This window comes from Physcomitrium patens, chromosome 15 (genome assembly GCF_059467195.1).
Source record: "Physcomitrium patens ecotype Gransden chromosome 15, ASM5946719v1, whole genome shotgun sequence".
Taxonomy (NCBI): domain Eukaryota; kingdom Viridiplantae; phylum Streptophyta; class Bryopsida; order Funariales; family Funariaceae; genus Physcomitrium; species Physcomitrium patens.
The window spans coordinates 16053787-16125875 of NC_143424.1; the positions used below are offsets into that span (position 1 = coordinate 16053787).

General features: G+C 31.3%; 2 protein-coding genes and 1 pseudogene across 4 annotated transcripts; 1 reads left to right on the forward strand and 2 right to left on the reverse strand.

Annotated features, from left to right (window-relative positions):
- Window positions 1–6047: 6047 nt before the first annotated feature.
- On the forward strand, window positions 6048–11435 carry LOC112292849 (GDP-mannose transporter GONST1). 2 transcript variants are annotated; one of them, XM_073539274.2, is made up of 12 exons: window positions 6048–6183; window positions 6599–6710; window positions 6874–7287; window positions 7521–7691; window positions 7827–8022; window positions 8706–8845; window positions 9067–9196; window positions 9389–9487; window positions 9814–9962; window positions 10222–10338; window positions 10675–10772; window positions 10946–11435. In XM_073539274.2, the coding sequence occupies exons 3-12, from the start codon at window positions 7277–7279 to the stop codon at window positions 10990–10992; spliced, it is 1158 nt and encodes a 385-aa protein (XP_073395375.1). In that variant the 5' UTR covers window positions 6048–6183; window positions 6599–6710; window positions 6874–7276; the 3' UTR covers window positions 10993–11435. The 2 variants fall into 2 exon arrangements, with proteins under 2 accessions (XP_073395375.1, XP_073395374.1); XM_073539273.2 differs by lacking the exon at window positions 6048–6183 and adding an exon at window positions 6325–6464.
- An 8712-nt stretch (window positions 11436–20147) lies between these two features.
- Window positions 20148–23045, reverse strand: LOC112292304 (outer envelope pore protein 24B, chloroplastic). Its single transcript, XM_024540638.3, has 3 exons — window positions 22444–23045; window positions 21123–21482; window positions 20148–20876 (listed from the first exon to the last, which is right to left on the reverse strand). Exons 1-3 carry the CDS (start codon window positions 22648–22650, stop codon window positions 20799–20801), a joined length of 645 nt encoding a protein of 214 aa, XP_024396406.1. The 5' UTR covers window positions 22651–23045; the 3' UTR covers window positions 20148–20798.
- A 1095-nt stretch (window positions 23046–24140) lies between these two features.
- LOC112292305 (uncharacterized) lies at window positions 24141–29332 on the reverse strand (annotated as a pseudogene). Its single transcript, XR_016506496.1, has 9 exons — window positions 29159–29332; window positions 28880–29018; window positions 28610–28663; window positions 28296–28373; window positions 27364–27834; window positions 25875–27277; window positions 24905–25026; window positions 24655–24773; window positions 24141–24488 (listed from the first exon to the last, which is right to left on the reverse strand). The product of XR_016506496.1 is annotated as an uncharacterized LOC112292305 (transcript).
- Window positions 29333–72089: the final 42757 nt, after the last annotated feature.

The window sequence follows — 72089 nt, forward strand, 5'->3', positions numbered from 1 at the left end:
ATGAAATTCTTCGCTACAATTGTATAGTGGTAAAAAAAGATTATGAGCCTTTTCTTGCATAATTTAAATATGGACTTTCTTTTTGTTTAAATAAAATTAAGTAGTAGATTATTTTTGCAAGCAAATTTCTTTGGCATTTATTTATATTATAATATTTTTTAAGAACAGTTTTTAATAAGAAAAAATATACTATAAACAAAAAATCTATATAATTTTATATTTATATTTATATTTATAAATCTTGTAATAAAAATAAATACTTTACTTTATACCAATTCTATTAGTTGCTTATCACAGTACTTTGTTGAAAATTGGGGTTCTTGATTGCTTCTAGAACTCTCATTGTATATTTAATTCTAATCAAGTGCTGCTTGATCCTTGTTGTAATTTGATCTTTAATTTTTTTGAATATTTTCAAAAGTCTTATTATAATGTGCACATTGTAAAGCTTTCTTTGGACTTAGATGTTGCTTTAAAAAATGTCAAATTAGAATTTATATTAAATTTCTTTTCACAAGTGCTCTAAAAATGTAATATGCATTCAAGTTTGAACTTTTATAGCAAACAATTATTTACATTCAATGCATAGACATTGATTGTGTATATGTTATATTATTATAAGTTATAGTGCTTTCAGTCAAATACTATAAGAATGACAAAGACTTCACACTATTATCTAAATCCAGTTTGAATTGTATCTCCACGATTATCTGATAATTTAAATATGACACTATGAATTTGGTTGCCTTTTAGTCAAATCTCATTTGTATATCAGATGAAGGGTTCTCCCTGTATTTACAGATTTTCATTCATTCTAAATAACATCTTCTTTATTAAGTTATTTTATATTGTTGGTGTTGTTGTTGTTGATTTTGACATCAGACTTGATTTTCATTGGCAAAGTGAAAAAATACTATGCACCAAAAATAAAACCTATGTATCTAGTTTTGTGAAGTGCATAATTTACTTAAGTCAAGTTGATACTGTGATGTTTTGAGTAAATAAGTGATTCAATACAATTAATAAGACTTCATCAAATTTTCAAACTTACATGGTTTAAATATCTTTAAAACACGGTTTAAATGTAAGTGTTTAGTTCATTTATTTATAAAATATAAATTACACATTTCACATGAAATTCACCACAATACTATTATATCTTAATCATGCATCGTTTAATATTTGATCTGCAAGACGTGCCATTTATATACAAAACCAAATCAATAAATAAAAAAATAACCACAAAGAATGTTGTTGTGAAGTATAATAAGTTGTTGTTATAGAAAGAGAAGACATTGTTCACAAATTTCAAACATGCTTAAAACCATCCACTTGTAAATGAACCACCACATTAGCCAGAGATATCATAGATTTTAGTATTATTATTATTATTTATTATGCAAAAAAATCATGGAAATAACGAATTTCTTTTAATTGTGTGCACATTCTCCCATTCTAGGGTTTCCCCTTCCTCGCAACCCTTTGGCTATGGACGACAGAACAAGGTGGCCAACCCTGTTCACACCGCCACAATGCTTGTTATGTTAGCTGGGGGCTCTAGCTGCCCCCCCACAGTTCAAGACCCGTGGTCTTGATGGGGGTCTTCAGACCAATACCACCAGAAGAAACGTGCCAACGTGGCACTAGTTCCCAGCCATTCAGTGCTCGACATCTGTACTCCTCGTAAAGATGCTTCCGTTACGTACCAAGTACGTACCGTATCCGTTGGACTATAGCGGGAGGCCACGATGGACACATCACAGATTCTTCGTTCCGATGAAAGGAACCCCCGAGTTCCAATGTGTAGCAAATAGTTCGTTCTCCGTTCTCAAGGCCAGGTTTGGACTGGCTGGGACATTATGGATATGTATGTATCTATTTATTTATTTATTTGTATATTCAAGTTTTTGATTAATTGAATAATGAAGAATAATTTTTTGGGTATGCAAAAAATATACATATTACACGGTGAGTTTTATAGAATTTATTGCTACAATAGTGTTATGCTAATTTGGCTTTTGACTTAAGGGTTGAAATATGGATAGAATTTTAGGGGTTTTTCTACCTAAAAATCCACTTGAATAAGTCATAGTACAAAAGTCTTACAAATAATACCCTCTTTATGAAGAAAAGCTGTATTTTCGAGATAGTATAAAGAACAAAGAGGCTATAAAATGGAACAAATCATTTTTTAACTATATGTCAATTTTTTTTAGTTCGTATCTTAGTTTTTAAAATTAGAACACAAATTTAAAATTTAAATCATTATTTTTAAGTATTTGAATACGGATTTTTAAATATTTATAAAAACCACCTTTAGAGATAAGTTTACAATTTTGTTTTTGAAAGACAACATTATTCTTGCTACATAAGAAAACAAAATGCATTCCACTTCACTTTTCTTCTTTTGATCTTTAAATTGAATTTTCTAAAAGTAACCAACTAAGTGAAGCTTAATCTTAGCTAATCAAATAAATCAGAAGTTGCAGCCTTGCAAGTTCTCTCCTAAATACAAAAACCTCTTTATTTGAATTTCTTTGAGCATAACATATAATAATAGTAATAATTTGTTATTATTAATAATGAAAGTCAAATATTCCATGTAAAAACCAACTTTTATACAGAAAAATTAATTTGAAAATTAAACTTCTATTGTAAAAATATATGCATTGTATATATTATTAACATCATGATGCATATATTTATTGCATATTGTTTTTTTAACTAACACATATATTGAATTGATGAATTATTATTAGTATTTTTATTATTTTCAATTCAAATGCGAAAATTGGTTTATTTATTTACTTTGATAGAATGAGTAAAACTAACATTTTATACAACTAAATCTAATTTTAATTTTTATTTATTTTTACCTTCGTGATATTGTCCTACCTTATAAATTCAAAGAATGTCCTACCATCTTGGCATAGATGCTTTAATAAATGAGTACAAAGCTCCTAATCCAATTTTTCTGTCTTGTGAAACTAGTAAAAACAATAATAAGCGGAAATATAGATGTGGCATTATGTACTACTTTAGTACATCAAATATTGCACCGTTATCAAATTGGTCTAAATTTGGTTTGTTGAAACCAACAAACCAATAATAATCTAATTATACAAAAATAAAATTTTGTATGAACTCATTGCCACTATATTGATAAGGAAATTTGATTTATTTTGCAATTCCAAACAACATTAAAATTAAGATATTTAACTCGAAATCAATTTATATGTTTACAAGAAAGAAAACCATTCAGCTTGTTACTGGTTATTAAATTGTAATTTTTTTATTAGTGCATTTATAATTACTAAGTTTTTGATATTATAATGACATAATACCAATATAAGTTTTTATAATGTGATGAATAATTTTGCAAAATAGTAAATTTTCATCAATGAAGAATTGTGGTTTGCATTTCCTGGTAATTATGAATTCAGAATTGATTTCAAGAAATTGCAATCTTGTGTTGCGCATCTAAAATTAAATTTTTATCTTAGAATTAATTACCTATCAAGAGTTTCGTAAATAACTTCTACAAATTTCTTTTAACTTTTTTATTTTTCATTAAGAAAAAATAACTTCTTTTCTCAAAAAAAATTCAAATCAGCAAACTTCAAGGACAAATATAAACAACTATTGGAATTTACAAGCAGGGGAAAATAATCAAAATAATTACAATTAGAAAGATTACTTATTTATTTATTTTATTTAGTTTGAGTTTATCTGTTGGCAATATGTACAATAACCTAGCAAAAAGATTTGTTGATGAACAATGAGACACACCTCTTTTTGTGACTAACAACTGCTTGTTTTACAACTACCTTTGAAACATCATGTTTGCAAGAGAAACATTTTGAAGAGCTGCCAATTTTAAACTTGAAATAGTTATCATCGTACAAAACCTTCAAAAAATGATGCACAATTTTATTTTTTGAAAATGAATTACTATGAAAAAAAGAAAAGGTTTTTTGAATTGACCATAACTTTGCCAAACATGGTCAAATCCATGCTCCATTAAGATTCACCATAGACAGAGAATATGTAGAGAAATTGTTCTTCTATTAGTAATTATTTTGATTTTGTTCCCCTATCTGTAAATTCTCCAAAAATTTACCCAATCAAAAAATTTCAAGAATGCACACCAGTTATTTTATATATAGTGGTAGGATTTATTTAAAAATTATTAATATTTTTTAATCCCTGTAGTCAATTTTATAGTCAATTATGTTTTTTATGACATAATCATTAAAATTTGTGATTAAAAAACTTTAATAACTTATTCTTCTGTTTAAGTTCACAAGCAATGCAATTTTATCTATATAAAAATACAGTATGTACGTATAAACTACGTGTTAGAATTTGGGTATTTGTAAGTTTATTTGTTTTTGTTATTTTGTGTTATTTAGTTTAGTTTTTGTGGTTTATCAATTGATTTATTTATATTTACATTGTCATATTATGCTTTCAAACATTTTCGAATGAAAAATCATATATAAAAAAAATTATGGTTTTGGTTTTTTTTTATTTATTTATTTCTTGTTTTCGTATATACGTATTTTGGGAATCCAATCAATTGAACAAGATTATTTCACCATGAAGTAATTTAATTGTATCATTTAAAAAACTGCACGATCTACAAATATACAATGAATAGATATTTATGAAAACAGCAATGATTGATCTTTATATCAAAGCACAGCATGGTAATAATAGCATAATGTGCTTAAACAATATATACACTCAAAACCGTTTTTTTTTTTTTTTTTTTTTTTTTTCAATGATCATTCAAATCAGGGCAACAATTTACTGTTTCACAGTTATTGAAATATATGATATTAATATTATATTATCAGTAGTAAAATTGATTGCATGTAACCTTTAAACACAAATATAAGTTCAATAATCTAACACAAACATGAATTTCTCATCACTTATAATTTTGCTTTTTGCTTTTAGCCTTTTCTTTTCTTTTCTTTTCTTTTATGTAACTTATATATTGCCATGTAATCAATGAAAAACATGAGGAAAAAATATAAAATAAAAATATGAATGGAACATTTTTGACTTGCCCAATGTTGCAAGAAATTCTACCCGGGCCACAACAACATTCATGTAGCATTCAATGATTTAACCCCAAGTCGAGGAATTTTTATTCAATTTTTACTATTCACCTGTAGGGAAGAGCTTACGTTTAAACAAAAAATAAAGTTACGATCCGTGAGTGAAAAGGCAATAGATTGCAGAAAAGGAGAAAGTCAGGGAGGGGGAGGCAACAACTAAAAGTTGTGGTGCAGCGAGCGAAGCTTTTTAAAGGCGAGAAGTGACTTTTAGCCTCTTTTCGTGGGGGCACTGTAGGTTCGTGGTCGTGGGTCGGTTCCAAATTCAAAATGAGTGTGTGTGTGTGAAAGGGACGTGGTGGGAATAGTAATAGGGAATGGGGCTGGGTGATTGTGGGGGAGGGGGGGGGGACAAACAATGATCCCCCTTCCCAGTTCCATGTGGTCGGTTATAGGCTACCCATCGGGCTGGTACTGCTTCCCCGACGACCACGGGGACTCCCAATTCCCCCCCAAACCACGGCAGCCGAGCGGTGAAAGGCGGAGCGCGGTGATAGGTATAGTTTTGGCGGTGTACACCATGTGTTCACATGTCAATAAGGGGACGGGGACAAGGCCGCTAATACGGACAACCACTTCAGAGATCGAGAGCCATGACTGAATGGAAAAGGAAAAATAGAAAAAGGGGCAGAGACTAATACTAACTTAGTGTCCATTCCATAGTCCCACGTTCGCCATGAGCCATCTCCCTACTCACTTTTTTGTCTTTTCAGGCCCTTCTTCATCAATTATATTATTCTTTATTAGAGCTGCTGGCTTTATGTTTGGTTTGCCAGTACCCCCCCTCTCCCCGCCTTCGTCCTGCTAATCTTGAACTGTTATTAGGTTTTCCTACACGGAGCTGGCCGCAGACCGCTGAGTCCCGGCTCATTATGTAATTGCGGACCAGCGCTTTTCATTAATCAGGAACTCATTGCTCCGAATTGCAAGAATGTCTGAATTTGAGGACATGGATCTGGCGGCATGGAAAGTCACCTCGGGAAGGGCTGGAGGAACTCGGTCAAGGGTTTGGAGGTTTATTAGAGAATCGTAGATGTTGCGTCCAGTTTCAGATCTTGTGGTGCGCCGCGGATATGATGCACTGTCCTGGATTTAGCGATTAATTTCTATTGTCACAATGGACGTGGTTCTGGTTTTTCTATTTATGGAGAAATGTGTCCCTCGATCCAAAATTGTCGTGTTGTCGTTTTCGCTTTACTATGTATTTTCTGTGCTCTCTTTTCTACCTCCTTAATATCGAGTTTTTCAATAAGCGCATGTCAGGTTGTGCTGGTTATCATCACCAGCCGCGGTTGTGATCGAGTGGGAGTTGGAGCTTCGGCGATTAGTGTGAAACTAGTAGTATGTTTCCATATTGCGATTGTATTGCTTGTGTTCCGTGACGAACTCCTATACCTTGAGGAGTTGGTCTTTACACACTAAATTTAGATTTTATTTTTTGTTTCAGTGAAAATCAAAATATCATTTTATTGTAGGAGAAGACACCGTACGTGAGTTAAAGAACGTGGGAGCAAGTGAGGGAAGTCAATGTGAGAGGAGGAGTGGCGATCGTGGAAGTATGTAAAACTCTGGGATGATTCCGTGTGTGTAAGCTTCAGAAGCTCTAACCGTCTCACTTTGCACGCGATTTAGTCACCAGAATAGATTGCTCTGCACATTCGTTAAGCTTTTTTAATTTTTCAAGAGGGAGAAGGGTTGCTGGTCGTGCTTCGCGGCAGCAGTTTGTGAAATGGTTAATTGCTTCTCGCAGGTGCAAGTGTGATTTTTCTCACAAGCTTTTCAACCGCTTGGATTCTGCCTCACCTTCCGCTGCGACTTGGGAGGACTTTGATGTTTTGGTCCTTCCCCCGTGCTTGTGCATTGGCGTAAGCTATTTCCGTCGCAGAGAGTCAACCTTCTGTGGACAGGCATGTCGGTTTCAGATTTGGTGGTGCCGTGACATTGTGGGCTTGTACTCTCACCTCTCAAAGCCGTGGATCGTGAATCACAGTCAACCAGGAAATGGAATTCCGGATTTAGTGTCTCGTGTATTGGTTTTGAAGGACAGGAAACTGATTCGCTCTTCCACTTTGGGTGAAGACAAGATTGTTGGCTACTTTAGGTGGCCGAAACTTATTCACCAGTGTCGCGGTAGAGGACACAGGTGAAGAATCATGGCGACTAGGTATTCTCAATTCTCCCTTGCGAATGTTTTTCTGCTAGGGCTTGTCTACTATCAGGCTTAAAACATTTGAAATTTTAAATCTTGTAGCAATAATCATTTTTTTGTTGTAGTCGTCACTATGTAACTTCCGAATGCAAATGTTTCGATGACTGGAGGAGGTACGCCAGCGTGGTTTGCTGCCCTCAGTACATGAGCTTGTCGATGACTGTAGAATTTGTCGCTCTGCTGCTCAGGGCAATTCGGGTTCTTAGTTCTTCAGAAATTGAAGATGCTGAAATTGGATTACTAGATGATTTTAAAGCGGGAAACGGGCACAATGTTGTGAATGGAGTTGCCAATGGAACATCGTCTGCGCCTCTTATTAGTCCGGCTAGTTCTTTACGAAGAGGTGGCTACGCCAGCAAGTAAGCTTTCTAGTTGCCCTTTCACACATTTGAGCAGTGGCAGCTCTACTTTGCTCTTGGATTTTTTCTTCGAATTAGTTAACTTAGTCGTCACTGACATTTGTCAAGTCGGGTTTGGGTCTGGTTCGGTTCTAGGTCGAGTCCGGCAATTCGGGGCCTGGATGATGTCGAAGTTGGACACGAAAAGCCAGAAAAGCCAGCGCGGTCTCGGAATCAGTCGTTCGTGTCCGGCTTGGCCTACTGTATATCGTCATGTGGGATGATTCTACTGAATAAAACGGTTTTGTCCGGTTATGGTCTCAAGGGCGGGATTGCGCTAATGTTTTATCAGGTACTACTGCCTCTGGTTATGTCATGCGACACTGCTCAACCCCTTCGTCTCTCTCTTTCAATCACCCGTCCCTGTCCACAAGTCATTTCTTCAATCCCAAGTGTGGTGATCGGCAGTGTGCATTTCATTGCCTAAACTGTGAAAGGTTTCGGTTCTAGTACACTATTATATCAGTAAGCTGCTGAGACTGTATTAAACAATCATCGTGAATCTTCATAAACTATGCATTACGTTGTAGTCGGAGATTGGAAACGAAGATACATGTGGTATTCTTAGAATGTCGTGCTTGTGTAAGATCCTCTGCCAGTTAAGATTCCTAGGAACTCATTTCATTTCCTCTTAAGAGTGTGGCGAATTTTTAGGTCTTCCCACCAGTAATTGTCAATTGCTAAGGAAATTCGCCGAGTTTTATTTAATTCTTTATTTATTTATCACTTTTCTTCTTAGTACTTGATATCAATTGCACTAAAATTGGCTCAGTTAAATGATCTAGACTAAATTCCGTCTGAAATACACGACTCCTGTCTGTCATTCAGTAGGTGATTATCCTCCAAAATAAGTGTTATCCTAAGAAAATCGCGCAATGTAGCTTCGAAGGCTAGATTTGTGTAACTCTTCTGTGAGACGGATCGCTTTCTTAAGTAGTAAAATAACCTTGATGATTTGTCATTGATGTTGTGCAGAATGTAATTAGTGTCTTGCTGGTTGTTCTCTTGGAATTTTCTGGAGCTATAGTAACTGAGCCTGTGACATGGAGGCTCGTCAAAGTTTGGTTTCCTGTCAACTGTTTATTTGTTGGCATGCTAGTGACTAGTACCTACAGGTAAGTTCTTTCATGATCAGCACCTACTACCTCGAGCAAATTGTCTCTGCGAAGTTCTGAAAGCTCACATTGCACACAGCGAACATGCCATCCTTCAGCTTGCTGCCTACTAATGCTGGAATTGCTGTTTCAGTTGGAAGGAACAATATCATTTTACCATTAATGTGCAATACTCCGATGGGCTATGTCATTTAACTTTTTTTCGGTGGGGTTGTGAACAGTTTGAAGTTTATGAACGTTGCTATGGTTACAATTTTGAAAAATGTCACGAATTTAATCACGGCTTGTGGTGAGATCTACTTCTTCAACAAGCACCACAGCAACAAAGTCTGGGCATCTCTTCTTCTTATGGTATGTCTTTAACCTAGGTTCATTTTCCTAACAACGTTCAGCATTTCATTTTGAAAAATGCAGTGTCTCTTATTGGGAGATCAGTATTAGTTGGAGAAATTTGATTCTTTAAAACCAGTTTTTTTACGTACGTGCTTGGTTGTCGCCATCACAATTCGTTGATTTGTTATGGCTTGATGGGAATGACGGCAGGTTACATCAGCGATTAGCGGAGGAATTACGGACCTTTCTTTTCACGCTGTAGGTTACGCGTGGCAAATAGTGAATTGCTTTTGTACATCCGCGTATTCTGTAAGCTCTTTTCTTTCCTTCATTATTATTATCTCTCCATACCAGTTTCAGGGTGAAGGTTGTATAATGACTGGCTTGTGTGATTCTTTGAAATTATTCCACATCCTAGATTGTTCTCATTCATTCTTATTACTAAATTTGGTGCGAGCAGTGTACATGCATCATCTTTCCCCATCCTTGTCATACACAGTTTCTTCGGAAAACTAGGATGTATGTTTGAGATGTAGTTAAAGCCTTGTTCTCAATCCAGAACCTTCTCATTCTTGAAAATTCGGCTCAATCCTAGGTCTCCAGCACATTGTTGATAATATTTGACTGGATTGCAGTTGCGCCTGAGGAAAGTGATGGACCTAGCAAAACAGAAAACGGTTTCAGGCACCTTGAATGAGTTCTCAATGGTTCTGCTAAACAATCTGCTTTCCATACCTTTGGGTTTCATTCTCATCCTTATTTTTGAGCGCGACATCTTCTCTATGTAAGTTTCCCTTTATATTAATTCTTACACTTTTTTTCTGTTTTCCTCCTTTTTGTCTTGCTGGCTACATTAGTATAAACTATATCTGTCAATGCATGCAAACACGGTCATAGCCAGATTAATTTGGACGAATTCTCACTGTGCAAGCATCCTTACCTTCATGCTGTGACTAAGTAAATTTTCTGTCGATGCTGCTTTAGTTCGATGCTTTATCCTTTTTCTACTTCATCTCCTGAACTAAAGTTTTCCTTATCAACAGGCCAGCATTGCGAATTCCCATGTTCTGGGTAGTGGCTACTATGAGTGGGGTGCTTGGCTTAGCTATCAGCTTCACATCAATGTGGTTTTTACACCAAACTAGTCCCACAACGCACAGGTGTGTACCACTGTTATAAGAATGATGCTGGATCTTTTCGGTTGCTATCCAAGGAAGTGAAAGTTTGTGAATTACTTCTGTTGATACACCATGGTTGAATATTACGTTCTGCATAATTTACAACGAAAGCTCTTATGCTCCGCTGACATCCAGAATGGATCCTCCTTCTGCTTAAGTTTTAACTGGGGACATAGAATGAGAATGACTGACCACTAGGACAGAAAATTGCAGTGTAGTTCAGGCTAAAGTTGCACCCAGTTTGAATTTGATTCTTTACGGTTAAAGATCCCCTTTTTTTTTTTATGTTGACAAAACTGTGGCTTGGATATTGTGCAGTTTGGTGGGTTCATTAAATAAAATCCCGCTATCTTTAGCTGGTATCATGATATTTAAAGTGCCAACAAGTGTACCGAATATGTTCAGTATATTCTTTGGTAAGCTTGCGGCAGTCTTCGAGCTGCAATCACGTAGTTGCAAATACTTACGTTCCCTATTCTTTTACACGTATCTCGTCATGATATAGGACTATGACATTTCAGGTTTAGAGTTCATGCTCATGATTTTGTTTGTTTCCTGGATGAACTCTGAATTTAATTTTTTTTTCCAGGACTGTTTGCTGGAGTCATGTTTGCCAAAGCAAAGATGTCAGGATAAACAAGATGGCTAAGACTATCCTCTCGAAGCTAAGCAGTCCAGCCCCCTTCAGCAACGTACTGATGACTACGAGTGCAACGAGAATTGATGCGGTTATTTGTGTATCCATCTATGACCATAGTTTTGACATCCGTAGGGTTATTCCAAGGCTCGCGCATGGTCTCTGGATGACGCTCCACAGTATCGTGAGATCTAATGTTGACATCTAAATGTCCTATGCCTACTGTGGAGCTTGTTCAACTCGACGCAACTGCAGTGCTCCTCGGATTTAGTTTGCTTAGTTCTGGTGTTCTGAAAAACCAACAAGTCTTCTTGATTTGTTAGACGAACACCAAGACTCCATTTATTGTCTCAAGTATGAGGCCCTATTCAGGCTTACACATCCATGAATTTATACTACAATAAGCACTTTATTAGAATACAATTTAAACACGTTCTTCATAGATGAGGGTGTTTGTCCAGAGTTCAGTATCCTGATTTGTTGTACGCTTGGTTTTTAGCAACATCTTCCATTTTTGCAACACATACCGTCAAGCACCATCGTCAGAACAAAAATATGGTTTGTTGCAGCACTCACGCAAAATATGTTCCCGTTGAGTGAACTGATCGTACTAGATTCTTCCATTCACTTGAATGTATAAAAAATGTAGCAAATTTCATTTAGAATTTCACTTCAAAATTAATTGTGTTAAAAAAAAATACAAATTTTATATAAAATAAGCCTACCTAAAACAAAATTTCGGACCTTTATAATAATATTTTCATTAGAAAAAATATTTGTTAAATTTAGATTATACAATTTTATGCCTACAAGTATTAATTTTATTTTTATTTTCTTTGTGAATAGGATCTAACAATGGCAAGATTTAGTCAATAAGTAATACCTACAATGTAACTGTATTAGATTTATATAACTTTAGAGCTATTTATAGCTGGAATAAAATAATTCTATTAAAAAAGATTTAGATAATTGGACTTTTTTTTATTTCTATCTAACTCTATAATAATACTATTATATAATACAATAATACTTCAAATAGATGAAGTGTCTAATAAAGGATGTTTTCTTAATACAAAAAGATGTTAACATTCATTTAAAGATTCTTATTTAGATAACACATAAAATAAAACAAAAAACATCATAACTATTATTTGTAAAAAAATGCTTCTTACTATCAACTAAAAAGACAAGATCAACATGACAATAAATATGCCTAGAAAAATATCAAATGCTATAAGAGCCATAATACATTATAGTACAAATAGAATAAGTTTTTTGATTTTGTATTAATTCCCAGTTATACTCATTTTGGACCAAGAAACTCATCTCGTAAGTATTACAATATAAGGTACCCAAATTTAATATAGAACCAAATTAACTAATATCTTTTTGGAAAAGAAATAAAAAAAAACCATTAAAAATACAACTTATTATAATCTTAATAATGAAAAAATAGTTTTTGAAAAGAAGGCTAAGAAGCATAAGCAAAAAATATTATATCAAAATAAAATAACAAGACGGTTTTGATTGAGATATAAGAAAACTTAAAAGATATAGAAAAAATATTGCTGAAAAGAGGATTTGAGAAAAATAAGAATACATACTTTAATCTTATTTCTATTTATATCAAGTATGTAGGTACATGATTGTAGTTCATTCTTTCTAGTACCTTACTACCTAAGCTACTAGAACTTTATTAACTTAGCCATCAAAAAATGTTCTAAAGAAATTTTTTTAATGAATTTTTTTGAGAAATTTAGTTGAATATATTTTAAAAAAATATTATTAGTATGAACTTATTTCTAAAATTTTTGTTAGAAGATTTTAAAAATTTTCTACAAAGATCAAAGAAATAATTGAAGTTTCTAAAAAGATTCAAAGTTCTATTCATGACACAAATATCTAAATGCCTAGTTGCCAAAATCAATTTAACTCATCAATTGCAGTACTACAAGGACCTTTTTTTTTTAATAATAAATAAGTTTCTATCTACTAGGTCTAAGAAAATGATTTGTAATTATAATTTTTTAAAATTATTGACTAATTTACAATAAAATATTGTTTTTATTTATTTATTAATTAAAATAATATATTTTTATTAAATTAAAATCTTTTCTAAAAAGCTTAAGTTATAGTATAGAAACATTACAAAAAGCTAACTAATCTTGTGAGGAATTAATTAAAAAAAAATAAAAACAGAACTATAGAAATGGATGCAAGATTTTTTACTTTGTTAATTTATTATGTGAATCAAATAATTTTTTTCTTCATTTATTTAATTAATCTAATCTGATTATATGTATATATATATATATATATATATATATATATTACAAGGAATTTTTTTTAAAATTTTAAATATTTAAATAATTATTTTATATAAAAATAAAAAATTCTTAATATATTTAATTGGGAATTATATTTTATTTTTTAAAAAATAGTTCAAATAAGAGTTTTTTCCAAACAAACAATCTCTTTAATTATTGCCAACATTTAAACTAATTTGATAACTAGCCACTTTTCTAGTTTTTTATGTCAAAAAATATATATTTTTGATTTGTTTTAGTCTATGTATGTCAAAACAAAAAATTCCAAATGAAATACATACTATTAATATATATTTAAAGATTCTGAATCCACATTCTTTAGTTCTTGAAGACACAATATGTATTATTGTAGTTTCTAGCATATACAATCTCTACTATCAAATAATTTGTCACGTTGATTTATAATTATTTAATAGAATAAAATATCTCATTTAAATTACAAAATAATAAACTAGACATAAGTATGTAGAGAAAAAAGAAGATTTTTTTTGATTTTTATTAAAAATTATATGAAAAATTATTTGATATATTTGTAGATAATTTGAAAGAAAAATAATGAATACCAATATCAAAAAACCAATTGGATGGCTTACATAATATATTATAAAAAATCTAATAGAATTTGCATTAAGTTTTTGAAAAGTATGCAAGATTTTAAGTTGAAAGAATATTCTTTTTATAGCACAAATTTTAACTTTAGTAGTTGTATTATTACAAGTAACAAAACTTTTTTCTTAGGAAGAAAATTTACAAAAAACCAAAATGTACTATCTAATATATTATTAAAATATTAGACCACTATATTCTTTCTAATACAAGCTAGGTAGGTTGAATCAACATCTATCACATACATAATTGTTACTATTAATTACTTAGATAAGAAGAATTAAGTAGAAGTGAATAAAAGTTTGTAATTTGATAACATCTTATGGAAAAGCTTCTTAGAAGCTTCAAAGTTGCAGATTTGACTTTATACATGTATGTATGTGATTATTAGGTTGAAAACTAGGCCAATAAATTGGCCATGTGGTGCACATATAGAAAACTTGTCTTGCAAGTCATACATATATTGAAAAACACAAAGAATATCACCACATAGTTTTTAATAAAATAACATATACAGAAGCAACAATGAAGCTTTCTTCACTCTTCTCAACTCTTTTTTTCTTTCTAACCTAGTTTCAAGATTCTTCTTGTCTTTGGCAATATATTCTTTTTATCTTAGCCATTTCAATTTTCTTCTTGAATATATATACTTTTTAATTTTAAATTTATTTTTATTTTTATTTTTATTTTTTATTTTTTAGTCTTTCTTTGAAATACATCTAATTAATTAATTTTTATTATTTAAATTCTTACTTTTAATAATTTAATAAGAATGCTAATTTATTATTTTTATTTTGTTTTAAAAGTGAGTACATTATCTTACTTCTTTTGTCGTATCATAAAGATTGTGAACTATCACTTTTAAACTAATATTCTTTATTTTTTTTAATATTAATTATTTCTTTAAGAAAAGTCAATTATCATTCTTTATAAAAAAATTCATTTGATTTTAGAGGTTATAGAAACCTTCTTCTAATTTAACTTTTGAATTTGTTGAATTAGACTATTATAGAAATGGAAGGAATATTTTTGAATGATATATTTGGCAAAAGTGAGAATATATTTGCAACTATTGCAGATCTTCATGAGCTTCCCAACATTCTAAGAATAGAAATTTCTTGTTTTATCAACATCAATAATAGAAGTACTATTCCTATGCCTATAGAAGAAGTCAATAAAAATATTCAATGCCTATGTTAAAAAATTGTCCAATTGGAAAAAAACAAGGAAATTAATCTCACAAATAAATCTAAAAAGTCTTGCTACTATTAATATGAAAGATGTAAAGATTAGTATGTTGGAAAATTTTGCTGGAATAAGATAAAAATTTTGAAGATTTTTACAAAAAATCAAGATCTATTTAAGATTACATCCTTTTCAATATTCTAATGGATTTACCTTAGTTAGATTTTTAGGCACAATTTTACTTCAAAGTGATTTTTCTTGGTTTGCATCTTTGATGAAAAATTCTTCACTACTTCTATATAATTTGAATTCAATCTTTGAAGTGTTTATGGCAACATTTGAAAAAAATCATTAAGAAACAATAGTAGAATCAAAATTCTAATCTTTACAATAAGGATCACAATTAGCCACGATATGTGCTATTGAATTCCAAAATTTGACTTTCAATATGGATTGAAATGTTAAAGCTCTTATCAATTAATTTTGATATGTCTTGAAAGATAATTTCAAAGATTTATCATTAATAATACCAAAAATAGATTATTTATTATTACACAAGCCACAACATGTAACAATTAATTTTTCAAAAGACAAAAAAAAAAAAAAAATTGATCGAAAAGGAACAAATCAAGTCATGAAAATAATTTTTAAGTTTCAAGAAAATTATTCATCAAGGCCAAAATCTATATAGATTGTTTTGATATATTTTTAATTTTTTATTAAATAAAAAGACTTCACTTTATTAAAAAAGATTATATTAATATTATAAAGAATCTAAGCACACTACTCAATCTTGTCTAAAAAAACAACATAACTACAAAATGAAGAGTATGGCTGCTAAAAAAAATAATATATAAAAAAATAAGTTTATCTAGCTATAATATGGACTATGTAGCAGGAATCTTATACAATATCTAATGAAGGTCATATACTCTCCTCAAAACCTTCACCTTATTTTATAATAGATATTTTTTTTAGAACCAAAAAATTATAAAGTTTTTGCCTTCTTAGATTCAAGATTTTTTTTTTTTTTTTTTTTTTTTTTTAAATGAAGAATTTGTTAAAGTATAAGAAATACTCTTAGTAAAGAAGATTAATCTTATGCATGTAGAAGTCATAAATGATCATCATTTTCTTGTAGAGATGCTACCTATAAAATTATTCCTATAGATATAGTAACAAATAGTCACAATAGCTTAGTAATATATAATATTATTAGATTTCTATTTAATCTAGATTTATTATGGCTAGATAATTATAATTCTTAAATATATTAGATTTCTTGTAATCTCAATTTTTTCTATAGTGTAATCCAGATTTTTGTAGAAAATTATAAGTCTAATCAAATCAAATTCTTATTAGTAGATACAAGAGCTTTTATGCATATTACCAAAAAAATGTCATCTTTTGTTCTTTATGCTAAACTCATTTTTAAAGGTGAAAAGACTTCAATCAAAATTTTAAACTAATATAAGGATTAACAAGACATTTTTAAGAAAAATAATACAATTTTTTCTTTTTTTCTTTTTTTAAAGCATTGTCTTTATGATTGCTTAATTTATCTTCAAGATAAAGCTTAGCTGCCATTTGGACGAATTTATAACTTATCACACAACAAGTTGGCTATACTTAAGAAGTATATTAATGAAAACTTGACCAAATTTTTTATATGCCATTCAAAATTTCTAATAGAAGATTTTATTTTATTTTTTTAAAAAAAAATACAGATCATTGCACATGTATATAGATTATTGAGTATTTAATAAGATCACCATGAAGAATATATATTATTTATTTGAGGCATACAATTTAATACACATCAAAGAAAGTCATAAATAAAAGATTATATTTCAAAACATATAGGGGCATTTTGAATATAATATCATGCCTTTTGAACTCATAAATGTATCAATTTCTATTTTACATCTAATAAATGATTTTTTTGAAGAATTTTTGGATAATTTTATTATTTTTAAAATTTAAACAACATTTTAATCTACTTTTAATTAAACATAAATTTCATGTTTTTTGTATATTACAAAAACTTAGAGTTGCAAAACTATATGCTAAGATGAAAAAGTGTGTATTTTATGTAACTCAAGTTGATTTTTTAGAATATATCATTTCAAATCATGGTCTTATAATGGAGCTTAAGAAAATTTAGACTATCATGGATTGAAAGATTCAAAGAATAATAAGAGATATACAATATTTTTATATAATTAGTAAATAAATATTAGATATTTATTATTATTTTTTAAAAAATAACAACTCTATTTACATGTTTGATATATAAACAAAAGCTCAAGTAAAAAAAAGAACTTAAAGAAAAATTTATAGCTATAAAAATAGCTTTTAAAATGGTTTTAATTTTGTATTGAATTGATTTTTTTAAGACATTTTTTTATAAAATAGACATATTAGATTTTGCCTCAAGTGAGATATTATGTTAAAGATATGAATCAAAAATAATAAAAGCCTCAATATATTCTTGTATTATTATATATATATATATATATATATATATATATATTCACTTAAAGATAGTTAAATATTGATACTAAAATAGTTATTGTTAAAGATAAGAAGATTAGAGATTCTTGAAACAAGACTAAGAATAAGAAAAATGTTGAGAATAGTGAAGAAGGCTTCATTCTTGCTTCCACATATACTATCTAATTAGTAGCTACATGTCAATATTTTTATAAGACTTCCAACATGTATTCAACTTGTTAGACACATGTCTAATTTGTAAGACAAGTTTCCTATATGAGAGCCATATAGCCAACATGTACTACAAGTTTCTAATATGTTCAACACATGGCCAATTTGTTGGTCAAGTTTCTAACCTATCAATTTCTTATAAATACATATACAATCAAATTTGTGTCTATGAAGCTTTTAAAAAGTTCTTTCAAAAGATATTATCAAATCTACTTATATTTATTTTTTATCTAACAAATACTTTTTCTTTGGATAATTATGTATGTCTAAGATATATTATCATAAATATATATATATATATATATATATATATTTTAATTCAAGAATTTTTTTAATTATTGAGATTAATTAGAAGATCTATAAGAAAGAGCTTCTTACAATTGTGAATTCATTTAAAAAATGATGCCACTATCTTAAACGTACTTTTAATTTAATAATTATTTATAAAAATTAAAAAGATTCCAATTATCTTAATTCAACATGTATTTTAAATTGTTGCTAAGCTCATTAAAGTATTTCTTTGTTAAAATTTGTATTCAATACCACATATCAACAAATAGAATAATAAAATATGTTAGATATCTTTTTATCTTATATTAAAAGAAAGAAATATAATTTCTAATTATCAAAAAATGATTCTTTTAAAGCCATAGTAATTTTATCTTCAAATTATGTGATCAATATTGATTCTTGATTTCATCTTTCTTAATCAAGTTTAATCAAGTATATCCTTAGATCTTCTTGTTCATGATATTAAAAGTATTTTTAAAGTTTTTTATGATACTTCTTAATTTAAGTTTTATTTTTTTATTTTTTTATTTCAAGCAATAGTTATATATTCTAAAAGGTGAAACATTATTACATGGATCTTAAGGTTGTCATAATTTTTGAATTACAAAACATTTTAGATATAATAAGAGTTTGAAATTAATATCAAGAGAACTTGACTTGATACATGTCAATAGGTGATTAGTAGGTTAAAAACTTTCTCAATAAGTTGATCACATGTTGCACATCTTAGTCACTTGTGGTACAAGTTGGCCATGTAGTATACATATAAGAAATTTGCTTTGCAAGTTAAACACATGTTGGAGATCCTATAAAATATCACTATGTAGTTTCTAGTAAGATAGTATATATGAAAGCAAAAATGAGGCCTTCTTCACTATTCTTAACTCTTTTCTTTCTTCTAATTTAGTTTCAAGATTCTTCTTGCTTTGGCAATAGCCATTCTAATTTTTTTTCTTTAATATAAATACTTTCCTAATTTTTTTTTTGTAATCTTTTTTTAAGACATATCTAATTTGTTTATTTTCATTCTTCAAGTTTTTGTCCTTGACAATATTTAAGTTGAAAGTTGATACAAAATAAAAACAATAAATTATTAAATATGTTTTCTTAAACAATGTTAAAGTCAATATTTTAATCATATTACTTTTTTTTAAGAAAAAGTAATTAAAGAATTTCTTAATTACTTATTCTTTAAGAAAAAGTAATTAAAGAATAAGTAATTAAATTTTATATTATTTTATTTTGATTTTATGATAATTTATAAAAATTATATATATATATTGCACCAAAAATCATATTTTTTTAATATTTTAAGTTATTTTTTAAAAAATAACTATTAAGCTAGGCAAGACTAAAACTACCTAAATATGCTTGTTAATAATATAATTAAGATTATAAGTCAAAACTATAAATATTAATAATATTTTTGTCTCTTCAATGCTTATACAAGTTTAAGTTAGGTTCTTTCATTAAGATTGTCAATTGCATAAAGAAGTTTCTTACAAGCCCCTTCAATTCCACAATTGTATTGTGGGTTAAAATCAAATAAATGTGTATTTTTCATCCTTGTTATAAAAGAAATTCATCTTTTCTTAGAATTCTTCTTCTAAAAATGATCTTCTCATAAAATCTTATATTTAAATTCAATTTATTTAGGAGTAATATTCAGAAATATATGTATATATATATACACACACACATAAAATACATAATATTTCGCTATGGAATATATTTTGAGATAGTAGATTTACATAATTTGTTAGATTTAGAATCGAGATAAAATTTGACTTATTATTTAGTGTACAATTTCATGTTCACATTTGCAATCACTTCAAACATTCAACTTTTTAAACAAATAATAAAAGTCAACGACGATCATCAAATCCACTTCATTTAAAACCATTCAAACCACAATGACAAAGAAATATGATGATGAATTGCACATGAATTGAAGCAAATGCTCTCAAGCTTGTTGAAGAATTCAGGGATCAAGAATTTTCAAACTTTGGATCTTGGAACGCTTTGCACGCTAAACAACCAAACTTTTACTCACTTCAATTTGGCTGTAGTTGCTCTAGTACAATGGAAAAGGACGAAGGCTCATTCTCTCAAGATTCCTTTTTTGGTGCACTTGGCATACCAGCAATCGCAAAGAAAACTTGAACACGAAGGATTTTCCAATCAGAGTCCATTTCGTCACTTGAAGACAAGGATTTCAGCAAATTATTTCTCCAGGCTGTATTGATCACTCAGCCGCTAGAAACCCTCAGAGAACCTTTTGGCACTGTCTAAAACTTCCACATGGACTACACAAAACAAAGAAACAATGTCTGCTTGCGGCCCCCACCATGAATTACAATACTTCGACACCACTACATTCCAGGATCTGACACATTCCGGCAGGGAATGGTTGCTAGTAAATGGATGATGAGGATCATAAACTACCAACGACTGAAGACATCAACTTAGAAATGGGCAGAGCATCAATATGTAAAAACAATAAAAAAGAAGAAGAAGAAGAAGAAGAAGATCTCTATGCTCTTACAACATTCAGACATCAAAATGCGCACTATGAACTACTTAGGGAAATGAATGTTTGAACGCCTGATGTCAAATGGATGCTATGAAAGCCGATTAGTAACAACCAATTCTCGTGCAATCTGCACTCAAGCTCAAAAGTCGACGGTCCACGTCTTCTCAGCTACAAGCTTGGGAGTCTTCGAAGCATCAGTAGGTACTGTGGCTGTAATCTGCGCCACTCCACACAAAAACTTACAGTGAATATGTGGTCCATCATAACTAACAACCTCATTTCCAGAGAAACCACCCTATCCTGATTGAACACTCCTATAATTTTCAGTAGCAGCCAAATCCCTATTGACCAAGCCGTACTTCAGATTATCCGAAGGGAGGTACCATCCCTCTTTTCCGATGCACAGAAATTATCAAAATCCAGGCCAGAAAGTAGATGATATTAAGATGAAGGGACAGGATACCTTAAATTGACCATACTCCTTCGAGTCTCGTGTCCACTCTATACCGACGGTGCTTTGCTGAGCATCAAAACAGAAGCGAGCATGATCGTGTGGGCCGACCTTCTTAGACGCGGCAAAGTGCCAAGCTTCAGTCCCGAAATCATACGAAGGCTCCAATGTAGCTCCGCTTCCATGTACGTACGTGTACTTCAATGATCCTTTATTTGTGTTAAAACTGTATTTCCCAGTTACTTTGTTCCGCGTATCTATAGAAACACTCCCTTCCAATACCGTCATGTTGCGCTTTTGAGCATGAATGTACGTCAGCCTCAACGGCTTCTTAGCAATATTTGCCCCAGCCATAAATTGAAATCTGGGAGCCTGCACTTGTAACAATCACCATGAGTTCTAGAATAAAAGAAACAAATGCAGGGATGATTAAAGAAGACCTGCTTCTGGTGCCATTTCTACGAATATTATTTGAAAAACCTATTTCATATAACCCTAAACCTCATCATGTATAAACATTTAAATCCAACCCACAATTTGCAACTTGACACCAGAATATCCACAACAAGGATCTTAATCGGTTGCCAGGGTGTACGAAGGTCTACAAAATTTGATGCCAGATCTGCCTTATGAAACAAACTTCTTGTCGAAATGGAACTAAGAATTCAGAAGCCGTATAAGAAATTGTTCACAACTGGAACTAAAGCATTACAGGTCGTAGCTCTGCTCTCGAGCATTTTCTACTTACACATTTTCTCAGAAGTTGTGCTTAAGGGTTCTTATTAAGGTTAGCTAGAAGGTTTGAAATTTCGCAGGTCCTCTGTTTGTCAAAATGTGCAATACTTGTGCTTCTTGCGATGGCTTTACCCGAGCTTCACACGGATCTAAGACTATGTCAGACATCTAAATACTTCATTAGTTGATTTTATATAGCGATGTGTTCCTTCAGTAACCTTATATGGAACCGGTCTTAGTGTCGAGCAATGGCTATAGGGACCATGACAAGTCAATTACGACCGGAGTCCATACAGAGAACGTCAAAAAATCGACTAAGTGAAAAAACGAAACAATAGCCTTGCAGCATTGCCGAAAATCGAGGATTTCTAAGCCCTAGAAAAACTCTGAATCCCTTCAAGCGCTTGCAAACATAATGCAAAAGACTAATGTTTGCAGACTAATACGGGAAAAACTGAAGCAAGGCGAAGACAGCAGGTATGATCTACTTCTGCAATTTCCAAACCACCAGCGCTCTAGCCATCTAAGCCATTTACCGATAGGCGTGAAAAGAAAAAAATCAAAGCAGGGCAGAGCAGGGGGGAACAAGGGAACAGACCTGCGTGTGCATGTCGTAATCGATCATGAAGGTGCCAGGCTTCTCAACACCAAGAGCGACGCCGCGTGAACTGAGTCCCTCCCCTGGCACGATGGTACTATCAGCGCAGGTGGCCTTGAGCTTCAAATCGCCCACAGGGAACGACAGAGTAGCCGTGGCCGCATTGGCGGCCGCATCATACTTGGTTTTCACTTGCGCCTTCGACATGGCGCCCTCTTCCCCCACTCACCCCCAAAATCCAACTCTCCCTCTCTTCTCTCCCTCTCTCTCTCTCTCTCTCTCTCCCCCCTCACACTTATTCTTAAAAACACAACTCAACACAATCAAGCAATCGCCTCTCCGCTTAAATCCGTGACATCCCTCAAAAACCCACTCACACTCACAGCGCCGCGACCTGATTCTCGACCTCTCGCGCAAGTCGTCACGACAATTCGAAATGGGTGTGGAGGAATTTTGCAAGGGAGGGGAGACACAGAGATGCCTTGTGAGATGACGATGAGTCCTCGGGCGCAGGCCTAGGGTGCTGCCCGAATCCCGCTGCCCCTTCCTCCAGAAATCATATTTCCCTCTGTGCTGCCCCCATCGCTCACATGATAAGTCAAGAGTCGGGAAAACCGTCGAAACGAATCTACTGTATTAATAGTTGTGTGATTGCTCACGGATGACTGTTCCCCGTTTGTCTTCGAAGATTCCATCGTTTCTCAACCAATCGCTCTTAGAGAGCAAAGTTTTATGACGATTAGTTTTCACGCGCACTGGAGATTTGAAAATATTTGTTGGCCAACCGCATGGCAAGCGTATGTCAATCATCTGCTATGGCACACACCATTTGTTTCTTACTACGCGTTTTAGGGAGTTCATGGAAAATACAAACTCATTCACGTATCTTCCAGGGTAGTGAAGGGCGAAGCTGGTGAAAGTGAGTGTTGGATTGATTGACTGTGAAAATGTAAAATATTGCACGACTTACCATATCACAGTAACGTAGTTACATAGATGCCTATTCTCTTTAACAGAGTCAGCTTGTGTAACTAAGCACTCGTGTTGAAGAATCAGCTGTGAGCATCAATTCAGAACCTGAAACAAGCTCATTGCAGTCTTTAAGGTCTACACACCACGGCGTTGGTATTTTCATGGCAATTGGCAAATAGAAGGGCAAAAGTGGCGAAAAAGCACTGAAATAAGCTCTCCTTTCATCATCTGGGTGTGGTATATCTGTCAACGGATTTCCAGGCATACTTTTCGTTAAATTTAAGATTTGAACACTTCTGGATTCAACTTCAATCGAAAAGCGTACAGAAGTGCTAGCCGGACCCAAAAAAAGGAAGGAGCATGGGTAAGACAAAATCCATTTGCAACTCATCAACATAATCAGGAAGTTTAGCCTGCAACTCTACCAGAAATGAGGGGCACGCAACATATTCGCCTTGAAAGGAAAGACTGCTCACGTACTTCGACGCGTACGCCTAAAGCCTTTGAGGACTCACGTCTGACTCAGCTTGGAATGTGCAAGTATTTTGTATTTTCATTTGACTCAATAATTGACTTCGATAGAATACTTACAAGTTGCGTACTTCCGAGACTGTTGATGATTAATATCCAAAGACCAACAATAAATGTAAGACCTCCAAACATCCCGGTGTAAGTCAGGTTAAAGACTTCCTTCAAAGAAGCGCAAGCCATGAATTGGAAGGGCCTGATTCAACACTACTGGGTGAGGCACTGAGCACTTAACACAACCCAGATGTTATGATCTATTGCTTTGGAAGTTCAAGACACGTCCTGGATTGAATAATTTGGGTAAACTCACAAGCAGATACCTTTGCTTCTGTGCTAAGGAGGATTGAATACTCTCGTAATTCCCTATAAAAATGTTCGACGCTTCTACTCTCAAGCATGCAGAAGCGCTATTTTCGACATCCAACAATGACTCATCGAAAGCTCACAACCGGAATATAGGGGTGGTATCAAAGACAAGGTCTGTGATGTGATGATACATTCTCCAACTCCAACTGAACCTGAGAATGCTGAAAATACGAACTAGTCTGCAAATTTTTACACAAAAACCATCAGATCACCGCAGACTCCAGAGAATGCAGAATAAAGAGAAATACTGATTGGATACCACTTATCTGAGAGCTCGCTATGAAACTGTTAACTTGACAGCAATCAGAAAAGACTCAGAATAATACCTTCTGAGCTAGGTATTACCTCCATTATGTACAGCACAGATGCTGCGGTTCTTCAAGCTCTCCCTATTGTTAGGATGCCCATTTGCACCAGCGAAATTAGCTCATTTTTGGCCTCTGAGATGAAAATTTCTATTTGTGCTGTAATAAGAGAAAAATTGGAGTAAATAAGTTTGTTCTCCTGAGTAATTCTTGAAAAAGAAAAAAAAAGAAAAAAAAAAAGAAAAAAAAAAAAAGTGAGACACACATCAATATACCAACACATTTCGTACCTAATCCATTGTGGCTCCACCATATTTAAGAAGTGAAGTAACTTCAATAGAGCCACTTATCGGAAAGCTTCCCATGGTCTTTCAGTCCTCAATGATATACCCCATGTGACCTAAGCACAGAGCTGCAGCAGTAACAGCGTCAATGAGCAGTCCAGTGCAGAACAATATCAAGCTCATAAGGATAATTGTTGGATAAGTACCAAAGACTAAGAAATTATAGGGTTAACGTTCCATTGAGTCCAATGATAGGACTCAATGGAACGGTTGCTGACTATTGTCAAAGACCAGTAACCGAAGTGTCTAGCACTGATCGTCTCTGAGTTGGACTTCAATCACCCTACGGGTGGTGAGCTCCTCGCTATCCACGTAAATCCACAGGTATCCTTGTAGCTGAAAGAATCTCACACGATGGTTTTCCAGTCAACAATCTACTTGGCTCGTTGCTGAGCTTTAGATGCCAAGACTTTATCAACCACCCGAGACATTCTTTCCCAAACAATGGGCTTACTAAGGTACCCATCTAAACCAGTCCCTTCCATAGGACCACATTCTGGTGCTAAGGCATCCGCAGAAAGGGCATAAATGGAAACTTTAGAAATCGCCAGGGGTAAAGCCCTTATTGCTCTTGTGGCACTCAATCCATCAAGAACGGGCATCTGTAGGTCCATGAGTACAAGATCGTACGCTTTTCTTTGCACGGCTTCCACAGCTAACTTTCCATTGCTAACCACCTCAACCTCATGCCCGTAGTACCTGAAGATTTCCGTATCAAAAGCTGTTTAACCTTGTTGTCTTCCGCAACCAACACACTAATCAACTTTGTCTCTCCTTTAGCACATTCTGCCTCAGGTGGTGGCAAGGATGGCTTCGCAGAGGGTTTATCAGTAGAAGAACCTTCCAAGAGAACCTTGCTAGCGTCTTCAGCAAGCAGAAGAGGTAGTACGAAAGTAATTGAGGTGCCTTTACCCACCTCACTTACCACAGGCAGCATCTTTCCCTTCATCAACTCAAGCAAACCCTTGCAAATTGCCAGTCCGAGTCCCGTTCCAGAGGCGTCTCTTCTGGGTGCCCCAGCTTGTGTGGCTGCAAATAAAGTTTCAAGCTGCTCAACCGCGATGCCAGAACCTGTATCAGCGACTTTGACCTCCAAAAAGAGTGTCTTCTCTTTTTTCTCTTCCACTGGCTTTGAGCGAAGTGTCCCTGTTGCTACCATTTGGTCTGCCAAAGATGACACAGGAGGCTGATAATTGAATCGAAGATTGCCACTTGCAGTCCGTTTCATCCTAGCTTCAGATGGAATGGAAGCAGGAGTTTTCTGATCGTTAGGAGGAAAACCAGAAACGTAGCGCCATGACAGTGTGATAGTACCCTTCTCGGTGAACTTTACTGCATTGCTTACCAGATTTACCATAATCTGCCGGAGGCGAACAGGATCTCCAAGGAGAGCAACAGCAGTACCTGTTGTTCCTTCGATAACAAACTTTAGGCCTTTCTCTTACGATATTTTCTCATGCAATGTTGCAACTTGCTCGATGAGATCACTCAGAGAGAAGTCGATCTCTTCAAGAAAAAGTCGTCCGGCTTCCATCTTGCAGAAATCCAGGATATTGTTGATGACTTGCAGAAGGCCCTCAGCTAATTCCTGCATGATTTTGACAAGTTCCTGCTGCTGAGGCACCAGTTTTGTCAAGTGCAGGAGATCGACCATCCCAAGCACACCGGTCATGGGTGTGCGAAGCTCATGACTCATCATGGCAAGCAACTGTGACTTGGCTCGATTGGCCGCTTCGATGGCCTCACAAGCATCTCGATCAGTTGTGACATCTTCGTACAGCCATAACCGGCCATGGGCGGAGCTGCTGCTGACAGGGAATGATCGCACATGGAGAACCCGACGCGGTTTCAAGACCCACTCTTCCTCGATTTCTTGAGGCTCTTCCACTCCCGTGAATGCCTTGTACCACTTCTGAGGATCAGTCCGTTGACCGCCACTACTAGCAGCCAACCTCTTCATGGTGCCAGCAACTCTAGATGGCTCCACTTCGCCATGATTTGGTAGCCCAAGTAAAGAAGCTGCAGCAGGGTTAATCAGAACTTGACCGAATTCATCATCTACAAATACTACTGCTTGTGGCATCATCTTCAAGATTGCATCAAATCGTTTCCCCAAGCGCTCATACTTGCGTGCCTCGATGCGTGTTGCGAGTAGCATGGGCAACGAATGCACAGCCTGAGAAAAAATAGTCTCCGCAGTAGCAGGAACCTTTGAACTATCCTGCCATAACCCAAAGAAAATGCCCTCATACGCTTCCAGCTTGAAGTGGCGCCCAAGAAATGCCTCTGGCTGCTTTCCGAGGATCTCAGTGAATTCTTCTGAAGGTTCGATCCGCCTACATATTCCACTGTCCCATTCACGCGAGCATGCAGCTCGGCGGTGAATTCAAAGAGATCCGGGAAACTCAGTCCTGAGCTCAAATGTTTCGGTTCCGAGAGGAGAGTCTCAACGAGATGCTCCGCATTTCTCTGCACGATTCCTACTGCCACAAGGTCTGCCTTTGACGATGCAGCCACAATTTGCAACACGGAGAACGGCAGATGATCAAACACCGCACCTGGAGACTGCGGAGGAGAATCCCAATGAAGCTCTCTTCTAATGGGTCCGGGAGTTTCGGGGTCTTCCGACGCGACATCCTCTGGTGCTTCTTCTGCAAGTAAGCTCAAGAAATGGTGGCCATTGAGAAGGAAATTCGTGGGGGCATCACTGCCGACATTAGAGGAGTCTGACTCCTTCTCCCCATCCATCAAACTCTCTCCACTCCATATATAGTGAGGGTCTCTGATAGCCCAAGGCTCTGTAAGTCCTGCACCCACCCCTATGTCTCCCGCAAGCATGCCCTGTCCATATGCCAGTAATGACATTTGCGGCTGTGCTGATAAAGCCCAACTCAGAAATAGCTGTCGAAATCAATCCACCACATGCAACACCTTCAAAATGCTGGAGAAGTTACAAGGTTGTGAAGAGTTTGATGAAAAGAACTCGAATGAAACTGAATACATCATGCAACCCTGTAGCTCTCATGAAAGACTACTTGCTAATCTTCCTCCCAATTTCTGAAAAATCTTTCACTGCGGGAGTTGAAGTCAACAATTCAAAAAATGAGCATCTGTTTCGGAAAGTTCAGCGAATGTCGGCAACTTCTATATCCAAGATTCAATCAGCCAGCAACTCCCCAAGCTCTCCGTTCCCAAACCCTCGAGCGACCCCTCAAACCTAATCTCTGTCACAACATTTAGGTCGTCGGCGATTCTGTTCCATCCACCCTTCAATCTACTTGGCTACCATCTCTCGAGTCGCATTCTCACGTCAGGTACAGCATTGAAACAGCCATACTGTTAACTCTCAAATCATTCGCAGGAATGGGAATCACATGCGAAATTCTACCAGACCCCTCTCCGACGACTTCGACCACTACAATTGCAGTGCACATAAAGAAGCTCGATCAGCACAGGGACAAATTCGTCCGGCTCCTGCCCGAGAGCGCGCCATTGATAAATTCCGTTTCCTGCTTAGATTGCTGTTTCCATTGCCAAAGACCGTCCAAGTGGAAATAAAATCACCTAGAATGCCTCGAGACGATGCTCCGTACTCGATTACCCTCCGCTGTCATAATTACAAGAACGTGATGTGATCGTTACAATCCTGACCTGTAAACCACGCGGAGACCTGCGATCGGTACCCAAATAAATCCAATCTCGTCACTGGACACCCATCACCCAGCTAGGATCACTGTCTATCAGCCATAACGCCATTCACCTCATCGTCGAAACAATCATTCTCCATTCCACCAACTTCGCACAGAACCTCACAACATACCCTAGGAAAATCCTTCACAACAATCTACCACTCCCACCAATTCTTCGCCAGGAATCATCCACTCTAAACCCTAACCCATACATACGCAATCAATACCATACCATAAACCCTCTCCTCTCTCTCTCCATCCAAATCCTCCTGTCCCAATACGCTGAATTCTGGACTCCCAAAACGCTTCGACATGTGCCAAAACTCCCGCGAAACCAAGGACTTCGCTCCCGGACTGTTCCCCTGACCATCCTGCAGCAGCGATTGCAATGAAAGAGCGCATGCAGGGAAATGGTGAAGGCCGAAACAAAAAATGCATGGCAGATCCTCCTCCTCCGAGGCAGGGAGGGAGGGCACCAGAGTGTCGCAGCAATGACACTCCTCCACATCACCTGCGGTCCCACCGTGGCCTTATCATAACCCCTTCGAACACGAAGCAGACTCGGGAGTACCACAAGTCTGCGCCTCCCTCCCTCCCTACCCCACCCACCCCACCCGCCGCCGCTCTTTTTGCCTGGTCCCGCCACAACTCCATAGCAAGGAAGCAATGACAGTGATGGTGCCATGTCCCCCTAGGTCCCACTTTCACACTACCATCCAGACCACACCACTCGATGGCTTTGGCTCTATGTCTGCCTGCATATAAAACTTGTGTCCCATGTTTCCAATGGCAGCAGCAGCAGGCAGGCATCATGATGGAGGAGCCTCACCCCCCATCCTGGCCAATCCCTTCCTCCACAAGAACCCAATGTGAACAAACATTGTGGCTTTTGGTGAGTGCATAGAATGTCATTTGTATTCACTTTGCTTAGGGCTCAAGGTTGTATCTGCAACTAGTGGAAACTTGTGTCATTAGCCACACACAAGCTGTATAATGATCTACTGTTTAGATAGTGAATTGGAGGTCTTTCTGCAAGTTATGCAGGATTTTTTGTTGATTTGAAGGTCTTTTTACAAGTTGTGCTGGGTTTTTTTTTGTTGACTTGGAGGTCTTTTTGCAAATTATGCAGGGTTTTTTGTTGGTTAACGATTTCTCTGATTTTTGACCAATGAGAAGATTCCTTTATGTCTTTGTCTTATGCCCAAGCTTCCTTATTATATAGATGTTGTAAATGAATAATTGTTGTGTTAGTGTTGGTATAATACAGTAGGTAAGAGAAATACTGAATCCATATAAATTGTACACTGTAAGAAGAGTGACAATAATACTTCACTAGCACAGCCATAATTCCTCTGCCTGATCATTTAAGATGTTATAAATTAGGAAAAATTCAGAATAAATAAATAATCCATTGTAGTGGTATTTTTGAATTTGAGTTTAATGCTAAAGGACATTGATTTATTTGTGCTGTCAAGATGTAGAATAATTTATAATATCCATAATTACATATTAAAATTATTGTTAAAGTCTATACAATACCTTAAGTACTTTACATATATTGGTGCTTACTAGGAACAAGTTCTATAATTTTTCAAATAAAATTTATATTTTTCGACTTAAAATTAGAAGACTTAGTTGCATTTTTTATATTCCATATGTAAAAAAATTAACAAAAATATCTTCTGAAATTCATTCTTCTAATATACAAGATCAATTTTCAAATTTGGAAATCAACATATGAATAAAAAAAATGACAATAATTCTAAAATTAAAACAAATGGAATAAACGTCTCAATTAATTTTAAGTTAAAAAATGTATGATTTTGTAAAAAAAAAAAAATAGAAATTTTATTTTTGATATTATTATATCTATTACAATTTTGTACTTACGAGGGATAAATAATTTCAAATAATGATAATTTTTAAAGCCATGAGTTCATGCATGTTTTTTGAATAGATACTCTGTGTACATGTAACCAAGGATGGATTTAAAAACACACACACACATACATATATATAATTTTACAATATATACATATATAGACATTGATGAGACCATATCATCAATGATGAAAAAAACATTTACATTCTTTTGAATTTTTTTTTTGATGAGATAGATTACATAGAATTACATTAGAAAATAATAAATAGATATACAATATGAACATAATTAATATCTCAGTATTTAAAAAAGATCAAATTCAAGATTTAAAAAAAAATCATGCAAATAAATACCAAAAACACAGAGACGTCCTCAATTGCAAGCAATAAATACAAAATTATTATTATTATTATTACTACTACTACTATGTAGTGTATAAAAAAAGATATGTTAGAAGAAATTTTGAAACAAAAATTAAAATTTCTTATAACTTAATAATAATTCATTGCATGCTGGAATATGGTGTGTATGTATATATTGCAATAGGCTTTTCTAAATATGGAGCAACATGAATGGGCAATCACAAATTTTACAAATTCAAAAGGAATTTCTGAAGCAAGAATCTACTGTATTCCTATAATCCATACACTTGTCTATAACATATCATGTGTGAGATATATAAAATGATTCAGTGAAGATGAAATAGAAAAGCACCATAGGATTGTGTATAGGTTAGATGATGAAGGTAGAAAAAATTGTGAAAAAAACAATAGACCCAAAGTTGCTTTGGAATTCAACTGCTGTTGTTGTCTTCAATTTGATGGCAGCATCTGCCCTTCTTTCACAACTGTGGCCATCTGCTTAAAAACTTGTTGATTTGTCACATGAGGCACATGGAAAAAAGTAAGAAATTGCTCAATCTATCAAAATTATCTGTGCTGATTGAGCACGGGTATGAAGCCCATCATGAAGTTCTATCAATCTGATGTTTATTTCTAATGCAAACAAAAGCAACTATTGGAGTTACATAGAGTTGAAACTCTTTCAAAATTAATCAAATGCTTGTTTCAACACTACTGAGTGCATGAACATTGGATAAGAATAATAGGTTGAAGTGGAAACACACTTAGATATAGAACTAAGTGATTTGGTTTGAGGCCTTTGTGTTAGAGAGTACAGGTTTACTTTGATTTTAATGTTAATGGGCCCGAGAGTTATACGTCAATTTTGTGATGTATAACTTCTGCTTGTCATTGTCTTTCCAATTTTGGGACGTACAATGGCAGTCATGTGCATTCCAGCCTAACTTCTTGGAGAAAAAAAATGGTGTGTGTATGCTATGAGATTTATGAGATCTTCTACCATGACATTAACTCATAAAATTCATGCAACAATTTACATATGAAGTAAAGAATATGAGCTTTTGGATGATAACTGAATATCTCTTAAAGTTCTTTTTTAGTCATATTGTAAAGTTTGTGAACAAGAGGTGTTGCAAAACCTTGCACATCAAAGACAGCTTCATTGCAAATGGCAAGAACATGGCCACTCTTTTGTAGTGCTCCATCTTCTAGGTAGCTAATCTTAAACAGATAACCTTTTTTGCTTGTCTTTTGCTAAAAGAGGTTCAATTGCTTAAATTTTATTACTATATTTAGAAAAACTAATCCAGCTGCTGCAATTAACATGAGCATTTTGAACAAAATTTTATTGCATACAAAAATTAGCCACAAAGCAAGCCAATTTATTTCTGTACATACCAAATTGTGTTAATCTTTGTTTGTATTGAAGGGATTTCTTATATATTTATAATATTCATAAATGTACATTAAAAAAAGTTATACATCAAGAAATCCTACACTTAATATGTTCCTATAGGTCTTAGTAAAACTTTGTAATACTCAAAGTAAAACACAGTTGTTATCTTACAGGTGGATGGATTGCTTAGTTGTACTTTTTAGTACTAAGAACGATGCTTGCTTTACTTTTTTGCAACTCTACTTTTCAGATTTTTTAACACAATATTATCTTTCAATTATATAGTGCAATTGTTATCATGACATCTTTGATGTACTTAAATTGTTTTATTGTTGATGATTGGCTTATTTAGAATTTTTTTCCTACACAACTAACTTGTCTTTTTCATTATTGGAACTATAAGTTAAGTCTTGATGCATAATTCTATGCAAAAGAGTTACTCAATGCATCTTTTATTGATGTTTATAAGATATAATTAGGATTTAAACTGTCAACTTGTCAAGAAACATGATTGTGCTATGAGGTTCAACTTTGCCATCATCTAGTAGTTAAGGTCATTGCAAACCACATTATTGGACTTTTCATTCAAACATTTTTAATATATCATTCACTTGACCTACAATCTAATAAATCTTAGTAAAAAAAATCTAAGAAAAATTCTTAGTGTAACAAATCCTTAAAAATTGTATATCCTAACATATCATAGGTAACCCAAAATCTAAGTAAATCCATATTGTGACAAGTTTCAAAAGAACTTTGCATCCTAAGTAAATTCTAATTCCAACAATTTCTATACTAATTCCAAATCCAAATCCAACAAAAGGATTACTTGTACTCTTGAAGTGAATCCAAATACTTCAAAAAATTTAAAAGTTAAAACTTAATAATAAGAAAGATAGCCAATCAAACTATCTAATAAGTTAAATCTTGACAAAGAATCCAATTCTATTCAAAAAAATATTGTGGATATTGATTGTACCGCTTACACTTTCACATTCCAATTTGCTCAGCCTCTTAGAAGTGGTAGACAAATCCTACAGTCCTAATTCTAGACACTCCACACATATACACAGTAAAAAAAATTAAAAATTAAAACCGATTAAAAACTCAAATAGATAGCGGCAAGCTTTGGAGAATGCTTTGTCAGACGCCCTTCAAATCAATCAAGCCACCTCCTTCACCATTTCGGCGAGCTCCTTGATTATGAGACCTCGGAACCACTACCCATGTCGATATGTTCATGCCCGGAGTCATTCTGCAGCAGAAACACTGTTGCCTTGGCGAAGTCATCTTGAAAAAACACACTAAGAGCTCAGGAATAAGGAGCTTCTTCATCACAACGTCGTCATTAACAGGTGATCCAGGCTCTGCAGCACTGAAGAGCAACCATTGTTTGGTGCTGTCTCTCACAGATCTGCGGACAGAAAAAAGTGTGGAGGGGGGGGGGGTTAGGAGAAGATGTCGCCTCGTAAGGCTTCGACATGAACGCCGCCAGTTGTGTGTTTTTTTCTAGAGCCTTGATAGTTATGTCTTCCACACAAGGTGCGGAGACTATTCACTTCTTTGGGGTGAGATCTGTCATGATCCACAATTTTCTGAGACTCGGATCTCCTGTAACCTAATCTGCGATGATTGCGATTACGCAGCCTTGAGTCGAGAGCTTCAACCAGGAGATTCTTCTGAGTCCTGTCCCCCGTCTACCTTTTCCCCCGCTGTGATTTTGCCTTTACAGCTTCTTTCCCATCCTGTGCAACAAGTTCACGAGCAATATCTTCCTTCTCTTCTGTCTCCACCGTGGATCACCCCAGCATAGTGGATAACATCACATCTTTGTCTTCCAACTCTTGCCAAACAGTTGTTAACTCGTCCATTCGATTTTGAGTAAATAACGAGTGCTCTTCTGTTGCAAGTTTAATAGCTCGAAGGTTGGCTTTGGTGGTGTTGAGCCACTCCAACTTTTCATTAACCAGTGCTCAGTTCCTTTCTCCCTCCCTTTGACCTCATTAAGCACACTTTCTCGCTTTTTGGAGTTAAATGATTCCTCCTGTAGTTGGTTTTTTGCAATCGTCTGTGCGGGCTAGACTTCAGCTTCGTGCTGCTCTTGTTATCAGGCTCAAGCTCAAATTCATCGTCCTCTATTAACGTCTTTCTATCAAGTGTCGGATCGATGAGCCTTCGCACTTACGAAGTCACTTTCATTAATTTCGCAGAGATATTCCTTTTTTTGATCCCTTTAGATGCTTGCTAAGGATGTCCCCAGGTTGATCTTTATCTGGGTTGTTTTCATTACACAGCTGCTGTACAGGGCCTTTGCTGTACTGGAATTCTCATCTTCTTTTCCAACTGTACTCCTTAAACCATCAACTGCCGATCCACAAAACCTACTGGGATCTCAATCTGAGGGGCCTGAGAATCTTTGTAACAAATCTCATCCCTTTCAATACATAAAACAGTATTTTTTAAAGGGGAAGAAAATAATAATAATAATAACAATAATAAATTGTGTTCTTTGCCAATTCCTGCCTGTTGTTTGAAGCAATAGGGGGAGGGGCAAGGGTTAAGTGGATTAAGGCTTAGAGATTATAATATATTGAGCAAAACTCATCTTTAAATTCTAGTCTTTGGTATTCATATACACGAGGTGAAAGTCCATACATATCTATATTTATACACAAGATTTTATTATAAGTTTATTCAATCAATTATAGACAATATCTTTTGTAGTTATTATTTCTCATATAACTAATATTAAATTGAGTGATTCTTTTAGTATTTTTTGTTCTTTAAAGTTGTCTTTCTTTTTTATATGAAAATATATAATATATAAAATAATGATTTTTTCTTTTCTAAATTATTCTATTTTGATATAATTATTAAAATAATTTTAAATATGCCAATCAATTAACTTGACTATTAGATATATTATATATATTAACTTGACTATTAGATATATTAATTTTGGTTGATAAAAATATAAAATTCAATTAATTCACTATTAAAATTCAACATAATAGTATAGATCATAAGCAACACTAATTGCTTTATTTATAAGTCTATTTTATATTAATGCTACATGAAATTTCATGAAATTATTAAAGATCATTCTTTTCTTTCTCAAAAATACTACTATATTACAAGTGCAAGTTTGTAAGAAATTTTACTTTTATTTATTTATTTTTTAAAATAATAATAATATAATTCTTATTTTTACCTCTCTGAAAAAAGATTTGATGTAAAAAATTACTTTATAATCTTTAAAAATAAATTGGATTTTAAAAAAGAACTAAATATTTTCTAAATTAAATATAGATATTTGTGATTAGAAAATAAATTATAAACTATTATAGAAATATAGTATATAAAAATTGGTACATAAAACCTTTATTACAAAAGAATTTGTTTGTTTTTTTGCAAAGAAACAATGTATCTTAAGATTAATTCTTTTTATGTGATCAATAGGATTTAGGAAAATATATATCTATATGTATATATAGTCTCGTATTTTAACTAATATAATTTTTTACATAATAAGGTGTTTTTTATTTATTATTTATTATTTATTTTTAAATGAGAATATTGAAGACTATGGTGTTTTATTTTCATTTTAAAATATTAAAAAATTTAATGATAAGATTTATGATAAAAATATATTTTAAAAAATAAAATAGAAATATTTGAATAGAATTTTTTTACACTATTGATTTTTAATTTTTACATCATAAATAGAGTCATTATTTTATAACAAAATATCTAGAAATATATTCAATTTAGAAGCAACAAATATTGATTGTTTCTTTATCAAATAAATGTTGTATGACATCTTTTTATTTTTATAAGACTATTTTATTTATGATTTTACTAATGCGACTATAAATTTTTCTATTGCCACCACAAGATGCCATAAACTTGCATTTTATACTCCAATATAATTTATAAAACACTATAATAAATATTAATATAATGTACATCTTTTTTAGTATTCTATAAAGTTTATTGCGATATATAATGTAAATTTAGAATACTTTGTGGTAACATTAGTAAAAATTGTAATAACTTATGGTAGATAATAAGTTGTGGTGGCATTAGCATCACTTGTATTTTATGTAAATTAAAATTTATTTCAATAAAAGAAACTTGTAGAAATATATCAATACAAAAATTTCTATCAAACACTTTTAATACATCAATTTGTATATGTGTAGATAGAATTAGAATAAAATAAAACAAAATCAAGGAGTTATGGATGGATCATTTGTTAAGATGAAATAGAGTAGGTAGAAAAAAAATAAAAATAAAAATACTTCTGAATTAAACTTAATATTAGGTTTATACATAATCCATCATAAAAATAGTAAAATTGATACTTTAGAGATGATTGCTTATGAAAAAATGGTCTAACTTTAATCTTGAGGTATAAAACTAAGGCCTATAGTAAACAAAAGTTCTCTTTAGAGTCTAAAAAATGTGGTTATAAAACTAGTTTTAGGAGAATTCTAATAGTGTATTATTTACAAGGTAAAACTTTAGAATAAATCTTTAATAAAAAAATTAAATTGGTAGTTTTGATATAGTTCTAATAAAACTATTAATAAAGTTCTAAAAGCACTAAAGAATAAAATAAATGTTAGATATATTTATTATATTCTATGGTTGATCAATAGATTTTTATAATTTTATTGATATAAAATTAAGAAATATATTTTTTGGATTTTTTTAATTATTTAACAGTGAAACTTAGAAATATTTAAAAATATAGAGAAGAAATTATGAAGACTAAACAAATTAAAGTAAGATAAAATTACTTAGAAATGTATAAATCTACAAAATAGATGAAACAAAAATTTAAGATATTAATTATTAAAAAAAACGTCACAACTAACTTCCAAAGCAACTTTGAGTAGAATTTGTTGGTTCTAATAGAAAAATCAATTATTGTAAGTTTTTACAAAATTCAAAGTAGAAATTCAAGCAACATAAGTGAGAGTTTTATTATAATAAATATCAACTTTTAAGTTTGATCTTTCTTAAATTTTTTCATTATGTATATGACTTCAAAAAATAATCTTATAAGATAATTAAATTATTCTATTAGTCTAATTAAGACTTGTGTCTTCGAAAAAATTCGATTTGTTTAAGATTTTTTTAAGATTAATTAGAAATTATTTGAAGCTTTTAGAGTATAATAGGATTTAATAAGATTTAGATTTGTTTTGTTTTTGTTTTTGTTTTTGTTTTTTTTTCCAATACAATTTAGATTTTAGATTTGATGTAATACAGATTTTAGAATTATTTAAATTTTAGGTGGCTAAGAAGATTAAGATTACTGAAGAATGATTCTTTTAAGTACCTTATTTTTTTATCATAAGATAATTGTAGGCCATCAAAAAAAATTCTTCTATTCCTAGAAATTTGATATGTTATCAAACCAAACTTCATACAAGACGACATTGTTATTATTAATGTTCTTTTTTTTAAAAAATATATCATAATTTGAAATAGATATATTAATTTAATTTTCTTTTTTAATATATAGTAAAAAATAAATATTTTTTATAATTTTATTCTTTATAAATAATTATTTTTTTAATTAAAAAACAATAAATTATTAAAATCTAGAAATAATTAAAAGAAAAATGATGATTTATAATACTTCAAAATCTATTATAATTTTTTTTTAAATTTTAATCACCTATTAATGATATCTTTTTATAATTTGACATTTTAATATCTTTGGCTAAAACTATATACATATTATAATGAATTATAAAGACTATAAGAAGCTAAGAATCAAATATTTACTTGCCAATAGATCCATATCAAATAACATTTTTTAATTAATAAATACAAGAAGAATAATTATTTTTTATATTATGCCTAAATTATTATTGATATGCTTTCATCATTTTCTACTTATTTCAGTAATATCATTAATATCATCACAATCATCACTTATATATATATATATATATATATATATATATGTATACATACATATGTATATTTCTATTTATTAATAATTGTGAATTTAAATACATAAAAATAGTAAATTTATTTAAGTTTAATTTCTAAATAATATATAATTTATAAAACCAATAAAAATTTATTAAAAAATCACACTAATAATAAAACATGACATTATCTTAAGTATCAGTGTTTTGATTTCAAAATGGAATATAATTTTTAAAAAATTTAAAAATAAAATTACAAATATTATATTTTATCTCTTATAAACCAGAATTTATCAATTATGAGACTTTAAAATTATTATTTTAATTAAATTCTCATTAATAGAGGTTATTTTTATATCTCTTTTTATTTCAAAAACTATTCTAAACAAAAGTTGATAATGTATTAGTACTATTTTATTAAAATTTAAGTTCAGACATCACTAATAGCTTAAAATTTTAGCTTTTCAAATACAAAGAAATAAAACTTGCATGAATTATTCATATTTTATTTCTTTATATATATATATATATATATATATATATATATATTATCCATAGAAATAAATAAATTATAAGATGAGTTTTTTAATAGAAATATACAAGTTGAGTTTGATTATTTAGTAAGTTATTAAGAATTATAGATTGCTTCTAATGTAAAATTTCCATTCATCTTTTTGATTGCAAGACAATTGAAGTGATTTTTGTTACATGTTCAAAATTTTTGGATGTTATTGTTTAAAAATGGAAGACACAATTTATTGGAATTAGCATGGATGGTGAACAAACAATGATAAAGAGATTTTTTGGCATTACAATAAAGATGGTTGAGGCAGCTGTTGATGAAGTTGTACAGGTGTAGTGTACTTTGCATCAACTTGATCTTGTTGTCAAGCCAAATATGTCAAGTTATATAAAGACTAATTTTTCTACATTTTAACATACCTCATATTTTATATTTGTTGATAGTTCAATCTCATCGAGAAGATAGATTGTATATGTCCAAAATTTATAGATATATGATTAATAAATTAGAGACTTGGCCAAAAAGTGAGCTCTATGTTACATGTGTTAATAACTTATGGAATAAATTAACTATGCAGTGCACTTATAAGAAACTTATCTTATAAGTTAGATATGTGTCTTATAAATTAGACACACATTGGAGATCCTATGGAATGTTGCCACATAGCTGTTAGATAGATAGTATATATAGAGGCAAGAGTAAAGCCTTCTTCACTCTTCTAAACTCCTTTCTTGCTTCCAATCTAGTTTCATGAGTCTCTAATTACTTAGTCTTTGATAATACTTATTCCAATTTCTTATCAAATATATATATATATATATATATATATATATATATATTTACCTCTCTTTAATTCATTTTTTTGTTCATTTACATGTCTTTTTTGAGTTCATGTCTCTGACAAATTGACAAAAGTATTAATACATTATTCATATCTTATTTTTAGAAGTATTTAGCTTATTCCATATCTATTGTTCTATTTTGAAGGTTGTAAATTATCTATCCTTGAATTAACATTCTTTGTTTTTTAAACCTTGATTTTTTCCTTGAATATAACATATCATTTTTTTTTGTAGAATTTTTTATTTAATATTAGAAGTTATAAATTATCCTCCTTTATTTGATTTATGATTTTATTAAATTATTTAAAATAGAAAAAAAATCATAGATGCTATACTCGGCAAAAGTAAGAATAGATTTGCAACTAATATAGATCTTCATGAGTTTGTCAACACTCTTAAGGTAAAAACTTCATGCATCTGTAATGCCAATTAGGGAAGTATTATTCCTATGCTTATGAAAGAAGTCCAAAGTCTATTCCAAATAGTTGACCAATTAAAGAAAGCAAGTAGATAAATTTCACAACCAAATTCAAGAAGTCTTACTTTTATAAGCAAGAGGGAGACAAAGATTAATATGCCTAAGAATTTTAATGGAACATAATCTGAATTTTAAGGATTTTAGTAATATTTCAAGCTTTATCCAAAGTAGTAACTTTTCTAATATTTTGATGTATTTATTAAAGTTGGATTTATAAACACACTTCTATCTAAAGGTGCTTTTGTTTAAATTGCACTTTTGATGGAGAAGGATTTATAATTTTTTTATGATTTGAATTAATTCATATGATTGTTTAGAGACACATTTAAAGAAAATATTTGTAAAAGAATAACAAATATTAAGCTCTTATCTTTACAACAAGGATTACAATCAACCACTATATATGCTAATGAATTCTAAAATCTTTCTTACGACATGAATTGAAATGACAAAGCACTTATAATTCAATTTTGATATGGATTGAAGAATAACATCAAAGATTAGTTATAAATAATGCCAAAAGCAGATTTTTTAGAACAATATATTGCTCAAGTCATTGCATGCAACAATCAATTCTTAGAAATGTGTCAAGAACAAAAATTTGGTTTGAGAGGAATAAATATCATAGACATACATATTTGCTCTAATATTTACATATATGATTAAATAGAAGTAGATAAAAGTAGATTTATTTCATAATACTTTCTAGAGATGCTTTCTAAAAACTTTATAGATGTTGCTTTGACTTTATATTGTTGTATTGTGATTTGGCTACCATATGAAAATATTATGTTTATATATTTGATATACACTTTATTAAATAACATAATAAGAGTCATATTAGTGGATTTAATTGGTTGTAGAATATAATTAGATTACTACTTTAAAAAGAAATTATTTAAAAGAACTACTATTAAAATTTATATAACTTTATTTTCTTTTGATAGTGGCTTTTAAGATTAATTTGGTTGATAGTAATTCTTATATATTTAAAGTCACCTTTGTTAGACATTGGTAATCCTTGAAGACTTATTTGGTTTCTTTTATTTGATGTTTAGGACATATATTATATAAAACTTGTGAGAAAAAAGGTTAGAGAAGAGTCTTGGTAGCAAAAAGAGAAGTAAGGGCATCCATATGGATGAATGGAGATGGATGATAAAAATCTTCATTCCTATTGGCCAAAAATCATGTCCAATGGGCTTCAATGAGGCTGCCCGAGGCCTTATTAGGAATTAGGGTTATTTTTTTGAGATAATTTGAGCTTTAGAGGCTAAAATCAGTAAGTTTAGGTTTTTGGCTATGGTTTTGGTACAAATTTTGTATGATTTGGAGTCTATATGAAAGAGATATGGATTCTCAAAGTTAAGGTGATGATTTTGTACCTATTGTCACTCTTTTGAATATAATGCATGTGTAAGGACAACAATGAAGGATCGGTGATAGGAATTGGAGAGAAAATATTTTTGGCTACATTTTTTTCTATATTGCTTGATGAATTCTAAGTTAGAATGAAGGAAATATTAGAAGTTTAAGTCAACACTTTAAATCTAAAGGTATTAAGTGACTTGATTCACTAGTGGTTGTGTTTTGAGCTATATCTTGAGGAATTTGATGAAATTTTGGTTCAAAATTTTCAAAGATGTATATAATCATGTTGTTAAATTTTAAGCATAAATTTTTTAATATTTAAGTGTTGGATTTTTATGATATAAAGAAAATAGTACTCAGGTACTTGTAGATTAGGGTTTAGAGTATCTACTAGGATTTCTTAGATGCTAGAAGATCGGTAGTGAATTTATGGTGTATTTTTTTTTGTGGTAAAGCTTAAGATTAAGAGCTACACTTTTTAAAAATTTGAAAGAAATTGAATGGTTGGATCAAGAGATATGAATTTCTAAAGTTCAAGAAGAAGAAACCTTTTGCAGGAAAAAAATATTTTGAAGGATTTTCTTACAATTTGGGCATTTTATATAAAGTTAAGAGGTTTTGGGAGCCAAGAATTTGAACATAAGTTAAAAGTGGAATAAATCTCTAATTAGAACTCAGAAAATAAGTTAAAACTAAACTTTCTATAGCTAGATACCCCGTGTATCTCCAGATTACAAATCATGCCATATGACAATATGTATTTGTGGTTTGATTGATAGGTTAGAAACTTGGTCAATAAGTTAATTATATATTGATAGCTTGCAAAACAAGGTAACTATATGGTGCATAGATAGAAAACTTACCTTGCAAGTTAAGATATGTGTCTTACAAAGTCAACATGTTTTGGAGGTTCTATAGGACATTACTACATAGCTCCTAGTTAAGAGTATATTGGAGGCAAGAGTAAAGCCTTCTTTACTCTTCTCAACATCTTTTTAGTCCTTAGTCTTATTTTAAGACTTTTTAAGCCTTCTTGTCTTTAGCAATAGCCATTCTAATTTAATACTATATCATCTTTGAGTAATCTTTTAATCTTATTGAATGATAGAAGAGTATATTGACATTTTAATTTTTTGAGGTTCATGTCCTTGATAGTTTGAAAAGAGTGCTAATTTATTATTATTTTTTTGTTTTAGAAGTGAGTAGATTATCCTACTTCAAATATTGTATTTTAAAGGTTACAAATTATCCATCTTTAAATAAAATATTTAATTTTCTAATTCTGATTTTTTTTCTAAAAGAGAGTAGATTATCCTTCTTTGTAAATTTTTTCATTAGATATTAGAGGTTGTGGATTACCCTCTTGTAATTTGACTTATGGATTTGTTAAGTTATTTGAAAGAAAAAGAATCATTATGAATGCTATACTTGGCGGAAGTGAGATTAGATTTACAACTATTGTAAATCTTCATGAACTTGTTAATACTCTTAGAATGGTAATTTTATGCATCACTAGTACCAACCATAGAAACATTAATCCTACACCTATAGAAGAAATTCAAAATCTATAGCAAAAAATTGTACAGTTGCAAAAAGCAAGTGAATCAACCTCACAACCAAATTCAAGAAGTTTTGCTTCTATAAGTATAACAAAGATATAAATTAGTATGCTCAATAATTTAAATAGAATAAGATGAAATTTTTTATATATTTTTGCAACAAATCAAGCTCTATCTAAAGTCGCATTCTTTTAATACTTCAATGGATTTATTCAAGTTGGATTCATATGTACACTTCTATCTAGAAGTGCTCTCTCTTGGTTTGCATCATTAATAAAAAAAAGGATTCATGACTCTTTCATGATTTGAATTCATTCCTAAAAGTGTTTACAACTACATTTGGAAATAGTGATCAAGAAAGAGTAGCAAAGATCAAGTTCTTGTCTTCATAGTAAGGATCATAGTTAGCTACCATATATATTGTTAAATTCCAAAACCTTGCTTGTAACATAGATTGGAATATCAAAGTCCTTATCAATCAATTTTAATATGTATTGAAGAAAAATATCAAAGATTTGTTATTGATAATATCAAAAGTAGAATCTTTAAAATAATTTATTATTTAAGCCATTGCATAGGAAAATTGATTATTTAAAAGAAAAAAAAATAAAGACTTGATTGAAGAAGAATAAGCCAAGAAATGACAATAGCTCTCAAGTGTTTAGAAACTTATTTATAAATGGTGGAGTCAATACAAATTGATATGATATATTTTAAATTCTTTATAGAGTAGGAAAAGTTTTGACTTCGTCAAGAGAATTTGTACTTATATTTTAAAAAAACTAAATATACTGCTCAACATTATCTAAAAAAATAATACAATTATAAAATAAAGAACATGATTGCCAAAGAATATATGTTGAAAAACAAGTTTCTCCAACTACAATAAGAATTGTGCGCCTAGAATCATGTCCAATACGTAATAAAGGTCCTATTTTCTTCTTAGATCTCTCATCTTATTTTATAATATTGTATATTTAAGACCTAAAAATCACAAAGTCTTTATATTGTTAGATTGAAGTGCTTCAGTCTATTTTATAAATAAAAACTTTGTAAAGAAATAATAAATACTTTTAGTCAAGAAAACTAAATCCATATATGTAGTCATAGATGGTCATTTATTGTCTTTTAAGATCTTATTTATGAGACTTTTTCCTTAGATATAATAATTTAAAATCATAATAATATAATAATATTTAATTTGATAAGATGTTCTTCTAATCTAGTTATTTTAAGATTATTATAATTTAAAAAATATAACCTTCTTATAAGTTGGATTTTTTATAATTTTAATATTTTTTGTAGTTTTTTCCAAAATCTCAATAATGAAGTAAAAATAAATAAACCTAATATAGTCAAACTCTTATTGGTAGGTACAAGAGCTTTCATGCATGTGGCAAAAGAAGAATCATCTTTTGCTATACATACTACATTTATTTTTGATGGTAGAAAGATATCAAGTAATATTCCTAACCAATCTCAAATTTTTCAAGATATTTTTGAAAAAAAAATATAGATATTCTTCTAGTGCATCAATCTTATGATTGTTTAATTGATCTATAAGAAAGAGTTCAACCACCATTTGGACCAATCTATGATTTATCACAAAATGAGTTGATTGTACTAATAGAATATATTAAAAAGAACTTGTTTAAGAACTTCATATGCCATTTAAAATCTCTAGCAAAAGCTCTTATCATATTTTTAAAGAAAAAAAATGGATCTCTATAGATATGCATAGACTTTCAAAGAATTAACAAGATCACTATAAAAAATATGTATTTCCTACCTTTGATTTCTAGACTTTTTAATCAATTCAATCAATCAAAGATTTATACAAAAATAGATCTATGAAGAGCATATAACTAAGTTTGCATTAAAAAAGGAAGTGAGTAAAAGATTTCTTTTCAAATTAAGTATGGACATTTTGAATTTAATGTCATGTCTTTTGTACTCACAAATACACTAGCTGCTTTTCAATATCTCATGAATGATGTCTTTTGTGAGTTTTTTGATGATTTTATTGTCTATTATTTGGACAACATTCTAATCTATTCTAAGAATATAATAAAACATGAACTTCATGTTTATCATATATTACAAAAATTTAGAGATGTAAGATTATATGTAAAGATGAAAAAATATATATTCTACACTACTCAAGTATTTTTTAGGATACATCATTTCTAATAAAGAATTAATGATAGATCCTAAGAAAGTCTAGACTATCATAGATTAGAAGGTTCCAAAAACAATCAAAGATGTGCAATATTTTTTGAGATTTGCTTATTGTTATAGAATCTTAATGAAGAATTTTTTTCAAGTTGTAGCTCCTCTCATACATGTGATATGAAAAGAAAAACTTAAATTGAACAAAGAAGTTGAAGCATCTTTAAAAGCCTTCAAGACATCATTTATTTTTGGACCAATTTTATATTGCATTTATTTTTTTAAGATATTCTTTATAAAAATAATACATCAAACTTTGCTATGGATGTTATTTTATCACAAATGAAAGTAGATGATAAGCTTTATTTGATAGCTTTTTATTCAAAGAAATTTTTAGCAGTGGAGATTAACTATGAGATCTATAATAAAGAGCTTTTTGTAATTATAGATTTATTCTAAGAATGGTGTCATTATCTAAAAGGTGCTCTTAGTCTAGTTATTGTATATATGGATCATGAGAACCTCAAGTACTTCATATTGGTACATGTTTTAAATCATTGCCAAACTTGTTAGAGTATGTATTTATAAAGATTTGATTTTAGGATCACGTGAAAATAACAAAGTTTATCAAATGCTCTTTTTATATGTTTTTATCTTATACCAAAAGACAAAGATGCAGCTTTTGTTCAACAAAGAATGATACTCTAAAAATTGGAGTATTTTCATCATCAAGCAATAAAATCAACATTGATTATTAATTCAATATTTTTTAAGTAAATTCAATCAAGTATGTTCTTTGATCCTTTTGTTCTTGATATTAAAAATAATTCTTTTAAGTCTCATGTTACTTCCAAGTTTGAATTCAAAAATAATCTATTCTACTTTTAAGGATAATTATATATTCTAAAATATAAAGCACAATTATAGATTTTTTAAGCTTATCATGACTTTCTACCAGTCAGACATTTTGGATACAATAAGACTTTGGAACTAATATTTAGAAATTTTTAGTAGCCTCAAATATCGAAGGTAGTCAAAGATTTTGTATAATTATATAATATTTGTTTTAGATCCAAAACTCCTCATCATCAACCTCATAGACTTCTTCAACCATTACCTATTCCAAAACAATCATAGTCTTTTATTTCTATGGATTTTATCATGGATCTTTCAATCTTAAGTTTATATGATTCTATATTTTTGATAGCGGATTATTTTATTGAAATAGCATATTTTATAACGTATACAAAATCTATCATTGATAAAGAAACGACTAAGTTTTTTTTTTTTCATAAAATCTATCGCTATCATGGATTGCCTAAGGATATTATATTAGATAAGACAACTCAATTTATATCAAGATTTTAGAGATTTTTTTTAAGATTTTAAAAATAAATATAAAGTTCTTTTTGACTTTTCATCTTTAAAATAATAGATAAGCATAATAGATGAGTCAAGTTCAAGAGCAATATTTGAGGTCTACTGTGAGAGTAAATTTCACCCCTCTACCCAAATTACAAGATGACATCAATTAAGAGTTGCTTGTAATTGGTAGTATGAAGTAGAAGATGCAATGAACAAGAACAAAAGAAGAAAACAACACAAATAAGTGAAAGAAATGTATACAAGCAAATACACACTCCAAAACTTAGTCACAATCTGTTCACTATATTTTTATTTTGTAAAAAATAAAAATAAAAACTAAAAAGTATATTTTTAGATAATTTAGCTGCTGGTCCTCCTATTTTCTACTAGTAAACTCATTTTTTTGTATTTTTGACTTCACCATGGTTTTTAAAAGCATCCAAATAGCTTAGGAGCTAAACATGGCCTTCAAATCTTATTCCTTTTCTTCATAATGGCTTTTGAAGTGGTAAAACTCATTTTTACCAAGATCTTAAACATTCCTTTAAAAATTTCTAAAAAAATATAAATAAATTCTAAATAAAATTTAAAAAATCCTATAATATTTTTATAATTCTAATATCCATGTAAGGATATATTTTCATATCTTGGTGGTTTTTGATAATAATAAAAATTAATTTAAATCTACTATAAATCCTATTTTTTTTTTATACCAATAATTAAAATGACATGAGGTTCTTTTTCATGCTTCTTCTAATTACTAAAATTTATAGTTTTTAAAAGTAGTACATATAGATAGAAGACCAAATCCTAAAACCTGGTCTTAATAAATAATTCTTATTATTCAATAATAAATAAAATTACTAAACAAACATAGATAATTGCCTCCAAGACTTACTAAGACTCCATTTCTACCACCAACATTCTAATTTTCTATTTCTCTAAGGAGTTCTATTCTACTTACTATATATTATGATTTAAAGTATTCTAAATACATATTTTTATCCTAAAACAATAAGTGAGTCAATTTGATGACTCATATTAGGCAACTATCTAAGACAACTTGCAAAGAAAAGAACCTAGAATTTACCTTCTAAAATGCTATAGAATTAAAAGAAGAATTATCTATAAAAGTATTTTAACAACTATTTAAGATGAAAATAAGTACTTTACTTCTAATCTAAAAGAACCAAAGTAGTTTTTGTTCTATAAAGCTAAAAAAAGAAGAAAAAGGAAATTAAATCTAATCTAAGACTCAATGATTATATATAAAAAAAGAAATCAGAGCTAAGAAATAAAAAGTGATCTTTTCAAATTCTTCTTTAATATGAGAGGATTTTACTATCAACCTTCTAAGATTTATATATCTGTCGGGTGTCAATGTTGGTCATTTCTTGTGCTAACACTAGTTCATAGAGATAGCCCATTTTTTCCCATTGGATTCGAACCTAGGATACTTACTTGACAACTTCTCACATGACCAATACTTCTACATCCTTTGGATGTTTATTAAGATACATTCTTACAATTCTAAATGATTTTTATTTATTTATTTATTTATTTATTTATTTGTACGAAAGTCTCATCAAGTACTTATCTCTTTTAATTAGAATATCTCTGATTGTTTGGTGAAGGAACTAAATTGAAAGAAAGATAAGACATATAAATACCACTATAGCTTATCTTGACTTTCAATTAGGATTGATTAATTATCTTAATTATCTTGATTTCACTTATTAAAGGTATTTTTTCTTCTTTATATAGCCTTTGTATGTTGTATACTAGTTCTTTCTTTTTCATCTAATCTTTTTTATTGTTCCAATCTATCTTTAAGAAAAAAGTCTAAGTATTTATAATCTATATAGTGAACATGTAAATCTTTTGTAGGTACCTTATACTTATCATTTGGTATTGGTGGATAGATAATTATGTCATTTTCAGCCATAAGACCATTAGGAGTTTCTTTAAATTATAAGGATGGAATAAGGTTGCATTCTTCTATTAAGTCATCTAATTCGTGAACTTGAGTACTATCAAAGTTCACCTCAAAGATGTCTTCAATTTTTATATCATCAATTAGGATTGTGAAATCTCTTTCTAAATCATTATGTTGGTAAGTGACAAAACTCTCTATAAAATTTATATTCACAACTTTGTCTGCACTTAAACTTGGGTGGTCCTTCAACCATTGTGTGAATTCTCCATTATTTTTTGAGTCATATAGTATATGGCCCATACATCCTAGTGGAGTTGGTTGAACCACACTTGAATGAACGCCTCCTTTGCTACCAAATCACCAAACCTAATTTTTTTTTAAAATTCTTTTTCTTATTGAGGACTTAAAATCTCATCTTCTGAAGAATGAAATAAAGTTTTGGGTAAAAAAAATCCTTGGGATTGAATAAAGATATTAGTCAAGTTTTTTGGTGGCCTATAGATGATATGGGATTTTTCACCTCCCCAATCAATTTTTGCATTAATTACCCTTAATCAAGATTTGCCTAATAGTAATGGGTAAGAATTCTTACTTAGATGTATATGAATAACATAGAAAGTGAGAGAATACTCTTTACCACCTGTTATTATCTTACATTGAGTAATTTGGCCCAAAGAGGTATTTTGGCTTTGATTAGCTATATTAATTACATATGAAAAAGGACTAGTGATACTAAGACCTAACTTCTCCATCGTTTGTACGAACATTATATTTAATCCACTACCTCCATCCACAATGATAAAAAAAATATGATTTTATCTTCTATAGATACTTCTAATTCAATTGCCTTCACTTCTTGTGTCACTTGAATTGTTCTAACATGGCCTTGAATTTTTGCTTTAGACCTTTGGCGTCTCTTAATAAGAAAGCCTATTTTAAAGATCTTTCTGATTATTGGAGAAACCTCCAATAATTGAGCAATTATTATATTAGCATTGATTTTTGTCAAATCCTCCCATAAATCATATAATTCAACTTGGTTCTTACTTTTAAGTCATAGTGAACTACTATATTCTACGTCGGGAATTCTAGGCCCTTTTCACTCCTTTTTAGAATAAAACTCTCTTGTTTGAGTATTTTTCCTCAAGTTTTCTTGTAACCTAATTGATTTGGATCCTAAAATGTGAGGTATTTCTTTAGAAGTCATACTATTGGCCATTGCATCTTTTGTGGCTTCATTTAAATCTGACAAGTGAGGAAAGCCTTCCAAACTATTCTCACTATCAATTGAATTACCAAGGAGAGAACTAGTATACCTAGACCTTGTCATAATTGCTAAGGCCAATATATTAGAAAGTCTTTTATCCTTACTAGGTGCTCCTTCATGAGAGATGTAATGTATATAAGAAGACAATGGTTGGTCTCTAAGGATTGGAGAACTTTATTCTTTAGTTGGTATTTCCAAATACCTTACATTTCATGAATTTTGCCCTTTATTTTGTTGATCATTTTAAGGTTGGTCACTGTTTAATGGAATAAATTGTCTTTATATATTTAAACCTGAGGGAGGATATTGGATTTGATGATTATTATAATCATAAAATAAGTTAGGAGGTTTTAAGCTATTATCGAAGTTTGAAGTTCTTGCCCCTTTGAAATAATCTTGGGCTCATTGTAGGTAATTTCCTTGTAGACTTTTTAAAGGAACTAGTTTATTAGGTTGCCTACTCATATCTATAGGATGGTTTCTTCTACAGTTTTCATATACTACTCCATTTTCTATCTAACAATTATATGATAGGTGGCTTTTCTGACAAAGATGATGCACCTCATGTCATTATTGTTGTTGGTTCCTAAAGCCTTGGGTAGAATTTTTTTGAGGTTGGAATTGTAAGTTAGGACCAACCCTATTTTGGTTCCTATTAGGTAAGACATATGATTGTTGTCTTCTTTGGTTTTGCTGGTAATTTTGCTGAGTTGAATAAAATTGAATTGTATGCCCTGATTGGCCACATTGAGTACACCAAAGCCCTGAAGTATGCCTACTAGATTCTATGGGAGGTGGAGCTTGATTTGGATTCTGACTTTTAATTAAAAAAGACAACTATTCTTACATAGCCTTCATTTATTGTGCAAGTTCATTTTGAAATCCTTGTTGGCTTTGAATAAGTTCATTCTTAAAGTCTTCCTTCTATCTATTCCTATCTTTTAGATATATCAACTCAGGAAGGACATGAGGTAGTCTAACCTCTAAAGATGTTGAATAGTCATTTATAGATTGAAATTGAGGTTCGACAGTCCCATACGAGTGTCCTTAGAAATTCTCTATATTTTGGGCATATATAGGAATAAAACTAGGGATTCTATGGTCTTCTTTCCTCTACATTTGCTCTTACTAATTATTAATATCTTCTACCATGTAAGTTAAATTCTTGGCCTCTTTTAAATTAATTGGCCTTCTTTTAAGAATCTCTTGAATTGTTCTCTTACTATTAAATCCTTGAATAAAAAAATGGATGAAGATATCATCCGTGAAAAGAGTTCCCACAAATCTAGTTACTACAAGTTCAAATTGCCAAATGTATTCAATGATTTCTTGTCCCTTTCCTTGTCTCAAAGATGAAAAGGTTATGAAGGTATTATTTTGTCCTACTTTTAGCCTAAACTTTTCTAAAAGTGCTTTCATGAGTATGTCCCAATTCTTAAAGGTTTGAGGAGGGTGGTTTCTATACCATTCATAAGCTCCAACCTATAGGGTACTTAAAAATCATACAAGATAATAACTCTGATTGGTTATTAAATATGTCGTGAGAAGTTCCATGAATCTTTCTATGTGTGCCGATGGATCATCATCTCTAGTCCCTTTAAATGTAAGAAGATTATGGGGTACAATAGCTACTTATAAATCCTTAGGGATTACTATTGGCAAGCTCCTTGGTTGAATTAAGGGATTGATGGATATAGGAATAGGTGTGGATTCTCTTTCATGTTTCATTGGAAGAAAAGAAAGTGTTGATCCTTCTCTCTCTTGATTAATTTTATCACAATAATTAGGAGAGTCAGATTTTAATTCTTCTTCTTTTATTCTTTTGCCTAGATTTAATTATAATGAATTTATAATAAAAACATCTTCTAAAGTGGAAAAAAAAGATTGTATGTCCAATCCTTGGAATTTTACTTATTTAGACTTTGATTCATTTTTCTTATTAATAAGTTTAAGATTTTCTATGGATGAAGATAGGTTGGATTTCTTAGATCTAATAGAACAATACATCGATACGATTATAAATATATCGTTTAACTTAACACAATTTATAATCTACCAAATTTTCTAAAAATTTAAATTTTTTGGCTCCTCCACCTGCAACCCACTTAAATACCTTCCGACAGGGAAGATAAACAAAATAGAAACAACTAAAGGAGAAATTCTTACTTGAGTATCATCTCAAGTATGACTGTTTCTAACTTTAATTGCTATACAAAACTATTGTTGTGTAGGAGTGATCCTAAATAATGTTAATTGTGAAAAAGAATTCCGTACTGGGAGGGCAAGGAGCCTGAGCTCTCTTTTTTTCTTGCCTTTTTACAACAAGATAATTAAAATATTACCTACTATAATAGTTATCAACACAATTTGATGTTACAAAAATTATTCTTTACAAGACAATTACACCACGTTGAAGAAAGACTCACATGGTTGCATCTCCAACCAACTTGACACTTGTCAATGAACTTCCAAAATCTAAGATTTCTCCCTACCCAATCTCAAACTAAATATTCCAAGTAAAGATTTAAGGTTTAAGGATAAAAAATTAAAGGTTCTATCTAACTCTTTCTATCCACATCTATAAAAGAGATTGGAGACTTATCTCTTTTGCATCTTCCTTCTAGATTCTACCTTTTAACTCATAGCTTTTGCTATCATATTACGTACTATTTAGCTTGAAAATGCATCGGGCATCTAGCTATGGAAGATAAAACAATGTTTTGCAAGTATTCAAGTAGTCTAGTGGGTTTCAACCATCTAAATATAAACTATTTCGGATTTTATTGTAAAAGCTTACTCCCAATACAAAATACTTAGAAATACTACTTTTAATAACTTTGAGATATTATAAGCACAATTTTTTTTTTTTTTTTTTTTTTTTTTTTTTTAATTTTAATTTTAATTTAATTTTATTCATTTATTTTTAAACCCTAACCCTAGACAGCAAGCTTTGGCAAGCTGTAATTTTCAATCTAACCGTCCAATTGTTGTGAAACTTCTACCACTAGTGTGTTTATAAGTCTTCTAAATGTTTAAGAAGTTCAATCAAATCCAACTTACAGATTGCAAAAAAATGCCGTGAATCCACACTGATGTCCCTTGATCGCCGCCTAGAAGTTGATGATGAACTATAACTTGTAACTTTTTCCTTCTCTAACCATTAATTCTTATTCAAACTTTGTGTGCAGCATCATCTTTAAGTCCTCAACTTACCACGTCAAAATTCACCTTATCCCAGTCGATAGATCTTCAGATATTACAGAAATCCTAAACGATCCTAATATGTCGACTTTTGATATCTCTTTACACTAATGATCAAATATCCTCTATCTGTGCTGTTACATTAACACAAATTTTTGCAAGCACTTGACATACTCAACCATCTAGATACCTCTAAAATTTCAACCGTAGATGTTTCTCCAATTTCACAAAATAGTTAAGAGTATTAGCCTTAACTTTATTGCAAAAAAAATCCAATTCACCAATACACACACTGACTTTGAGCAACGATTGCAAAATCCTCCCAAATCCTATGAAACTCAATCTTACACCTTTTAATGGAGCTTGAAGCTAACTCTCCAACTCCAAAAATCCTCGATCTCTGAATGCCTTCTTCTTTTTTCTTTCTTTTCTTTTAACTCCGTGAGGTCCTCTATTCTTCCACCATGGACTTGGAATTAGAACAATAGACCGCACTTCCATGGAATTCCCGCCTCTAAGAGGTTCTTTCTACGGAAAGGATGTTTCTTCTGAAATGGCATAGAGAACGGAATAATTTGAAATGGAATCGAAGCCTCCATATTCGGGACCTCATTGGATTGCTCAATCGAGTCAGGTCTCATATTAGGTAAGAGGCCCATAATAGGATCTGGAGTGGATGTCTCCATAATTGGGTCAAATTGGCCCTTCACATCAGGCTCACCCAAATGTTGAATTGGTCCTTTCCCCTTTTGTCGACTCTTGGTAAGAATGGCTTAGACATATTTCACTTGATTTACCGGAGAATCTTGAGGACCTTGATTTATCTCTTCAATTTTTTCTCGGCTTTGGATCTGTTCATCGCGATTATTAAAATTGAACAGAGCATTATATTACTGATAAGTATGCCTCGACTGCTTACTATTCCCATACACTGGCATGTAATTATGATTGGCTCTGGGATGGGAACATTTACTAACATAATGACCAATCTGTTTGCAACGAAAACAACGAAGTGGTCTTCTTGCACCCCTATCACGCATATTGGGTGTCTCCAACGGTATATACATACTAAGTTTGTTCCATGTAGGATTAGAAAATGATTCTTGTCGTCCTGTAGGTACGGAGGGTATTTGATTCGATGACGTTGGTGGAGCATACGCTGTTGTCATGTTTGGTGGTATAGCTTGCAATGGGGTGACATTAACTGGCCTCTGAATATTGACGCTGGAATTGGCCATTGTTTCTAACATCCAAAATATCTAAATATTAATAAATCTTTTTCATTTATATTTTCACCATACAGTCATATTACAACACGACACAGCTCCTTGTATTCAAGAAATTTGCTAAAATTCTAAGAAAGAAATAATTGAATAAAGTTCATGGACTTACTTCTTTGTAAGCTATTAATCCCCCTCTTCTTTCTTCTTGTACTCCTTTTCCTCAAATCACAATCTATGTTAGCAAGATAAATTTAAAACTAAATGAATTTTTTTAAAAATATACTCACTTTGGATAATGTATTGAACTTGTTGATCTTTTCTTTTCTTCTTCTCTTTTTTATTTTTTATTTTTCAAATACCTTCTGGCTAATTTTTCTATCTATTTCTTCTTCCTGAATTTTTCTTCTTTTCTTGATAAAACATTCACTTAAATTCCTCTTAAGCTTCTTCTACATTACTCCTACGAATATAAGGTGTATAGCAGTTGGAGAGGGTGATTGAATCCCTCTTCCAATAGAGAAATGCCGCCAACAAGGAATTTACAAATAGATGAAACGAGAAGATACGAGGAGTGGAGAAGGTGATTAAATCCCTCTATACACTAGAAATGGGTCCTCAACTAGAAAAATTATAAGGAGGGGGAGTGATGAAACCTTGAAGATGAGCTCCATTCTTTATGCTTTTGAAAGTGACAACCAACTTAAAAAAAAACCACCAAGTAATGCGCATACTAACATTAAATTATTCAACTATTATTGAAGGTTAGAAATAACAATATGCATAACACTCAACTAATGAATAAATAGAAAATATATTAAACTTACTTCCATACAAAAACTTATTATGAATGAAAAAATAAAAATAAATGATTAAATAAATAAATAAATAAATAAATAAATAAATAAAAATAAAAAAATAAAAAAGTAAAAAATTTATTAAAATTAATAATTAATTTTATTTTTTATTAATTTAATAATTTTTTAATTCAATATTTTTATTATAATAATAATAATTATTATTAATTTATATTTAATTTAATTTAATATATAAGTATATAAATATATATATATATATATACATTTGTTTTTCTTTTTCTTTTTCTTTTTACTATAATCTAATATTGTTAAGAAATAAAACTTTTAAACACAAAATTTTAAAGTTCAACATAAAATCAAAAATATAAATGATTGAAGAATTAGAATTTACTCACCTCAATTGTATTCCGCTTAATGCAGCAACCCCTCTCCACTCCAGAAATCGCCACAATTTTAATTTTGATTCAATAGCACCAAATTTTGTACCACTATACTTCTAACTCCAAGTTTTTTGTACTCAGAAATTTTCAGCATTAAATTGTCACCAGGCACTAAGAATTGCCTTTCCAAACATGGGTAACATAAAACTGCCAAGGCAGGGAACCTCTTTCCACTCAAAAACTCAGTACATATTCAAATCAACTTCAATTCAAACATGTGATACCTTTTTAGAAAGTTTACAATAAGATACACAACCTCAAAAAGTTTTAGCTTAAAAGATGTAACAACCAAAAACTGATTGATGAAAACCCAAGAGCAAAATTGGAGTACACAAAATTGCCAAGGCAGTGAACCCCCTGCTAATCAAAAATTCACTTAAAATTCAGTTTTAGTCCAATTTCAACAAGTGATAGCTTTTTAGAAAGCTAACATCAAGACGCACAATTCTAAAAAGGTTCAACTTAAAATATGCAATGTGTAAAAACTGATTCATGAAAACCCGAGAGCAAATCAACATTCAACTTAAAAATGAACTCTTGACTATCTATAAAGTGAGAATTTGAATTGCTTTATTTACACCAATAAAGAAGAGATGTAGAACACTCACCAAAGATGAAGACCTATTTGAATTTCTCACTTTAACAAAACCAAGCAAAATCAATCACAAGAAGAAAACTTCACATTTACACACACCATTGGAAGCACCATCTCTTGGCAAATGCACCAAAATGTGCGTGTAAATTTCACCCCTCTACCCAAATTACAAGATGGCCTCAATTAAGAGTTTCATGTAATGGGTAGTGTGAAGTAGAAGATGCAATGAACAAGAAAAAAAGAAGAAAACAACACAAACAAGTGAAAGAAATATATATAAGCAAATACACACTCCAAAACTTAATCACAGTCTGTTCACTATATTTTTGCCTAGTAAAAAGTAAAAATAAAAAATAAAAAGTATAATTTTAGATAGATAATTTTATTATCTTTCCAATGATATAAAAAATATGTAAATCCGAGTTACTATGAGTAAGTTATGAAGGTTTGAAACAAGTAAATAAACAAAAAGTTAAGTGAAAATATTTTACCTCAAGGATAATTTGCTTATTGATCAAGGATTTGAGCCTCACCAAGGCTCACATGTAGTGTATGAGGGTGTTTAAGAGAGGCTACGAGGCCTTAGTCTTATCCTCCTAACTACCTTCAATGTGTTACAATCCATATGGGACTTGTGCAACTCCCTTCCTGTTTAAGAGAGGCTACGAGGCCTTAGTCTTATCCTCCCAACTACCTTCAATGTGCTACAACCCATATGGGACTTGTGCAACTCCCTTCCTACAAGAACTACACTAGCTGCTGGTCCTTCTATTTTACACTAAAAAGTCCAACATTTTTACAATTTTGACTACACCATGGTGTTTAAAAATAAATAATTAGCCTAAGAACCTTATATGGCCTTCAAATCTTTCTCCATTTCTTCATAATGGCTTCCCCAGTGATAAAAATCATTTTTATCAAGGTCTTAAAAATTGCTCTTAAAATTCCTATAAAATTCTAAATAAATTCTAAATAAATTCTAACAAATCTAATAATGTTTTTATAATACTAATATCTATTTAAGGCTATAATTTCTTATCTTTTTGATTTTTTATAGTAATAAAATCAATTTAAATCTACTATAAATCTTACTTTTGTATAAATAACTAAAAGGACATGAGGTTTTTTTTTTCATGTTTTTTTTTTTTTTTAACTACAAACTAATATTTATAGTTTTTTATAAGTAATATCTATAGATGTTAGATCAATTTTTATATATTAAAATTTTTAATTAATCCTTATTACTTAATAATAAGTAAATATACTAAATCTTTTGAAATTGTACAAGATATAGCTAAAAATACAACCATGAGAAATTTGGATCGCTGTCACGGATATACTCATAAATTACATATACAAATATATAAAAGTAAGTAAAAGTAGGTAAAAATAAGTTAATTCTATAGTATTTGATATGAAAGCTTTTTAGAAGCTTCACAGATGCTGTTTTGACTTCATAGGTGTCTTTAATTGACTTTTTGGATTAGAAACATGGTCAACAAGTTGGCCATGTACCACACATGTTGTTAGCTTGAAGACCAAGCTAACTATGTGGCCCACATGTAGAAAAACTTGCATTGTAAGTCAAAGCATGTGTCCTACAAAGTCAACACATATTGGAGGTCCTATAGAATGTTGCCACATAGCCCCTAGTTAGATAGTATATATAGAGACAAGAGTGAAGCCTTCTTCACTCTTGTCAACTCCTTTCTTGCTTCTAGTCTAGTTTCAAGGGTCTCTAGTTTCTTTGTCTTTTGGCAGTAGCCATTCCAGTTTCTCTTTTAATATACATACTTGTTTATTTATATTTTTTTATCTTTCTTTGAGTGAAGGCATACTTATCTGAATTATTTTTTCATCGAGTTCTTGTCCTTGACACATTGACAAGAGTACACCTACAATATCAAAGCTTTATCTAATCTTGATTAAGAGTGGATTATCCCATTTTCTTGATAAGATGTAAGCATATTAGAAGTTGCAGATTATCCTCTTCTAAACTAATATTGTCCTTAGTATTTTCTTTGTTCTCAAGTCCTCTCTTTTATTTGTCTTGAGCAATATTAGACATCTTCTCTTTTCTAAGTGTTATCATTGCAGAACTTGTTGAAATAAAGAGTGCAATGGCACAAATGCAAGAGCAATTGAGGGAGTTAATGCTTGCGATGCATCAACTCAATTTACCACCACAAGAAGCAACAAGATTGGCAGGAAGTGAAGATATAGAAATGGTTGGAATTGCTTCAATATCTGCACCAAAACATGTCCTTTTTTCTATAGTGGAATGTCCTTCTAGTATTAGAGAACCAAGAATTGCCCTACCTGAGAAGTTTGATGGCACCAGATCTAAGTTTTGAAGATTTATCAATCAAGTGTAACTTGTGATTGAACTTCAACCCCAAAGCTATCCAACTCCAAAATCGCAAGTTAGATTCATTGGTACGCTTCTTTTAGGTTGAGCACTATCATGGTTTTCATCTTTTCTTGAACGACGAGATCTAATATTGGATAATCTAGAGGCTTTTCTAATAGAGTTTTGATTCATGTGTAGAGAACATGATGTAATTTGTGTTGCAACCAATAAGATCCATATTTTACGATAAGACAATCGATCAGTAACGTTGTATGCTTCATAATTTTGATAACTTACAACTGATATCAAGTGAAATGATGCTGCACTTATAAGCCAATTTTTCTACGGATTACAATATGAGGTAAAAAAATTAATGCTCAACTTACCTGATCTTCAAACATTGAGTCAAGCAATTGACTTTGGAGTGAAGTGCAACAATTGCCTTTTTGAATTTCGATCTGAGAACCGTATAAGTGGACCTCAACATTACTATAATTCAATAGCAACACCAATACCTCTTCAACACATATATTCAGAAAAAAAGGATATGTAAATTGATGCAGTACGTTTCAAATCTCTTACTGAGCAAAAAAAGACTCGTCGTCGTCAAGAAGGATTATGTTTATATTGTAGAGAACCAAAACATACTACTCAACATTGTCCAAAGAAATGACGCAACCACAAAATAAGGAGTATGGCTGTGAAAGAAGATAATATGTCAAAAAATGAGTTTGTCCAGCTATAATAGGGACTGTACGACTGGAACCTTGCACAACATCTAATAAAGGTCCTATTATCTCCTCAGAGCCCTCTCCTTGTTTTATATTAAATGTTATTTTAGGACCTAAACATTACAAAGCCTCTACCTTGTTAGATTCAAGAGCCTTAGCATGTTTCTTAGATGAAGAATTTATCAAAAGATATAGCGTATCTTTAATAAAAAAAATTAAACCTGTTCATGTAGAAATCATAGATGGTCGTCCATTATCTTTTGGAGATATTACTCAGGAAACCCTTCTTATAGAAGTAATAATCAATAGTCATAATAGTTTTGTAGTATTTAATATCATTAGATCTCCCTCTAATCCAGTCATATTAGGTTTATTGTGGTTAGAAAAATACAACCCTCAAATAGATTGGATTTCTCAAACTCTTACTTTTTCTAAAAGTATAACTAATAGTGTAGTTAATCAAGTAGTGAGTCATAAGTCCAGTTCAATTAAACCCGTATTTATAGGTGCAAAAGCTTTCTTACATGCTACTATGAAAGAATCACCATATATTATTTATGCCACACCTGTTTCTACTGGTGGAAAGACTTCAAGAGGCATTCCAAGCCAATATCAAGAATTTCAAGATGTATTCAAAAAAAAGAATGCGGATACACTCTCAAAATATTGTCCCTATGATTGTTCAATTGACCTTCAAGAAGGAGCACAACTGCCATTCGGACCAATCTACAGTTTATTACAAAATGAGTTGACTGAACTCAAGGAGTATATTGAAGAAAATCTAGGCAAGAATTTCATACGCCGTTCTAAATCTCTGACAGGAACTCCAATTCTATTTGTGAAGAAAAAAGATAGATCATTGCGGATGTGTATTGATTATCGAGGACTCAACAAGATTACCATCAAGAATAGATATCCACTACTTTTAATATCTGGACTTCTTGATCAACTGAATCAAGCTAAGATCTATATAAAAATAGATCTCCAAGGAGCATACAATCTAGTACGCATCAAAGAAGGAGATGAATGGAAGACTAAGTTTCGAACTAGGTATAGATATTTTGAATACTACATCAATCCTTTTCGACTTACAAATACACCAGGAGCTTTTCAACATCTAATGAATGATATTTTTCGAGAATTTTTGGACGATTTTGTGATCTGTTATCTAGACGTCATCTTGATCTATTCTAAAAATCCAAAAGAACATAAACTTCATGTTCGTCATGTATTACAAAAAATAAGAGATGCAGGACTCTATGCCAAGATAGAAAAGTGTGTATTCCATACTACTGAAGTCGATTTCTTAGGTTACATCATTTCAAATGATGGACTTATCATGGATCCTAAGAAAGTTCAAACTATTATAGATTGAAAGATCTCAAAAATGGTAAGAGATGTTCAATGCTTTTTGAGATTTGCTAACTACTATCGGATCTTCATCAAAAACTTCTCTCGTGTTGCAGTTCCACTTATACGTTTGACTTGTAAAGACAAACTCCAATGGAATCAAGAAGCAGAGGTTGCTTTTGAATCTTTGAAGACAGCGTTTGTTTCTGCATCAATCTTGTATCGTGTTGATTTTTCCAAAGCGTTATTTATGGAAATAGATGCATCAAACTTTGCTCTCGGTGCAGTTTTGTCACAAATATGAACAGATGACAAACTTCATTCAGTAGCCTTTCATTCAAGAAAATTCTCAGCAACAGAAATTAATTATGAGATCCATGATAAAGAACTGCTTGTAATTGTGGATTCTTTTCAAGAATCATGTCATTATCTAGAAAGCGCTTCCACTCCAGTCATGGTATATACGGATCATAAGAACCTCCAGTATTTCATGTCAGCACGCGTATTAAATCGTTGTTAAGCTTGTTGGAGCATGTCTTTATCAAGATTCGAGTTCATCATCACTTATCGGCTAAGAAAACAACAAGGTTTATGTGATGTCTTATCTAGATGTTCTTATCTTGCACCAAAAGAAGGAGATGTAGCTTTTGAGCAACAAACAACAGTTCTCTTGAAGCCGGAGCAATTTCATCTTTGATCAATAAAATCAACATTGACTGTTGATTTAACTTTTTTCAAGCAAGTCCAGTTAAGTATGTCTTTAGACCCTCTTGTTCATGATATTAAGAATAATTCTTCTTAATCTCATGATCCCTCTAAATTCGAGTTCAAAAATAACCTACTCTATTTTGAAGGATGTCTATATATTCTAGAAGAAGAAGTATGTTTACGTATTCTTCAAGCTCGTCACGACTTCCCAGCAGCAGGACATTTTGGATACAATAAGACTTTGGAGCTAATATCTAAGGATTTTTGGTGGCCTCAAATGTAGAAGGCAGTCAAAGATTTTGTACAATCATGTGATGTTTGCTCAAGATCAAAAACTCCTCATCATCGACCTTTTGGACTTCTTCAGCCATTACCCATTCCAGAACAACCATGGTCTTCTATTTCTATGGACTTTATCATGGATCTTCTAATCTCAAGTTCTTATGATTCTATATTCGTGATAGTAGATCGTTTTACTAAGATGGCATATTTTATACCATGCACAAAATCTATCACAGGTGAAGAAACAACTAAGCTTTTTCTTGACAATATCTATCGCTATCATGGATTATCGAAGGATATTATATTAGATAAGGGAAGTCAATTTGTATCAAGATTTTGGCGGACTCTTTTCAAGATTCTAAAAGTGGATATAAAACTATCTTCGACATTCCATCCTCTAACTGATGGACAAACGGAGCGTGTTAATCAAGTTTTGGAGTAATATTTAAGATGTATTATCAACTACCAATAAGATGATTGGACAACTCTTTTACCATTGGCAGAGTTTGCTTACAGTAATATAGTACATTCTTCTACAAAATAAATACCTTTCTTTGCTAATTATGGTTATCATCCACAACTTAATACTTTTGACTTTTCAAAAGTTGATAATGCTATTGTGAAAGATTTGGTGATTCATTTGTGAGAGCTACATGCAACGATGAAGGCACAGTTAAAAGAGGCTCAAGAATAACAAAAGGTCAATACAGATGCTATCGAAAGGAACAACCACCATTCCACTTGGGTGATAAGATATAGCTACTTTGTCGTAATATCAAGACCACTCGTCGTTGTGACAAGTTGGACTATTGAAGGCTAGGACCATTTTCTATTTCTGTACAAATCAATCCAATTGCATATTGTTTACATCTACAAGAGTCAATGAAAATCCATCTAGTATTCAACGTATCTCTTCTTGAACCATACAAGATAGTGGACATACCAAGAAGATGACAAGCTCCACCTCCTCCTATAGAAGTGGATAATAATGAAGAAGTTGAAGTAGAAGAAGTCTTAGATTCAAGGTGGCGCCGAAATAAATTGAAATATCTTGTCCATTGACGCGGATATGATATTAGTGAATGCACATGGGAGCCAGTAAAGAATTTTATAAATACAGCAAAGGCAGTGGAGGCTTTTCATCGGCGACATCAATCAAAATTAAGATGAAAACCTTCTTTATAAAAGAAACAATATCTAGGCAAGATAAAATTTTACTTTTAATCCTTATTTGTAACTTCTTTGTAGCTGTGACGCTCAACAGATGGAGAACCAACAACTAGCGGATTCGACTGAAGAGCCTTCATTTGCTAACTTGTCCGATGAGACATTATGATTGTCACAACCTTCAAGATGATGCAATCGAGATGAAGATCTTCAAGAACGACATGTTTTTCTTTGAATAGATGACAAGATACAACGTGTTTGGTATCACGACTTGGGAAGGGACTCCCAATGTTTGGTGATTTTGCTAGAGGTAGGAACAATTCTTGATGGTGTTCCACATGTTCTATTTGAAGGAAGTTATGAAGGCCTCAACAATGATCAAATAACTGGATGGTCTTCCCGCCCTCGTATGGGATACTACCAATGGTTGAGAGGTCCTATCAATCATCTTCGAAGAGAACAAAGATCAAAGTATGTGGCGAATACAATTCGTCGCATCATAGATTTCTTCAACATATGATGACCGCTCCTTGTGGAACTTGTTCTTAGAAAGGGGGGTAATGTCATGGACATACTCACAAATTACATATACAAATATATAGAAGTGAATAAAAGTAGGTAAAAGTAAGTTAATTCTATAGTATTTGATGTGGAAGCTTCTTAGAAGCTTCATAGATATTGCTTTGACTTCATAGGTGTCTTTAATTGACTTTTTGGATTAGAAACGTAGTCATTAAGTTAGCCATGTGCCACACATGTTATTAGCTTGAAGACCAAGCTAACTATGTGGCCCATACGTAGAAAAACTTGTATTGTAAGTCAAGGCATATATCCTACAAAGTCAACACATATTGGAGGTTCTATAGAATGTCGCCATGTAGCCCCTAGTTAGATAGTATATATAGAGACAAGAGTGAAGCCTTCTTCACTCTTATCAACTCTTTTCTTGCTTCTAGTCTGGTTTCAAGGGTCTCTAGTTTCTTTGTCTTTTGGCAAAAGCCATTCCAATTTTTCTTTTAATATACATACTTATTTATTTATATTTTTTTATCTTTCTTTGAGTGAAGGCACACTTATCTGAATTATTTTTTCATCGAGTTCTTGTCCTTGACAGTCACGTACTAGCCTCAGATTTGCAAGTATTGACTTCAATCTCCAATATCTCGTTCATTAAAAGTTGAAAGCCATTAAATAGTATGTCAAATGTATAGCCGAAAGAATTTTCTCTCCAATCCCAATCGTTGATCTTTTGTTGCTTTTTGTATATATATGTTATATCTAAAAGAAAGATAGTAGGTACAAAATTAACTCTTCAACTTTGAGTACCTATATCTCCTTCATAAAAACTTCAAATGACTTAAAATTTGCACCAAAACCATAGCCAAAATCCTAAACTTGCTAATTTTAGCCTCCAAAACTTAAATGATTCCAAAAGACTAACCCTAATCTTTAATATGGCCTCAAGCAATCTCCTTGAAGTCCATTGGTCATGATTTTTGACCAATAGGAATGGAGATTTTCATCATCCATCTCCATTCATCTATATGGATGCCCTAAACTATCTTGTTGCTACCAAAATCCCTTTCCAATTCTTTTCTTATACAATATAGCTCTTAAACACTATATAAAAGAAACTGAATAAGGCTTCAAGGATTACTAATATCTAACAAAGGTGACTCTAAATATTTAAAACTTACTACTTATAAGATAAACTTCAAAGTTGCCATCTAAAGAAAATAAAGTTACATGATTCTAATAGAAGTCCAATTAAATAATTTCTTTTTGAGCTAGTAATTTATCCACATCCTATAATCAATAAAAATCCACTAATATGGCTTTTATTATGTTGTCTAGTATATTGTGTATTAAATATATAAATCTATTATTTTCACATAGTAGCCAAACCACAACATGACACCGAGCAACTAAAATCATATGCAATACCTAGCAAAGGTCCTATTCTCTCATCAAACTCTTTACCTTGTTTTATAATAGATGTCAGTTTAGGATCTAAAAATCACAAAGTCTTTGTCTTATTAGATTTAAGAGCCTGAGCTTATTTTAAAGATGAAGATTTTGTCAAATTCAAAAAATATTTTTAATCAAGAAAATTAAATCTATACATGTAAAAGTCATAAATGGTCATTTGTTGTCTTTTGGAAATGTTATCCATGAAAATATTCTTTTAGATATAACAATTAAAGATCATAATAACATAGTAGTATTTAATATAATAAGATATCCTTCCAATTTGATTATTTGAGGATTATTGTGGCTAGAAAAATATAATCCTCAAATAGATTGGATTTTTCATAACCTTAACTTTTTTGGTAGTATAATTTAAGATTAAGTTAGTGAAGTAGAAGCACAAAAGTCTAGTACACCCAAACCTTTATTGATATGTGTGAGAGCTTTCATATATACTGCAAAAAAAGGAACATCTTTTGCTATATATGTTACACTCATTTCTAATCATTAAAAGATGTCAAGTGGTATTCCTAGCCAATATGAAGAATTCTGAGACGGTTTTGAAAAGAAAAATGCAGATATTCTTTTAAAGCATTGACCTTATGATTGTTCAATTGATTTGTAAGAAAGAGTTCAATTACAATTTGCACTAATCTACAACTTATGTCAAAATGAATTAGCTACATTAAAAAAATACATTGATAAAAATTTGGCAAAAAACTTCATATGCCATTTTAAATCTCTAGTTGGAGCTCTTATCTTATTTATGAAGAAAAAAGATGGATCTTTACAAATGTATAAGGATTATCAAGGATTCAATAAGATCACCATCAAAAATAGGTATCCTTTGCCTTTGATTTCATGACTTCTTGACCAACTCAATCAAGCAAAGATCAATACTAAAATAGATCTACAAGAGCATATAATTTAGCTCACATCAAAGAAAGAGATGAATGAAAGACTACTTTTTGAACAAGGTATGATTATTTTGAATATAATGTTATACCTTTTGGACTCACAAATATACCGACTGCTTTTCAACATGTTATGACTAATATTTTTTGTGAATTTCTAGATAGTTTTGTTATTTGTTATTTAGATGACATTCTAATCTATTATAAAAACATAAAAGAATATGAACTTCATGTTCATCGAGTATTACAAAAACTTAGAAATATAGGATTATATACCAAGTTAGAAAAGTGTGTATTCTACACTATTCAAGTTGACTTTTTAAGATACTTTATTTCTAATGAAGGTCTTATGATAGATTCCAAGAAGGTCCAAACTATCATAGGTTGAAAGATTCTAAGAATAATATGAGATGTACAATATTTTTTAGGCTTTGTTAATTAATACCAAATCTTCATCAAAAACTTTTTTCAAGTTGTAGCTCTGCTTACATGTTTGACTTGTAAAGACAAACTCAAGTAGAATAAAGAAATAGAAGCATTATTTGATACTTTAAAGAAAGAGTTTATTTTTACACTAATCTTATATTATGTCTATTTTTCCAAAATATTTTTTACAAAAATAGATGCATCAAAGTTTGTTATAGATGTCGTGTTGTCCCAAATGGAAAGAGGTGATAATTTCCACCTAGTAGCTTTCCATTATAGAAAATTTTTAACAGTCGAGATTAATTATGAAATCTATAATAAAGAGTTTGTTGCAATTATAGATTCATTTCAAAAATGACATCATTATCTAGAAGGCACCTCAAGTCCCATCACCATATATACAGATCATAAGAACCTTGAGTATTTCATGTCAGCATGTGTTTTGAATCGTCATCAAGCTCGTTAAAGCATGTCTTTATCCAGATTCAATTTCAAGATCACTTATCCATCCAAAAAATAATAAGGCCTATCGAACATCCTTTCTAAAAGTTCTTATCTTATACCAAAAGAAAGAGATGCATCTTTTGATGAACAAAGAACATTCTTCTTGAAGTTTGAGCGTTTTCATCTTTGAACAATAAAATCAATATTGACTATTAATTTAGCCTTTGTTAAGTAAATTCAATCAAATATATCTTTTGATCCTCTTTTTCATGATATGAAGAATACTTCTTCTAAGTCTTATGATACTTCAAAGTTTGAGTTCAAGAACAACCTACTATATTTTAAAGATTGCCTATATGTTCCAAAAGGTGAAGCATGATTACGTGTGCTTCAAGCTTATCATGATTTTTTGGCAGTTGGATATTTTAGATACAACAAGACTTTGGAGCTAATATCAAGAGATTTTTAGTGGACTCAAATGTGAAAGGCAGTCAAAGACTTTGTACAATCATGCAATACTTGTTTAAGATCCAAAACTCCTTGCCATCAACTTTATTGACTACTTCAACTGTTACCTATTCTAGAATAACCGTGGTCTTTTATTTCTATAGATTTTATCATAGATCTCTTAATCTTAGATTCATATGTTTTTATATTCATAATCATAGATTGCTTCACCAAAATGGCACATTTTGTACCATGTACAAAATCTATTTCAGGTGAAGAAATAACTAAGCTTTTTATTGACAATATTTATTGCTATCATGGATTATCAAAGGATATTATATCGGATAAGAGGACTCAATTTGTATTACGATTTTAGAGAACCTTATTCAAGATTCTAAAGGTGGATATAAAGCTTTCTTCAGCTTTTCATCCTCAAATCGATGGATAAACAAAATAGATGAATCAAATTTTGGAACAGTATTTGAAATGTACCATCAACTATCATCAAAATGATTGCACAATTCTTTTGACATTAGCAAAGTTTGCATATAATAATTCAATATATTTTTCTATTTAATAGATATCTTTTTTTGTTAATTATGGTTATCATCTACAACTTGATACTTTTGATTTTTTAAAAGTTAATAATCTTGCGGCAGAAGATTTAGCAAATCATTTGTCAAAGCTATATGTAACAATGAAGATACAATTAAAAGAAATTTAAGGATAACAAAAGACCAACTCGGATGCTTATTGCAAGGAATAACTACAATTCAACATATGTGACAAAGTATGATTACTTTGTTGCAATATGAAGACTATTTGTCCGTGTGACAAATTGGACTATCATAAACTGAAACCTTTTTCTATTTGTGAATAAATCAATCTTGTTGTTTATTGATTACATCTAAAAAAGTTTATGAAGATCCATCTTGTATTTCACGTATCCCTTCTGGAGCCATATAAGACATTGAATATTTCAGGAAGAAGACAAATATCACGTCCTCCTATAAAAGTGGATAACATTTAAGAGTTTGAGGTGGAAGAAGTCTTAGATTCAAGGTGATGCCAAAATAGGTTAGAATATCTTATTTATTGGCACGGATATGATATTATTCAAATCAAGATAAAGAATTGTAAAGATCCATAAAAGATAATGATCGCTCTTCGTAGAATTTTTCCCTAAAAGAAGGGATAATGTCACAGACATATACATTTAATTCAATAGTTACTTATATGATTAGGTAGAAGTAGGTAAATATAGATTAATTTCATAAAATCTTCTAGAGAAGCTTTCTACAAGCTTTATAGACGTGCTTTTGAATAAGATGTGTTTGTAGGTTAGAAACTTGGTCAACAAGCTAACCTCATGTTGGAAGCCTATAGAACAAGTTAACCTCGTGTTGGAAGCTTAAGGAACAAGTTAACTCCATGTAGTAGCTTATAGAAAAAAGCTAACTGTGTGGCGCATACATAAATAACTTGCCTTGCTAGTTAAGACATGTAGTTAGTTAAGTCAATATGTTTTGGAAGTCTTATAGGACATCACCACATAGCTTCTAGTTATAAGTATATAAGGAGGTAAGAATGAAGCCTTCTTTATTCTTGTGAATGCCGTTCTAATTCTTAGTCTTGTTTCAAGACTTTCTAGTCTTCTTGTTTTTGGCAATAGTCATTCTAGTTAATATTATATTATTTTTTGAGTGACTTTCTAGTTCATTTCAGTGACATAAGAGTGTATCAAGGATTCTCTTTCTTTGAGATTCATGTCCCTCACAAGAACATACAATCTGATATGCATCAAAGAAAGAGATGAATAGAAGATTGTATTTTGAACAAGATACAAACATTTTGAATACAGTGTCATGCCTTTTGGACTTACAAGTACATTGTAGAATAGATAGAAATTGATTTTATAGGATATTGATTAGATACTGGTGAAATTGATTAATAATCCATAGGGTAGTCAATTCATAAGGTAGGATGGATGATTTAGTTAAAAAAGTAGTTAACTAAGAAATATTGGTTGAAATCTCTATTTTGGAATAAGTATAAATCGATTGAAGAAGAAGTAGAAAGAGCCAGATTGTGATAGTCATGAACCAAAGTAAGCTTGTTGTTATATCTTATTTTTATTTTCTTTATAGAAAAAGGATAATGGATAGATTTTGAATAATGTGAAATAAAATTTTATAATAAAAGAAAGATTTTATTTATATGATATCAAATGAGAAATTAAATTTATTGTGTACTGAATTATAAGTAGAGAATTGAAAAGTTGATAATTAAAGATATTTATAAAGTATGGATATGAATGGGATAATTATAATATATTGATTATCAAGAATTGTGAGTATTCTACAAGGAGAAGTCTATGGAATCTGAAATTGTGTGAAGCAGATTATTGGGAATGACAGTTAGTTTTGGAAAATTTTAGTAATTAAATTATAGAATATTTTATGCAATCTTTTAAGATAATGTAGTATTACATATTGTTCTTATAAGTTTGGAGAGGAGAAAAAATAGTGAATGCATAAGATAAAATTATCAATTATAATATTTTATTTATTAGAAGAAAAATTAATAGAATGTGAAAGATATTGTAGCATTCTTGGATATTTTTAGTAGATCAAAAGATGGTTAATTGTGTGACCCTTATGTATAAATTCATGCAGATAGTCTTTTTTCGTATTTGAACTCTCCTTTATAAGTTTATTTTGAAAAGATATTTGAAGAATAAATAAAATAAAAATTACATTTTGGCACCATTGCCAAAGTTTGACAATAGTATTGAGTATTAGGAATTAAGTGCCAAATGAGTGGTTTTGGATGTTACACAAAGAGATTATAAAATTGATGTTGGTTTGAAAGTGAAGCCAAATAAATAATTAGATTGGAGAATGAAAGGAATTTCAATATTATATGATGAAAGATTATAATTTATAAGAATGAAAACATTGCACTTAAAAAAATATGCCAGTTGAAAGGAAGACATGAGAGAGCACAAGCAAGAAATTTTCAAGGAGACAAACAAGAACATAATCTAAAAAAAAAGCATTGATTGAATTGGATTAAATTATGGTTGCAAGGCTGTTGACATATCCGAGTTTATTGAGATTCTGACAGACCTTTAATATTTCAAACATATATACCATTAAGAAAATTACCATAAACACTCATAAAAAATTATGTTAACAATCTAGCGTATCTCTTGAGTCCATTAATTAAAAGTAAAGGAGGCTTAAAAGAATTGGGTACTCCATTGGATACTTTCTCAATAGTAGATAAAGCCAATTTTAGCAAGACTAGTTCTTTAGAATAGCATAAATTGCTTGCGAATAAGGACTAATTTAGTATTATTGTATGATGTGATTTACTATGTAGGAATATATTTGGTATCTAGCTGTAGAAAGTTTAGCTTAAAATTTTATATGAATCTTGTCTTAGCTTCCAAAACTCCTTTGATTTACATAAAACTCAAAATATAACAAAATCCCTTCAAAACATATTTTTTTGTGAAAGATTTTCTTGTCCTAAACTTTAGAAATTCATAAATCTTCATCTAGCCATTCAGTTTGTTTCAAATTTGTAAGGTAGGTAGAATTCACCTTTAAATTTTACCACAAAAAAAACATTTATAAATTCACTCCCGATCTTTCGGCATTTAAGAAATTCTAGCAGATACTATAAATCTTAATTTACAAGCACCCAAGTACTATTTTCTTAATATCTCTAGAACTCTATACTCAAATATCATCAAAATTATGTAAAAAGTTTACTAACATGAATTTACATATTTTCTAAAATTTTGAGTCAAAACCTTATCAAATTACTGAAGATATAGCTCAAGACACAACCACTAGTAAATCGGATCACTTACTGTGATTGTCGTTTTACTTATTCTACAATTCCTTTTAGAATAAACCTGTTTAGGACAATTCGAACATAGGAAAAGATGAAGCGCATGAGTTTCACTTGTTAGGATCACACTATTAACTATATTCTGAACCACTAAAATGCTAAAAAATACTACAATGCTTCCTCCCAGTAACAATACTCCTCCATCAATTGATAACCATAATGTGTAACCTTGCACTCTCAAAAGACCGCTCAAAACTCAATAAATTCCATCCAAAACTAGGAATAACAGATTTCACTCCAACCAATCTCAATTCACAGAATTCCTATAGTCACAGACTTCTTCTGTCAAAATACACTCACACAACTCTCAATAAACAACAATCATAATCTTCCATCCATAATCAATCTTCCAATAACTTCTCATATAATTCAATCACTCAGTACTCCAATTACATAATCAATAACTCATAAATCAATCACTGATTTATTCTACAAACTCACTTCTCAGTATTCAAAAACTATCCATTAATCTTCAACAACAAAAAAAACAAAAGAAACAAAGAGGAATCACCAAGCTTAACCTCGACTCATGACTATTACAATGTGGCCTCCCAACAAACTTCTATAACTCCTATATAATTGCTACTGATTTCCAAATTTTAATTGTAATTCTATGATAACCGCTTTTAATAACTGAATCAATCATACGTCCTCCTAAACTGACTATTCTATGGACTATTAATCTATTTTACCAATAGCTTACAAAAATGAACTAATATCTATTCTAGATAGCCCCACTCCTATCTGTACAGCATCCTTGTAAATACACAATTGATTCCTATCTAAAAACTACTTAACAAAACTCTACAAAATTACTAATTCCTCAGGCCTACCTAATTAATCATTTGCTACCACTGTACAACTTGACTCCCCAATTTCGTGTATTACATCTGTTGTATTGACATTCTGTGCCAACAAAATTTGTTCTCTCTGCGTAGGCAGTGGCATTGGTATTGGTACAGGACTTTCTTCTACTGGCATTGTTTGACGTAATGTGTGCGCAATCACAGCATACACATAATTGAAATAAAGAAAATAAGTGAATTTTTCCAATTTTCACTTGGCTCCTATCTCTACATGTATACGAGTGGCTATGTACATTGCTCAGTTGAACACCATCCCTTTAAGCGCCCCTACTGCTGCATACAATAACCATTTGGACATATATGTGGAATGACTGTACAATCCTAACCGCCTCACCACAAAACAGAATCATTCCATGAGTTCTGGTGAAATTACCTCGGTAGTCCACCAACCTTGGCTCCTATCAAAAGCCGACATATCTCCCTTGAAATATCTTCCTGGATTGAAGTCACTTGAGTCATCAGCTCTTACTGTAATTTCTCCAATAGGAAGACACAA

What these genes read in the sequence shown, in the direction of transcription:
- LOC112292304 (XM_024540638.3), bottom strand. Translation starts at nt 22,650, where the DNA reads ATGTCGAAGGCGCAAGTGAAAACCAAGTATGATGCGGCCGCCAATGCG. An exon ending in ATTACGACATGCACACGCAG is followed by an intron (nt 21,483 to 22,443) that starts GTCTGTTCCCTT and finishes TTACAAGTGCAG; the next exon opens with GCTCCCAGATTTCAATTTAT. An exon ending in AGGAGTATGGTCAATTTAAG is followed by an intron (nt 20,877 to 21,122) that starts GTATCCTGTCCC and finishes GGAGTGGCGCAG; the next exon opens with ATTACAGCCACAGTACCTAC.
- LOC112292849 (XM_073539274.2), top strand. An exon ending in TTGCGCTAATGTTTTATCAG is followed by an intron (nt 8,023 to 8,705) that starts GTACTACTGCCT and finishes GATGTTGTGCAG; the next exon opens with AATGTAATTAGTGTCTTGCT. An exon ending in ACTAGTCCCACAACGCACAG is followed by an intron (nt 10,339 to 10,674) that starts GTGTGTACCACT and finishes GATATTGTGCAG; the next exon opens with TTTGGTGGGTTCATTAAATA.